This window comes from Eriocheir sinensis, chromosome 11 (genome assembly GCF_024679095.1).
Source record: "Eriocheir sinensis breed Jianghai 21 chromosome 11, ASM2467909v1, whole genome shotgun sequence".
Taxonomy (NCBI): Eukaryota; Metazoa; Arthropoda; class Malacostraca; order Decapoda; family Varunidae; genus Eriocheir; species Eriocheir sinensis.
In genome coordinates, this window is record NC_066519.1 from 8,497,594 (window position 1) to 8,569,682 (window position 72,089).

The 72,089-nt window shown below is 42.7% G+C and overlaps 1 protein-coding gene and 1 long non-coding RNA gene across 2 annotated transcripts; both read right to left on the reverse strand.

Annotated features, from left to right (window-relative positions):
• Positions 1-29,874: 29,874 nt before the first annotated feature.
• Positions 29,875-58,130, reverse strand: LOC126997130 (fatty-acid amide hydrolase 2-A-like). Its single transcript, XM_050858185.1, has 7 exons — positions 58,116-58,130; positions 57,303-57,900; positions 55,337-55,471; positions 54,979-55,075; positions 34,806-34,892; positions 32,931-33,065; positions 29,875-29,903 (listed from the first exon to the last, which is right to left on the reverse strand). The coding sequence occupies exons 2-7, from the start codon at positions 57,501-57,503 to the stop codon at positions 29,875-29,877; spliced, it is 684 nt and encodes a 227-aa protein (XP_050714142.1). The 5' UTR covers positions 57,504-57,900; positions 58,116-58,130.
• A 4,631-nt stretch (positions 58,131-62,761) lies between these two features.
• Positions 62,762-65,510, reverse strand: LOC126997176 (uncharacterized). Its single transcript, XR_007751925.1, has 3 exons — positions 65,138-65,510; positions 63,658-63,772; positions 62,762-62,936 (listed from the first exon to the last, which is right to left on the reverse strand). It is a non-coding gene; the product is annotated as an uncharacterized LOC126997176 (long non-coding RNA).
• Positions 65,511-72,089: the final 6,579 nt, after the last annotated feature.

Below are 72,089 nucleotides of genomic sequence, written 5' to 3' on the forward strand. Positions count from 1 at the left end.
CCAGGGTAATGGGATCCCCTAACACCACAGGCTCGATCATGGGCTAATGTTACAGAGATGAGCACCAGGGCCACGTGCTGCTACAGCGTATGCCCCAGCCTTACACTTTTACCTTTTTGCAAAATGCTCTATAGCTGAGTAAAAATATCATACTAACATGTACAAGTAACAGATAATGGCAAGCATTGCATACTGCTTGACAAGGGCAGAGAACAAAGCTTCTGGCATTACAACTGAAATAAGCAATGGGAGACACTCAAAACTTGTTGCAACTGAGACATTGGACCCAATTTATAACAGGCAAAACCAACAATGGTGCGTTATATACAATAGAAAACTGTATAAAAAAAATTTTGCAAGAGCACATCAATATAAGAGCAAAGCATCATAAAACATGCTGAAATACATGATGGAGGACATGTGAAGGTAGCACATAAGTTGTCTTAAATGGAATCCTATAACTTGAGTGGTCCTGGGAGACAGGCGAGCCTGGAATTGAAAGAGAAATGGAATGTAGGACACGGTATGATCTCACAAGCTCCTGACCCTGGTATCGGGGTCATCGAAGATATTAAGCTCAGCAGGCACAACTATGCAGCAGAGGCACATATGATAAAAGCAAATGAGACAAAATAAGGCAACTCATAGTGTAAGAAAATAGCAGGAGAAGTTATGCCTTGCAGTATGTGACACACAATGTTACAGGGCAGAGAGTGATATGTATTTCATAGGCTACATCAGTAAACATGAAGCATTTATTGCAGGAAGCACATTAAGTTGGATGTAATAAAATATATGTTTTATGCACACATTAAAGTTGGATGTGGATGTAATAAAATATATGTTTTTGCACACACAACAAAGTTGGATGTAATAAATCATTTGATATGAAACTCCTTGAACTGGCCAACCAAACAAAACCACTCTGTCCCCCCCCATTCAAAAAAGCATTATTTTTTCCACAAAGAGTTTATGAGGCATTAGTCCCAAGAATATCAACTGCCATTACATTTTATAAATCATACCTATGTGAATTATGTATATCATTATAAAGCAGAAAAAACATTGCATGCTGTAATGCAAACAAAGATTACTCCTGGAAGCCACATTAATGATGCCAGACACGTGATGATAGACACTTAGTGTGATGAAATTACGTGCTGTATTTCACATTATGAAACCAAGCCAGAAGTGTCACTGCAGGACATATTAAGTAAGGCAGACACCAAAAAGCTTGTTACCTGAACAAGATTAAACATAACAGGCAAAATCCACAATAAAGCATTGCATACTGTTGGGTAGAGAGAACAAATGCTTCAAGCATTACACCTGAAATAAACAATAGCAGATATTTAAAGCTTGTGAGCTGAACAAGATCTGATTTATCATAAACAAAACCAACAATGGTGCATTACATGCGATATCTGGCAGGATTCCTTGTATTACAATTGGAAAGTGGCAGACACCTAAAGCTTTTAACTGAACAAAATCTGATTTATAACAGGCAAAACCAACAATGGTGCATTACGTGTGATATCTAGAGGGAAATAAATGATTCATAACATTACAACTGGAAAGTGGCAGACACCCAAAGCATTAATTGAACAAGATCTGATTTATAACAAACAAGCCCAACAATGGTGCATTACTTGCAATATTTGGCAAAGTATATGGAAAAATTCTTGGCGTAACAAGGTAATACTAAATAATGGCAAATCCATGAAGTTTCTCTTCTTTTGACAAAGCCTGTGCTCTTTGCTGCAGGGCTGTCAAGTCTGTTGCTCCAGCCAACATGTACTGAAATACCCCTGAGTCATGATTGAGTGTTGAAACTGAAGACAAGTGAAATACTGTGCTCAGAAATCTATTAGCATTGGACTTTGATAAGTATAAGGCAGAGCAAACCTCCTCTCTTGTAACCATATCTCCTACTAAACTTGAATCTTGGCATCTTGCAGCATGTTGAACCTGACCTCAGAAAAATCCATCCCTATTGGATCTAAAAATTGCTGGCTCTGGTAAAAACTTGCCCAGGAGTTGTAACAACCTGGGCTTTGAGCTGCCTTGCCTCCCAGTGCAGACGACAGACTGTTGTGTGCAGCAATTGCCTACTTTTCATGTCTGAAAATACATGAAAAAATATTTAATCACAATTAATCACAATTCTAAATAATAAAATATGTGCATGTAATTGCATTATTTTCAGTGCTATAAGGACAGTTAATCTAAGCATTGACATTATATCTGCACGCCAGCTTCGATGGAAAGCTTCACTTAGATTGCTTGACAAGAGTAATATTTTCAGGAGAGATGGGGGAGAGGATACAACTGGAGACTCTTGACAGATATAATGTCAAGATCTACAAGCACCCATTTACCATGTATATCTTTGATGTTCAGTCCATACTAAAACATTTGTTAATGTGTTGCCACACTAAAAATATAAAAATTCCCTGTTTCTGCAATGGTAGCCATACCAAAGCCTGCTAAACCATCAAGTGAATCAAGAATGAGTTCCAGGCGGCAGCATGAGCCAATACTAAATGGCACCACTATAAAAAAAAAGCCTGCATCATGACGGGCCTGGGCCGATCGCCAGGCGCCTGAAAAACCTACCGGCGCTATAGGCAGGTGGGAATAAAAAAAAAAAAAAAAAAAAATCCCATCAGAAAGAATGGACAAAGGTTTGTTAGTAGCACTTCAAGGTTATGCTACCTCTTCAAAGATTGGCCAGTGATGGTTTAAGTGGAACAGGATAAACAAGAAACAGGTAGATATCTGTGGACACTACTGTTACTATCAAATGCCAGCCTATGGCAAAATTTGAACCTATGCTATCAAAAACATAGACCCATATGCTGATCACTCGACTAATCGTAACGGTACTACAGCCATAGAAACATAATAAAGAGTTTAAATTATATCATTCAAAATTTCAACCTTTTTACATTTTTTTTAGATATGAAGCCTACTGGTGTAACAGTTGAATATTGAACTCAATTTGTATGCAGAGATGTGAAGTATGTTATAGCTGTAATGTTTCCAACACATTAGTTGTGATTAAAAGCAACATGGAATAGTAACTAAAGAGGATAAATTATCACTGAGAACAAGAGGGTTCCTTACTATATTGTGGTGAGGTTGATGGCCGGTCGAGTTTCCACCAACCCATCAAGTTCACACCTGTTGAGAGCAATTTTTTAATCAAAGTGAAAAAAATGGATGCAAATAGTCACTAAAACTAGTTATTATACTTGGTGTCACAAATTTGGGCAAGAATTTGGGAAGGACTCCTGGACTTAGCGTCACTGATGAGGTAAATGATCTCGTGCACTCATTGGGCTATAATATATACATTGTTATAATGTATTATTGTCTTGTTACTATATATTACCTACTGATAATGGAAATACATGTCAGGATTAATCATCAAATACAAGGAAAAAAAAGAAGCATGTATGAAATTGTGAACTTTTAAGTTCATGTAACAAAGTTTATTATACACAAAAGGTTGGATACTTCAGATGTAAAAGATTTTTGGATATAACATCACCCCTTCCTCCATATTGGTTCTTTAAAGCAAGGGTTGACTACAGCTAATTATTATTTGCGGCAGGTTACACGACACTTTTTAGTGCAAACCATCTGGAAATCAATGATTATTATAGAATACTTCTCATGAGTAGCTACTAAAACTTGACAACCTAGAAGGATGCACCATCAGACTGTAAAGGATAGATATATGATAAGACATAGCTTCATTAATTGGATCCAAAGGGGCCCAGAGCCCCCAATGTTCCTGAGTGATACAGGAAAACTAGCTCAAAAGCGCGCTGCAGCTAAAACAATGCTTTGGCACAAAGTCGAGGCCGTTATACCCATTGATTTAAGTCACTTCACCAGTTTTTTCAAGACCAGGACTGCCTAGAATGGCTAATCGGTAATGCTAATGCTCCTTCCACCCGCAAAAAAGTCGGCGTCCTCCCAAAAACTCATTCCTGGATCTACACCCAAAGACATACCGTAACATGGCTCAGTGATCATGGACAAAAAAAAAAAAATGTTAAGACAATCAATTCTAATCATTTCAGGATACATAAATCAGCATCCATATGAAGGAATTCTACAACTTAAAAGTGATGTTGAGCAGGGCATGTGTTAAGTGACTTGCACAGTCTATTTTGTGAAGTCATAATTAGATTAATAACACAACAATCAACAAACACTAGATGAAGTATTCATACCAAAATCAGTACATGGAGCTGGTGCACTGCAATGGGAAGCACATTCCTGCAGCTCACCAAGAGGGTTGAATGATGCCATGTATTTCAGGGGTGGCTAAATGTCTTCACCCTTAGCCTCTTTCTTGGCCTCTCCCCTTTCAGCTGCCACATTCTCTTGGATGATATCGGACGTGTTCGGATCTGTTGGGATGTGGTTGTGTTAGATGTGGAATAACATACGACAGTGGAACATGGAAGGAAAGAGTATGTCCACACGGTAAAATACAGAGATGAGGATTGCACTACATTAGTTGAGTGATTACAAGATGTAAATTGAAATTCTTTGGATACTGAAAGGATGTACAGGGACAACTGGGTGAGAAAGGAGAGATGCAGATTTTGTTATATAGCTAGATACACCAATGAAGACTTAGGACATACACATTCAGAAAAGACCACAATTTGGCTGCTAGACAGAAAAACACTAGATGTCAAAGTGCCAGGACATTGAAGGAAGTAATAATAAGAAAAGCAATAATAATTAATGAGTGTAAATATATTTCTGATGTTTTGTTTATCTTAATGCTAGTATTGGAATTTTCAAACACTAAGAATATAATAAATAAATATTGATAAATTAATTAAAATAAATACATTAATTGTACTAATACTACCACTAACAATATTAACAGCACTGCATCTAATAGACTGAGCAATAAACTGAGTCTGATGTAACCATAATTAAACTGTCTCTGTCTGGGTGTTATGTGAAGCTTGCTCCATGCACCATGATAGGAATGGCATATATGCATGCAGGTTGCTGAGATGCTTACAGTCACCAGCCACTTGTAGATATGGCACCAAAATGTGTTTGGAAGCATTGGCAGCCAACTTCCATTTATTTAACTATTATTTTCTTTAAACAAAGGGAGACAGCTCAAGAGCAACAAAGCGTACTAGAAAAAAAAGCCCCTACTCGCCACTCCCAAACAGACAAAGTAGAGTCTTGATACACTCTTCTTGAAGGTCAAATTATAGGCAGGAGGAAATGCGGACAATGGAAGGCTGTTCCAGTTTATCAGTTTAAGGGATGAAAGAGTGGAGATATGCTGGTTAACTTTTGCATAAGATGTTTGGCAAGATAGAACATGCAGTAATTGACTTAAATTAGAAAAGTATAGATTTAGGAAATGGGCGAGGCATTGGTTTAGTAATAGGGTGGTGGGGGAATGGAATAGATTCGCCAATCACATAGTGAGTGCAGGGACGATCTTGTTTTAAGAGTAGACTGGATAGCTACATGGACGAGGCTGATGGTGGTAATGGGGAGGAATCTGGAGCTGCCGTGTGTAGGCCATTCGGCCTCTTGCCGCAGGAGGAGGAGAGCATGCAGTTAGCAAGTTCAGAACAACTGTCAGCGTGAAAATGATTAAATTTCACATTATCGTGTTATATATATCACTTACCCCAGCTGGCATCCTTCCGTAATAAATGTAGCTTCACGCAGGCTGTGTCCTCTTTATCACCACAAGGACATGATTCGAGGCTCCGGCTGGTAAACGTGGCGGCCGCGGCGGTGTTATGATTTTGAACGAGGCAGCGTTGCCATCGGAGCAGAGAAAGATATTGCTGCGAATAGCGGTATAATAAACGCAGTATAAGTTAGACCGAGATAATTATATTCACCCTCTTTCCCCTACAAACCACTGACTCAATGTATATATATCATCATTACTGATGGAAGTCAGCGTGCGTGCTAAAACAATGAGTTTGGAAGAAAAAACATGATCACATAGTTTTAAAGAACGGCAGTAGGGCTACAATTCCTTGTTTCATTCTAGTACGTATACAGAAAGGTTAAACACATAAAACACATCTAACCACACATGCAGAGAAAGTAATATAATTGTGGTATAATAATTATATGCCGCAACAATAATAGCATTACTCATGACATGCAGTCAGGCTACTATATCCTACCTAGTAAATATATACAGTATATATAGTTCCTACTATTCATTTAATATTTATCTACCTTTATTTTTTTATTTTAAAATGGGGGAAATAACCAGACTGAAGAAAAAAAAAGTAGCAACATTTGCTGCTTGATCCCATGTAACAACACTGCTGATGGGTACTGGGGAGTTGAGAAATTGGTTCTGGAGGAGGCGCCTGGATGTAAACAAGCTGCTCCTGCGCCATCTGTTGCAACCGACATACACCAACACCCTTACACAGTCTCCCATAGAGGCCCCCTCTCCTGTTCTATAGTCTCCTTGCCGTAAAACACACACACACACACATACGTCTGCGCACATCAATATGTTATCAAGAGGGATGGCATGTTCCTCATCTTATCTATTGTTGGTTACTTGCAATAATAAACTATCAATCAATCATCGTCCACAAGCTCGATGTCGCCAACTGGCCGTTGAATAACTCTCGTACACAGCCGGGCTGTGTACCGTTTTTATTTTCATTTTATTTACAGCCAGCTTGTTTGTTGGTCTGTTTGAGTGTATAAGCTAAAGCTTTTTGTTAACATAAAAGATGCAGAACATGCAGTATGGCACTATACAATACAGGTATATTAATACTTATAACAGTAATAATATCGTCATCCGGAGGCGTTTGAACGTTGGGTTTTTTTTCACAGCGTATCGCCGTGCTTCAAAAATGATTCGCGTCGGTGTTTCCTAAATATTCCGTGTTTAGCAAGATAACGGAGGCTCCTATGGTTATTTTTTGATATCGCATCTTAATCTACGGTATTTTCTACGTTTATCAGTAGGTCTGTTTTCTTTTAAACTTGGTAATAAAAAAAAAAAAATGATCGTTTTTGACCAAAAAAATCCTCAGAGGTGCAAATGTACCAGCGGGTCGGAACGAATATAGGGTTAAGGTATGTAACTATTTAAATAAAGTGCTAACTGTAACGAGTAAATAATAATTTTCACGAAATTCAAATAGGATTCCTTCCCCAACTCATAAATGGCTTTTTGCCCATATAAATAACTTGCATGTATATAATACTTAAGAGTGAGGTAATGTTAGGCAACCATAGGGTATGGAGAATTAAGGAATGATGTTAATGTTGTCTTAAATGTGTTTGCCTGTTTCTTTTTGTTATGAACATAAGATAAATCCTTTTTAGGGTGCTTGAGTTTTGTAAAGGGTTTCCTGATTTTTTTTTATAGCAGAGGAGGCGGCACAAGAAGGCAAAACAAATATTAAAAAAACCCACTTCTAAATTGCCGTAACCTTGTAAAAGAATACAGAAACATGAGAGCTCAAATCCGTGTGGAGCTTAAAACTGAAAATGCAGATCTTAAAGTATCGCCATTGTATCCTTATACACCTTGTTTTCTATAAGTCTACTTCAAGCTTTCTCATGTTTAGCCCACATTTGGGGGAGGTTTGTCTATTATTATTATTTTTTTTTCTTTTTCATGGGAAAGAAATATGGAGCCTAAACCCGTTCAGTATTTTTTCCTATAACATGACTTATGAGGGCCTCCTCTCACATGCTGTACTCTTAATTTCCTTCTAATTTCTTATTTTCTTCCCTTATTTGAAAGAGGTGATGTACTGTTCGATAAAAGTACTTGTAACAAATAAATAGAACACTTTCAAACTCTGTGAGGTTAACTAACTATCATCCCCAGCACATGTATGCAGTATGGTACGTTTTAATAACAATATATATGGTTCATACACAGGAACTGAGTACATAAGGATTTCAAGTGAGTGATGAACAACTTTATGGTATAATTTTTCTAATGCAGGGAAGAAATAAATTAAAAATAATCCACAAACACGTTTTATGTAATTTTTCTTAGAATGAGTTAAGCCCTTTCTCACCTCTTCCTCCAAATTTATTCTTAATTTCTTTCTTTGTTTTACTTTCAAGTAACCCTTCAAGTGATATATATATTATATATATTATATAAAAAAAACATAGCCAACCAAAGTGTCCTGGGTTCGATTCCCAGTTGAAGTTGAAAAGAAAATCAGACACTTTTATGTACATTTCCTGCATGGACACCTACTGATAAATTGATAACAGGAGTTTGGCAGGGGATGAGGCCTAATTGTATTTGTGACCTCCCTTAAGTAGTTAGGCATATTTGTAAAATAAGGGGATGTGCATCATGCACCACCTTACACCTTGTTGCTATAAATCTTTCATAATGCATGTCATGACTGTTTCCATAACCTGCCATGCTCATGGCACAATGTATATTCAAGGATACCTCTATTGATACAACTTGCCTAACATTTGCCTTCTCACATAAGTGCTGTTGCATAAACAGTTCATTATATTGCAGACGGCATGAGTGGTTGCTGGCCCTTGGCATTGCATACGAGAGGTCTTCCCAAGTAGTATGCAGCGATCATTTTTCATGCTGCTTACCAAGGAAGCAAAGGAAGGCTTCTCAGCACGGCAATACCTCGTCCCTTCAATGCTAGTGAAGAACACCCACACCGAGAAACGCACACAGGTAAGAATCTAATATCAGTGAGATTAATTTTGTTAATTTCAATTTGTTGTGAAAAAAAGTCATATTTACTTATTTTTGTAACACACACACACACACATACAGAGCACCTCATGATTTGCACATTATGATTATATTCACATATTTTATTTTCAGTTAACACTGAGAGGCCTCCCGCTGTTCCTGCACCCGCCTCAGATGTGGTCACTCTTGAATATGGTAAGTTATAATTTGTTTCTATGACCTATTACATATGAGTTCCATTCATGGTATACTGAGTAGAAAAGTTGATATTAACTGCTGAATTGCATAAATAATTTTTTTTTTAGAGCCTAATTTTTTTTTTTATATATTTCACAGAATGCCCAGGGACAACAACCACTCATGACAGTATCGACGAGGCAATTTCCTCAGGAGTGCTGCCTTGTGATACCTATGGTGAGCTTATAAATGTTCTTGACAATTTTCAACATTATTTAATATTTAATATTTAATTTCACTCTGCATGCTTTATCCATGTAATTCTTTTCCACAATGGTTTGATTGTCTATTATCCCTGCGGACATTCGCAACCCTCTGCAATTCTTCGTCTATGACTGCGGATGTCTATGAAAGATTATAATATAATACTCAATGCCTACAGATTACGATACTGCAACGTTTGGGGTGCTGTCCGGGACAATGACTGTCGAGGAACAACTAAGCATGTTCACGGAAACTAACAACAATGAGGCCCCAAGATTTGTGTCTTGTGAAGATCGTGTGGAAGGTAAATGTAACAAGGACAACTTTTTTGTTATAGATTTGCTCTATTCACATAATTTGGCATCACCAAAGTACTATCCATCTTGTTATCCTATAAGCCCTAAGTGCCAGTATGTGCATGAAACAGAGGACAAAAGGAAGAGTTTCGTTAACAATTCCAAACTCACATATAGCTCAAGGTATTTTAACATTCTTCCACATGACATATTACCGGTGCATTACTTAACATTGTCTAATAACAGTAAAATATTATGAATTTTGCATACCTTTGGTGAACATCTCTCTTAAACATCATTACTGCACCCAAAACTATAGATCTCAATCTTGACTTTTGTTTTATTTCCAAAGCAAAGTGTAGGCGATTGCGTGAGTGTTCTCTACAGGACTGTTACCTTGCAGTTTACTTGTTAGGCCATGATTTTTAATATTCCTTTTCAGGACAATCTCCTTTCCTCAATGTATAACTATAGACAGAGTAGGATAAGGCAAGGGTAGTAGATATTATGGTACAGCCCATATATATATATATATATATATATATATATATATATATATATATATATATATATATATATATATATATATATATATATATATATATATATATATATATATATATATGCATATATATACATTATATATGTGTGTATATATACATACATATAAGATCAGCAATAAGAATGTGGTGTTTCTACCAGTTACATAGTAATTACTGTCTTTGCTAATATTATAACTAAAATTACAGAGGAATGGGATCATGGTGGTCAGCTGACACTCCACACCACCTGTCCTGAAGCACCTGCCCAGCACCACCTGAAAATGTTAATGCTGGGCACACATCCTCACCTGTGCCAGGCATCCAAGACACCTCTGAGAACCTTATTGGCGGTAATGTTTTTTTTTACTTTTCATTAATTTTACAAAGGAAATTTGCTAACAAAGGGAAGGTTATTTAAAGGATGGGTGTTTTTCTCACATAAATTGCAGCATAACTCATCTGCTGAGGGAATGTTCTTCTAAGTAAAGTATCCCTTCTGCCGATCATACTAAAATATTATATACATGAAATATGATACTAACTTTAAACAAGTAAGTTTTCTCTCAAGGTCAGCAATAAGCTGAAGAAGAATTAGTAATCATTGCATTAATGATGTTTGCACTTACTTTATGGAGGGATAAAGATGATGTTAATAAATGTGTTGCAACACTACCTTTTATTTTGTTGCTTTTTAATTGTTGGTTCTGCAGCTATTATGATTTTATATTAAGCTTTTGTTATGATTGTGGGTCTTCATGGCATGCACCATTAATGATAGACATGAATTTTCAGAAATCAAACATTGGCTGGCGAGCAACAGTGCATGTGGTTCCAAAGTTCTGCAGGAAACGTAAGTGTAAACTTGGAGGACATGTCTTGTTTGTAATTTCTTAAAATCCACATATATATTATCTATGGAAAGCAATACATAAGAACTAGATTCAATAATGTTACAATCTGCCTTTCAAATTAAAGTAACACCTTATAAACTTCCAAGATATTTTCTGTTCCCGAGATGTTATAACTATGTTCACTATAATCATGTAATAGCAAAATCCTAGTTTTTAGTAATTGTAATGTCTCACATTGGCAGAAGTAATCAATTTTAGATCAATTTCTCAGGTCTTATATTTCTGACGTTGGTATTAATGAAATAATTTTATCAACAGGTAACCAGTGAAACTCCTGCAGAACCAACTGTACCGTTTAAGGAAGAAAAACTTAACACTATCACGTAACCTGGTGAAAACACCAGCCAATTGATTTCTAATATGGAAAAGTATTTAGGTGGGACACTTCTAGACTTAGTAAAAGGGCAGATTATGAATGCTGTAAAAAGTAAGACAGGAGTAAGGTATGGGGTGCAGGAGAGGAGATTTTCTCTAGCCACATTTCATCATAGTCCTAAAGCTTACAGATTTCTTCGTTCAATTTTCCGTCTTCCTTCTGTTTCTACTTTGCATTCATGGTTGCGAAGATACCTTTACATACTGGCTGGACAAGTCTACTCTGACAGTCCTTAAGAATAAGGCAGAGGCCTTGCCAAAGAAGAATTCTTTGTGGCATTGTGTTTGACGCAATGAGCTTAAAGGAATCTCTTCATTTGACAAACCACTGACACTGTAATCAGCAGAAGGATTTTGGTGAACACGGCAAGAGTCTCAAATTGGCGAATCATGCACTTGTTTTCATGGTAAAGGGTCTTATTAAAAACTGGAAAATGGTCTTGGGTTACTTTTTTTTTACTCAGGGAGGATTACACTAGTAGGTTGCAAGAGCTGTTTGGAAGCGTCTATCAGTAAAGTTCAAGAAACAGGGATGAAAGTAATGTTTACTGTTTGTGACCAAGAAGGTGCTCACCGTTCCTATTTCAGACTCTTGGCATGTCTCGAAAACCCTCTTTTAGGCTGAATGGTGAGAGGATACATTTCTTCTATGATGCGCCTCATCTGTTAGAAAAGCCTCAGGAACACTCTTTTAAAGTATAATATCAAGATAGGGGTAATGTAATTTCATGGGATCATATTAAAATTTCTTTACAAAAGATCATGAACAAAAATCAGGCTTGCTCCAAAATTAAGTAAACGTCACATGTGTGAAGGCTTTTCAAAGATGAGGTCAATCTTGCTGCCAGGTGATGAGTGGGACTGTGGCAGCCAGCATATACATGCATTCCGTCGCAGGTTTGCCACAGGAAGCCGAGCATACAGCTGAATTTGTACAGAAGGTGGATAAATTGTTGATTGTTTCAACAGTATTCGGCCTTGTCATTACAAGAAACTTTTAAGAGGGTTGATTCTAAATCATGTCATATGGGATTCATCAGGGAAATTACAGATTACATAAAGTCATTTGAAATTTACACCACCTCGTGTACAGATTTACTGTATAGACAGCTGGCTCATCAACTTGGCAGCACTTCAAGCCTTGTGGTCAGACCTTCAAGAGTATGAAGTGAAGTTCCTCCTCACCGTAGACTAAACCAGGACTGTCTAGAGAATTTGTTTGGCAAACTGAGGCTTAGAATTGGAAGCAATGACCATCAACTGTTTATTGTTTCAGTAAAGCTTTGAGATCAGTTGTTAATAACGATCTTCTCAGGTTCCAGTTTCAGGTGATTGTGAACGAGATAAGTCATTGCTTTTAGATGTAACCTCAGACTGTGAAACTGATTGCCCTGCTCCCCCATTAAATTAGAATCTGACTCAGAGGACATCTTTGAGGATAACTTGCCTGTGGCAGAGGTAAATGGACTGATGTATGTAGTTGGTTGGACTTGCAAGAAGTTCTTAAGTTTCATGACTGTAGTATTTGCAGGGAGCATTTGCTTGATACCAAACAGGATTCAGATAACATTAACAAACTTTTTGTCATTTAGAAAGCAGAGAATAACTCTGAGTCCCCATTTGGGACTTACATACCGTCAACCACCTGTTTGCAGCATTTCAAAGAAGTAGAGTACATTGTAAGAAATTCAATTGAAGAGCCATATTGAGCACAAATGTATCAAAAGAACTTGCTGTCACGATTAAGTAATCATACATTTATAACGCCTCTGCAGTTGTGCTCCACTCAGCTAGTCAACACCATTTACCTCATATATATAAGGCTTAAGATTTTCTCTAATTTAAAATGGAAGAACAAAGAAAAAGTACGTAAATCTAGCAAAAAGAATAGGAAAGTAATAAAGGTTCTGCATTAAATATTGTTAAGGCTGAAAGTTTCAAATTCAATCATTTAAATTTATTTCATTATGATTTCTTTTTCTTCCATTACCTTTGCATGTTACCTATAACTCCTAGTTTAAGACATATGTAAATATTAATATACTGTCATTAATAACAATCCATGATTTACAAATTTCTGTGTTCTGCGAAACACTGCAAAATATATTAATATCCATCTTTTACCATATAATCATAATCTGCATTTAATTTGTTACTCAAATTATGTAAGAACAATTTTACTAACTTTGTGAAATGTCTTAGTTCATATTTCTAGTAATAGTAAGAAACATTCATAATCTGCCCTTATACATTGTTGTTATGTAGCAGTGGTTCAAACTTACTGTGCTCGTTGCCCATTTTCATACAATATGCTTGTCCATGGCCTACCACCACCTCCAAGGATAACCAATGGCATAATGATTGTCCACAGGCCTCAACCTTTTACCTCAAGCAGATCATGTCATTTTACTAAATATGTTCTAGAAATTAACAAAGATGCTGTAATTTGCCTTTGGTGAGTACATATCCTCAGATTATGGTCCCTTACATAGCACCAATTTTGAGAACCACTGTTATTTTGCTGTCCCATACCTGCATAGCTGTACATGTACTGCTAAATGTCTTAAAATCTGGCTGTCCAGCTTACCAGTATTCAACATAGACCTATAACATTCGCATATATATGAAACTTCATGTAATTATTTTGTCTAATTTTCTTTCAAGTTAGTGGTTATTTTTTTTTATTATTTTTTTTACTATATATAGGCATGTATGTGTTGACCACGCTTGCTTTTTACTCTCATAGGTTACATAGTATTAATTCTTTCATTTCCATTCTTTCTTTTATTTTGTGCAACTTACCAGTATTCAACATTAACCTATAACATTTGTATTATATGAAACTTAGGAAATAAGACCATGTATTTCTTTTTTATACTTTTCTTTCGTTATTATTTTTTTTAACAGTATATAGGCATTTATGTCATGACCATGTTTGCTTGTTTACTCATATAATGGATAGTATTACTTCTTTGATTTTTTCTATTATATTTTATTTAAGTACTGAATGATATGTCTTGCCATTTATTTGTTTTCACATTGTAATCATTGTTTAAGAAGATATTAATAAAATTATATACATGACACTTACTTTAATTAACATAGATTTATAAATGTGGGTGCGTTGAAGTGTCAGGAGGCTAATAAACAAGGCATAAAAAATACTGAAGTCTACCATAAATAATAAAACGTTTTCTATAAAAATATCCACGTCCGCCAGAGGAAGCACTGGCGCAACCTCAAGTGTCTCCGCTGTTGTCCATCCTCTACTCTTATACTATCGCCAGTTGCGACTTATGAACGCTTTCGCAGGGGTGAGTTTAGGACTACCTGCTCATTGGTGCTATCGGAGGGATATTGATGTTCTTGACAAATGTTGCATTACATATGTTACATAAATACCTTTTCAGTAATTTACTTAGTGTGTGCAGTGGCTTTCTTAAGTAGTTATTTTACATCCTGAAATGAAGTATATGACGTCTTTACAGGCGACAGCGGCTGTACATTAGAGCATTTTTATTGTTCAGTCCGCAACCCCACAACGGAAACCGGAGGAGCGCTACAATGGGGCCCATACACAGACGTATCGTTAATGGAGCAAACGCTGGAATACTAAGAGCCGGTTGAGTAACCGACTTCTTTCCTTATTCCCAATACCTATGCATTCACATATGCTGGCCAGCCATTAGAACAGTGAATTAGATTACTAACATGTTACAGCAATAAAGTGATTGGAAACAAATTTAAAAAATAAATATTTGGTGTAAGTGAGCGAACGTGTAAGACCCCGTTACCAACGGATTTTCAGTCACCGCCAAGTGGCCTAAGACTGCCGTATGCAATAGAAGATGTAAAAAAAAAGACAAGACAGGAGTGTGGAAGATTTGTATTTCAATTGTCTTTGACTCAGTAATTTTGACAACTAACACAGGTGCCTTCACAAATCTGGGGTGCCTTGCAGTGTCTTTCCCCATGAAGTGCCTCCCAACATCATCTTCATGTTTACTGCTGCACAGCCACTGTGTCAGCAGTGTCCACTTCTCCCCAGCAGGTACAAATTTATGTTTCGGTAAGGTGGAGAGTTGGCTTTCAGACATTCTTTCATAATGCTTCCTGTTGGATAAACTTTGTTGAGAACATAGCAACTTTATTTAGTGATAACTTTCAATCATTCAGATTTCTGGCTGCGGCAGTGCAATTGCTATTAACCACAGTATATGTAAAAAATGCAACAGTGTGTCAGCGAACACATTCAGCAGAGCAAAAGAGTAATATAGTACTGTGAGTGCACTGAATCATTTCCTCTTAAAGCAGAGGGATGAGGAAGAGCAGGATGCTCTGCTGTTCTTGGAGCAGCTGCTGGCCGAGGAGCTGGAAAAGAGCAGTACGTGAAGCAGTAGTGCTAATTTTTGGGTGAAATGGTAGTGTGTATTTATCCAGTCACTCTTGAGTAAGAGCTCCAGTAAGTTTATGCACATAGGTCCCCTTTCTGGAATCCATACTGTTTACTTGTTATTAAATTATGTCTTCTAGAAATCTCGTCTATTGTTTTTCTTTATCACTTTTCACATATTTTACATAGTACACTGGTCAGTGCAGGTCTGTGGTTCAGGGTTCTTCCTTTCTTCCACTTTTTGTATATAGGGACCATCGACCCTCCGCCACTCCTTAGGCACTGCCAGTATTTATCGGTGTGTTGAGTGTGTGTGTGTGTGTGTGTGTGTGAAAGAGAGAGAGAGAGAGAGAGAGAGAGAGAGAGAGAGAGAGAGAGAGAGAGAGAGAGAGAGAGAGATGGATCTTCAAAAATGTTTGCATTGCTTTCTCTTACTGAGACCTTACTCAAAATAAATTAAACATGTGACAATGACTGTGTTTTAGACTAATTAAAATGTACATGGTGTACAGAGTCTCTGTGATTTTCCTTGTGCTTGTGTTTCAAAGACTGTGAGCATATTAATGCAGTTTTGTCTTCCTAGTCACCCCCTTAAAGTTGTTCTGCCAGCCCCTTAACCGTCAAGGCCCTCACAATTGATCCTGACACACAAATAATATTTCAAAGGATTAGAATATTTTAAGTTACAGCAAAAATATGTTGAGCAATCCTCACATGTATAAAAAATATTGATAACAAAAACTATTACGCCAAACCAATAATAATAAACTTATTGTAATATTATAAAAAAAGTGAAAACTAAGGAACTATAAATGAGATCAAAATACATACTACTGCAGAATGGGATATCCAGCAGGAAAGGAATGTCAGTCCCATAGGGGTTAGATTTAACCGGTAGCCAGCGGGGATGTGTTTCTTAATGGTGCTAAGCCAAGAAAAAAAATTGAGAAAAAATCATCCTCCACAAACCATTTTCATAATATATATCAGAAGCATTTTGTGATTTATGTATCATCTATTTTGGGGGTTTAAATCCTTGCTTTACATTTGGCCGTCGCTGCTATGGAGTTAATCCTTTTAGGCACACTGTTTGTAGTTACATATATAAGGTTGTTTTTTAAGTAAAAATGTTACCTGAATTACGGTAGGAAAATATGTCGTGAAGATGCAAAAATATGTTTTTGATATTTTTATCTCTTTATGCATCATGATGTTCCACTAGAAAATGGCCAGGAAGAACCGTCCTACGCAAGAAGATGATGATACCTGTGGTCCGGCATATAAATGATGTTAAGGACTATACATAAGACAGGTAACGTCCTGTTCATGAACATTATACAGGCAAGATAGAAAACGCCCCAAAGCGTGCCTGAATTTAAAAAAAATATGGAAATATAACACAACTTGGCAAAATTAAAGTTCAGTGTATGATGGTTCTCTCTGAATTTTTTTTTGTAGCGGCATATCATAATGCACTAAGAAAAAAATATGGAATGATTCCTGTCGTACTGGATATCCCCTCATGGTATGCATTGGCTTGACAAAAACCATCAAAGATCTTAAAGTTAATAATATTAATGATTATATAAACTATTCTTATATGAAATATTCAAATCTTAATTTATGAAAATAATAACTTAAAAAACTACTTTCTTGAACTGATAGCCCCCGTTATGGCCTTAATTGCCTCGCCTATTCCCAAGACTTTGGTAATATCCTGTACACTTGGTTGCTAAATTCCCCATTTCAGTAAAACCTCAGGCGATATCCCGTAGATGGTTTCCATTCGTCCGTTGCTCCTCCTGAGTCCTTCAGCAGACCTCAATTTCCTTTGGGTAGAAGGAACTCAGGAACCAGTTGTAAGTGACCTGATGACAATTCATTAGGATACATCTGCTATTTGACGAGCATGTTCTGATGAAAATGCCATTTAGTATTCCAGCAGAAGCAATGATATAATTTTGAGTTGCCAACACTGCATATAAGTCAGTGTCACAGTGTGCACTGTGGAGCGGCGGCGGGTGTGAGTCGTGTGGTGACCGTCTGCTCTTCCTTGCTGTATTTTGAAATGCTTTTTCTGTGCAATGTAAGTTTGCTAAGTTCTTTGGTATCTTTGCTGTACGTAGGTAGTTTATATAATATAGATGTAACTGGTGAAATAACTCATTCATAACCCGGTAGCCTAGCTACGTACTTCTGTTTTCGTGATTTTTTTTTTTTTTTTACTTAAATTTTTACCTAATATTGTATATTGTATGTGCCAATGCAGGTAGAGTTGTCATTAATATTTCTTATACTTAGTGTAATAGAAAGAAAGACTGTTATTTATAGAGTATACCTTATTGTTCTCAAGCAGCCCTGAAGGCGCCTGACGATTGCTGGCCCCTGAAGAGGTCTCAAACTCCAAACTTTATCACTGGGATTTGATGAGTCCGGAAAGGTAAGAAGCTTTCTCCATTGGTGGGATCTGTAGCAGTCACCGCTCAAATTCCGTGTTCCTTCCCTCAGTGACAAGAAAATGGGTGCTGCAAAGAGAGACTAAGATTCTCAGTTTTTTCTTTGTGTTAATAATGTTCGTGCTCGTCACTGTGTCTTTCTTGTCGCGTCTTCATTGTTAACTTTTCTTGTACTCGTTTATCTTTGACTGTCCGTCCATATCCTTTTGTTGTCCACCTTTACACATTGTTCCACACATACACCAACACTTAAATGTTTCTAAAACTACACTACATTTACACAAACGCATACACAAACAAACACCTATTCTATGTGTTGTGCTTGTCTTAATGACCTGTGTATGTTTGCCCAAATAAAGAGAGACACCCCAGTCCTCGTCGACAGACCGACTTAGTCGGCTAGATTTCGATCGCCGATAGAGTCGGGTCTATCGGCTCCCTGCTACGGGCCGCCTTTGGCAAAGGCCCGTGCTCCCTCGTGCAAGAGGGAGCAATTTCCCCCCCCCCCCCTCCCCCAAACAAAGTAACTCTGACGGATATTGAGTTTCTCTATCCGGGAACCTATTAGCACTTAAGAACACTCGCTACCACCAACAATTGGTGACCCTGCAGTGTTACTAAGGTTCAAGGTGGCTTATCGCCGGTGCCGTTCAAGGGCACGCTCTCCCAGAGGGTGGACCTGAGTCAGAAGCATCTGATTCATTCGTCCTACCCTCTCCTGGGGCAATAAATCTCACCTCCGCTCGGGGTTCGTGGGATTGAGCCTCGGGTCGAGAGAAGTATTACGCCGTGGGCGTAGTTGCCACCTACAGGGTTTATCCCCCGCCCTCCCCCAGGCACCCTCTGTGCCCTCCTCCAGACGCCTTCTGCGTCTCCTCCAGGCACCCTGTGTGCGCCTCCTTCAGGCACCCTCTGTGCGCCTCCTCCAGGCACCTTTAGCGCCTCCTCCAGGCATCCTTAGTGCCCCCTCTCCAGGCGTCTTTTGTGCCCCCTGGTGCTCCTCCCAGCGCTCACCCACCCACCCCTCCTCCTCCCTGCCTTTCCGCTGGTACGGCGACTGAAACACGCACACCGTGTGACACTACACACTCAGTGAACACTCAAACACAGTGCGGCACATTACTAACACAAGTGCCACACACCCAGTGTACACGCCACACAGACTCAGTGTACACGCAGACACAGTGTGACACCCCCCTGGGATTACTAGCTGCCCCCTGGATTAACCACCGCCTCCTGGATCTACCACCGCCCTCTTGGATTATCCTACACCTGTGGATCTTTGTACAGTTCAGTGCAGCAAGTCCCCAGCAACAGTTAGTGTCACAGTGTTACCCACTAAGTGTACAGTGTTGTTTTACAGTGCCTTCTTGGACACTGGTTCACTCCCCGGGCCACTGAGGTCCCTAGCACGCGCCAGTGCCCATAGTATACGCAGTTCGTTCTACTCTCACGGACTGCCGTGCAACCTGGCCCGTTTTACGCCAGCGCCCTTGTCAATCTGCTCCACACCGTTCAACTTCACCATGCCTGACGACGACAACTCTTCCGCTGCGGCGGCGGTGTCCTTCAATATGCCGCCCTTCTGCTCACAGGACCCGTCCATATGGTTCTCGATTTTGGAGTGCGGATTCAAGACTTCCAAAATTACTAACAGCCTTACTCAGTACACACACGCTGTTTGCCTCCTGCCCACCGACGTCCTTCCACAAGTCTCTGACGTCATCGCCTCAGCCTACAACTCCGATCATGCCTATGAAGACCTGAAGACTGCCCTACTCCAACGCCTTCAGTCTTCTGTCGCCACCCGCCTCCGTGAACTTCTCTCCAAGGAAGAGTTGGGTAATGAGAAACCGACAGACCTCCTACGCCGCATGAAGCAGCTGCTCGGCGACAAGTACCAGTCGTTCGACCCTGACTTGTTCAAACAGCTGTTTTACCAACGTCTGCCCCCTGCTGTCCAGCGTAGCCTCTTCAGCGTTAAGGACGACCTGAAGCCCGACGCCATTGCCAAGTTAGCAGACGAATTCATGGCAACTCTACCTGGACCGCTAACTTCTTCAGCGTCTTCCGTCACCTCCCAAGGGACCACTCAATTTGACGAACTCGACAAGCAAGTCTCCCTGCTCGCGACGAAAGTCACCTCTCTTGAGGAGCGGCTCGACCGCCGCCGCTCTCGCTCCCCCACTCCTCACCGGTGTCGGCGCCGCTCCCGTTCGAGAAGCCCAGGACTCTGTTGGTACCACAACAACTTCGGCGAGAAAGCCACAAGTGTACCACCCCGTGCACTTACAAGGCATCAAACTCCAAGGACGAACACTAGTGCAGCATAGCGCTCGTCACCAACCCTCGGAGCTGCTCCACCTTCATGACTGCCGTTCCAACGCCAAGTTCCTGATTGACACCGGCGCTGATGTCAGTATTATCCCAGCAACCGCCAGTCAACGAACTCTACCTCCACTCTTGCACCTGTACGCCGCCAACGGTAACAAAATACCTGTCTACTCGCGACTCACCATGCAAGTGGACCTTTATCTACGACGTTGCTTCGAATGGACCTTCTACGTCGGGAACGTCTCCCAGGCAATCCTCGGAGCAGACATCCTAAGGCACTTCAACCTCTTAGTCGACGTCAAAGGTCGGAGGTTGGTTGACCCGCTCACTTCCATCTTCTCCAATGCACAACCAGCACCAGGTGACAGCTCGCAACTCGCCGTCGTTCACAAGGACCACCAGTTCGCTGCCCTGCTCAAGTCCTTCCCCACGCTGACACAGCCCTATTCAGCCAGCGTGCCCGTCAAACACAACGTTACGCATCACATCGAGACTACAGGACCTCCAGTACACGCCAAGGCCCGTCGCTTAGCTCCTGAACGCTACCGTCAAGCCAAGGCCGAGTTCGAGTCTCTGTTGCGTCAAGGTATTGTACGACCCAGCAGCAGCAACTGGTCATCAGCCCTCCACGTTGTCCCCAAGAAGAACGGCGACATACGTCCCTGTGGAGACTACCGTGCCCTTAACTCGCGCACTAAGAAGGACAGATACCCGGTACCAAACATCCAGGAATTCTCGTTCCAACTTGCTGGTTCCACCATCCTCTCAGTGTGGACCTCGTCAAGGCCTTTCACCAGATTCCAGTCCATCTTGCCGACATACCGAAGACTGCCGTCATCACGCCCTTCGGTCTCTTTGAATACGTCAGGATGCCGTTTGGACTCATGAACGAGGCCCAGACCTTTCAACGCTTCATCGACGAAGTTCTCCGCGGCTTACCCTTCTGCTTCGCCTACATAGACGATCTACTCATCGCTAGCCCGGATGAAGCCTCTCAAAAACAGCACCTTCACCAAGTCCTCACCCGCTTGCAAGACTACGGAGTATAGATTAACGTGGACAAGTCTGAGCTCGGTGTTACTTCCCTCACCTTCCTTGGCCACACTGTTACTCCAAAGGGCATCGCTCCACTCAACTCGAGGACTGAAGCCATCCACCAGTTCCCGAAGCCGTCCACCCAGCGCCAACTCAAGGAATTCCTGGGTATGGTTAACTTCTACAACCGCTTCGTCCCACACTGCTCTCTCATGCTCCAGCCCCTCTACGCCATGGTGAAGCCCTGCAAGCGTGGCCAGTCTGTCACTCTCGCCTGGACTCCGGACGCTGACGCCGCCTTTCTCGCTGCTAAGAAGGCTCTCAGCGACACAGTCATGCTGTCCTTCCCTGCCCATGACGCGGAGATCTCTATAGCAACAGACGCCTCTGACACTGGGACTGATACTGTCCTACAACAGTTCATCGACAACGCCTGGAAGCCGACTGCCTTCTTCTCCCGTAAGCTCTCCAAACCTGGAGCCAAGTACAGCGCTTACGACCGATAACTTCTCGCCATCTTCAAGGCTGTCAAACGTTTCCGCTACTTCATTGAAGGTCGTCGTTTCCACGTGTTCACCGACCACAAGCCCCTCATTACTACCTTCCTGAGGAACAAAGACTCTTATACACCACGTCAACTTCGCCACATGGACTACATCTCGCAGTTCACCACTGACATCCGGTACATCAAAGGTGCAGACAACGCTCCAGCTGACGCCCTCTCCCGCAACATTACCGCTGTGACGTTCTCTTCACTTGATTACGCCGCCATAGCCGCCGATCAGTCCGGCTACGCAGAGCTGGAGAAGCTTCTGGACAACCCGGCGCTTAAAGTGAAGAGAATCACACTCCCAGGCACCACGGTCACTCTCTACGCTGACGTATCCACGGCCACCATCCGTCAGTTTCACGACCTCTCTCACCCTGGCATTCGAGCCTCGCAGCGCCTGATGACGTCCCGCTTCATTTGGGAGGGAATTAACAAAGACGTCAGACTGTGGACCAAAACCTGCACCGACTGCCAAGCCTCCAAGATGACGCGACACACTCACTCTCCACCCAGCACCTTCACGCCCGTCACGGAAAGGTTCGACCATGTCCACATCGACCTTGTTGGTCCCCTGCCACCCTCCGCAGGCCACCGCTACATCCTCACCTGCGTGGATCGTTTCACACGCTGGCCCGAGGCCGCCCCCATCGCTGACATCACTACGGACGCCGTCGCCCACGCCTTCATCGCTACTTGGGTCTCCAGGTTCGGCGTCCCTCTCAGCCTCACCTCAGATCGCGGCGGCCAGGTCGAGGCTAACGTATGGAACAAAGTTATGACCCTCCTCGGCATCCGCCGGTACAGAACGTCAAGCTATCACCCGCAGGCTAACGGCATGGTCGAGCGCTTCCATCGGCAGCTGAAATTCTCCCTCATATCCTCCACCCAACGCGACAACTAGTCCCTGGCTCCTCCCTTGGTCCTCCTCGGCATCAGGTCCTCCCTGAAGGAAGACCTGCACCACTCCTCGGCTGAACTAGTTTACGGCACCAACCTCCGGCTCCCAGGCGAACTTCTAGCGCCCACACCTGACACCGCCTCAAAGGTGCCATGAGGAGCCTTCAGCCGGTGCAGCCTCGCTCTTCCCCGAAGAAGACCTTCGTCAACCAGGACCTCGACACTTGCACCCACGTCTTCGTGCGCGTGGATGCCGTCCGGCGGCCCCTGCAGCAACCCTACCAAGGACCCTACCGCGTCCTGAGACGGGCCAGAAAGACTGTCACGATTGACAAACATGGTTCTCAGGACGCGGTCTTTATAGACAGGGTCAAGCCGGCATACCTGCTGGCCCCAGACCAGGCGCCTTAACTCTCCGTCGCCGAAACAACACCGTCTGCGTCTCAACATCCCTGCACCAGGAAGATATCGTTCCTTCTTTGAAGTCACTTGGTGGGGGGGAGTATCTGTAACAGTCACCGCTCAAATTGCGTGCTTCTCCTCCTCAGTGACAAAGAACATGAGGTGCTGCAAGCATAAACTTCTTAGTGTTTTCATATAAAATATTTAAGACTATCCTTGTCCTCGTCTCCTGTGCCATCCGATTTTTCGTGTTTCTCGTCGCCACCCTTATCTCCCGATGTATGTCGTGTCTTCATTGTTAACTTTTCTTGTACTCTTTTATCTTTGACTGTCCGTCCATGTCCTTTTGTTGTTCACCTTTACACATTGTTCCACACATACACCAACACTTAAATGTTTCTAAAACTACACTACATCTACACAAACGCATACACAAACAAACACCTATTCTATGTGTTGTGCTTGTCTTGATGACCTGTGTATGTTTGCCCAAATAAAGTCAGAGACACGCCAGTCCTCGTCGACAGACCGACTTGGTGGGCTAGATTTCGACTGCCGATAGAGTCGGTCTGTCGGCTCCCTGCTACGGGACGCCTTTGGCAAAGGCCCGTGCTCCCTCGTGCACAAGGGAGCAATCCCCCCCCCACCCACCCACCCCCCTAAATAAAGTAACCGTGACGGATATTGAGTTTCTCTATCCGGGAACCTGTTAGCACTTAAGAACACTCGCTACCACCAACATCCCCAGGTGCCCATTTATCGGCCATTACGAAAAATAAAGGAACAGCTGAGTGGGCTGCACGCCGACTGTCCAGGCCGCAATTGGAACAAAGGCCCGCGGAAGCGTATATGAGGTCAGTACTACCACTAGTAGTGATACTACTACAACTGCTACTGTTGCAACCACTACTACTACTATTACACTTTATAACAATGACTACTGTCCTGAAGACCATCTATCAACCCAGACACTAGATTCTCTCAAAAAGAGAATCAAATTTGAGCTCCAGTGGGCAACATGAGCCAAGCAAGGTGGTGTCACTATAAACACCTACCTGCTCCAGAATGGGCTGGGGCCGACCACCAGGCCCCACCAATAAAGCTTACCAGCGCCATAGGCCAACACGTAAAAAAAAACTTTAAAAAAAAACTACTCTACTACTGCAACGAGTACTGCTCCCCTATTACTTTTTTTGTTTACTTTCACTTCAAAGCACCGGTAGGGTTTCTTCATGTGACAGCCCTTTAGAGGCACTGACGAGGATTTATATAGTGGTGCTATATATGTTTAGCTCATACTGCCACCCTCATTACTATTACTGCTATTAGTACTTCTGCTTTCATTACTACTACTACTACTACTACTACTACTACTACTACTACTACTACTACTACTACTACTACTACTACTACTACTACTACTACTACTACTACTACTACTACTACTACTACTACTACTACTACTACTACTATTACTACTTCTATTACTACTACTACTACTACTACTACTACTACTACTAATAATAATAATAATAATAATAATAATAATAATAATAATAATAATAATTATAAAATATTTATAAAATGATTATAAATGATAATAATAATAATAATAATAATAATAATAATAATAATAATAATAATAATAATAATAATAATAACAACTAGACGCATAGCACTCGGAGAGTGCACACCTCCGCCAAAGATTGTCCTGAAAATTGGTATGGGCATCAACTGTGATCATATTCATCATATGGAAGCATTTGTTTCGAAAATTGATGAAATTAAAAATTTTTGGCAACTTTGACCTTGGGCGAACTTTTCAAGGTCAAAGTCAAGGTCAAGGCAATGCAAGATGCATCATATGGAAGCATTTGTTTCGAAATTTTACGAAATTCTATTTTTTGAATATTTGACCTTGGGCGAACATTTAGAGGTCAAGGTCAAAGGTCAAGGTCGGCCATGTAAAGGGCGCCTTTCCATGAGCTAAAATATGAACCAAGTCTGAAGTCTCTACGATGACGAGAACCGAGTTTATGGCCAATCTGACGTTTTGTGCACCCTTGACGTTGACCTTTGACCTTTGATATTAAAAAAAATAATGGGTTTTCTTCTTGATGGACACACATCATATGGAAGCATTTGTTTCGAAATTTGATGAAATACTATTTTTTGGAAACTTTGACCTTGGGCGAACTTTTCGAGGTCAAGGTCAAAGGTCAAGGTCAAGGCCCTGCCATGCTCTTTTCATGAGCTAAAATATGAACCAAGTCTGAAGTATCTACGATGAAGAGAACCGAAGTTATGGCCAATCTGACATTTTGTGTGACCTTGACCTTGACCTTTGACATAAAAAATTTAATGGTTTCTATTCTGGATGAACACGAAGCTTCCCTGAAAAATTGGTTGAGATATCCGTAAAATTGTGCACAGGAGACTGTACACGAACAAACAAATAAATAAATAAATAAATAGATAAAGATATTGACCGGACCGAAAATATAACCTCCTCCCAACTTCCTTGGCGGAGGTAATAATAACAATGATAATGATACGACCACTAGTACTACAACTACTTCAACAACAACAACAACTAGCTCAACAACAACAACAACAACTACTACTACTACTACTACTACTACTACTACTACTACTACTACTACTACTACTACTACTACTACTACTACTACTACTACTACTACTACTACTACTACTACTACTACTACTACTACTACTGCTACTACACAAAGCAATTCATTGGCCCCACCCCGCCAATGACTGTGGCCGACAACCATCTTTATTTAGTATTACAAACCTTACTAAACATATTTTTCTTAAGCTAACAGAGCTTGTAGTTGATACGACTATCAACCACAGTCGCCTCAGAGTCCAGGTCGGCAATGCGGGTTGTTTTGGGTGCAGGTGACCTGGTTCCTCTCAGGCAGATCAAGACTGACCTCAGGAGGGAGAAGGACAGCCTGCATCTCATCCAGGCGACCACACTGCTTCTTGGCTGTTGTTTCTTATCCGCCAGTGTTTCGGCGAGTCTTGCGTAGAAGCTCTGCGCCCTTGGTCCCATCCCTCCTGACGTCGTGAATACTATCGGGGTGAAGGAGCCCTGGTCCACATTCTGTATTCTTTCTTCATATGCTCTGTTCTTCTCTTGTTCGTTTTTTCTGTGGGCTGCATCAAGGGTCAGGTCTCTGTGGCAATGGGCCATGGGATCAAAGATCCTTATGTCAAAATATGCCCTTTGTCCACGAGTCCAAAACCCACTGGCGCTAACATCCACTCGTGCTTCGTTCGAAACATTAGCGGTGCGTCTGGCGAGGTGTTCGCCTTGCAGAGGGAGCAGCATGGGTTTCACAGTCACGTCGTGACAGACTTCTTTCAGCATTTGAGCTGTTACGTCTCTCACTTCATCATGTCTCGTGCAGACGAAACCTCCTCTTTTGCATGTCATGGCATGGTTTTGGTTGAAGGGTGAGCCACAGTTACACATGTTTGGGAGCCCATCCACTGGCCAGCCTTACCTAAGGGCAAGGACATCAGTGAATTCTTTTTTGTTTAAGTTGAAGGCTTTTGCCCTGATAGGTAGTGTGGTTAGCCAGTTTGAAGCGCCCACTTCCTGTGCAATATCTATCCTCCTCCTTGTGTCTTCTGGGAGTTCTCTTATTAGGTCACTCAGAGTGTCTCTCTGTTTTTCCTCTCTGTTGATTGAGATTTCATTCCTTAGTGACCTAATATCTTGAGGGTTGTCTTCTCCCCTTTCATTTTGGTTGATAATATATCCGGTCAAGGAGGCTGTGATTCGGAGTGAGTTCTTGAATTCAGACTCTGCCAGACTTTGCGGGTTGGTGATGCCGAGCCCACCCATTCCTGGCGGCAACTCCAGCAACCTCCGCTCCTGGTCGCTGGGACATCTCCCATTTGCTATCGCCGGTATGAAGGTGTTTCTGATAGCATCTTCCAGAGGTTTTAGTAGCGGAGCAACATCAGGAACTGTCCTCATGAGGTAGTTCCATTTATGCTTGACACCGTACGTAAATGCTGCGTAGGCTGCCTGCGGTTCCGTTTTGGCGATCTCGCTCATCCTCTGCAGTTCGGATTCCCAGCGCTTTACAGCTGTTTTCACATATTCGGTTCTGTATTCAGCTGTTCCAATGACTGTCCCGAGGTGTCTTTCGCCAGTCACTGACAGTTTCACGTTACTGCCCTGGAATGCCCACCATTTCCTGAGGTCTGCAGATTTTCCTACCCCTGTGAGGTCATCCGCATACGCCACCTGCTTGACGTTGGTGTTTTCATGGCGGATGATGTCCTGCAGCATCATCATTCCCAGGGCAAACATTGCCATGGCCACTGGGTCGCCCTGGGTGGTGCCCTCTGAGGACTGTATGGCCATCGGGTCTCCAAGTCTTTGGTCATTATGACTGCTGATGAACAGTCTGGCAGGTTCCTTGTATGTATTTTCAATATATTGGGCGAATATAGGCACTTGATTTTGTTGTTGTGCAGTGCTGTTTCCCTATTGATGTTGTTGAACGCATTAGCAGCGTCCACCATCAGCACCGCCTCGCATTCTGGGTCTTCGAACATTTTCCTGACGGCGTGAATGGCAGCTTCACACCCAGCCTGCTGACCCGCACACACTTGGAGGTTTCCAACCGCCTTCCTCACGTCGTCCTTCACCATCTCTATGACAGCCTTGCCTTTGATCCTCCTGAGCACCTCCCCCATCCCGATGGGGCGATAGCCTGTTTTTTTATCCAGCGGGATGAGCCGGCAGGCCATCAAAGGCTCGAGGTGTTGGCAATTCTCTGACGCCAATTTTCTTGTTAGGGCGGCTACTGCTTCGCGAAGATCCACAGCTGGATTACCAAAGATGTTCTTACTGAGGAGGTGTTTCCACCCCTTGGCATCCAAGCCTGATGGTCCAGCCGCTCCCTGCGTGTGAAGGGCGTGCTTCCAGATCACGTCACCGCCGATACGGTCGAAGACAACTCGATGCGGGGGGGTGTAGTCCCCAAGGAACTTCATTTCTGGGTGTGCAGCTCTAGCATCTGGATGCTTGTCCTTAAGGATCTGGCGTGTCTCTTCCGTCATGGGAAGGACTCCCGCTGCCTCATCATCTAGTGACAGTGACCTATTTGCCATGGCCACTTTGCCTTGTCTCATCTTGTCAGCAAAGTTTCTAGCCCTGTCGTTACTGTCATTCTTGCGAATGTTACGTCTGCGTAGTCTCTCCTGCAGTGTCTTAGCCTCGTCAAGTAGCTTCCGGACGTCCCCTTTCCTCCACAGCTCTATTCTTCTTTGTACCGCCTTCACGTCCTCAGATTGTTTCGACTTTTTGTGAGTCCGTTGGCATATGAGGTGCGGTAGTATGGCCAGAATCTTTAAAGCGTAGGGGGCGATTTGCGTGGAGTTGTTGTACGCTCTAATGAGGTAGGTTTTCTCCTCTATCAAGGTGTTGGTGGCGTTACATCTCGGGGCCTCAAATACGTTATTGGGAGAAAACGTTACCACATGATTGTAAGCGTCTCGCACCCACTCCTCTGTCTCCTCGAGTGTCCACCTCTGCCAGAAGCGGAGCTTGCGCGGGGCGTCCTCACCCTGGTCACCCTGCCCTTGTCTCTCGCCACCTGCACCCCCCTCCACCTGATCACCTCCAGCCCCTTCATTGGCCTGCTCACCCAGCACCACTTGTGGTTGCTCACCATTTTCCACATCCTGCCGTTGAGGGTTTGGGTTTCGACAATCTCCACCTCTCTTCTACTACTTCTACTATTCCTCCTCCTCCTCCTCCTCCTGGCCTTCATAGACACCTGGGATCACTTCGTCGAACAACCGTACTAGTTCCGGGATGATGGCCTTCACTTAAATGAGGTCGAATCAGCACGTTTTGGAAGACTGCTGAACGAGGCAACCGGCAGTTACTGGCAAAAAACTGCACGCGAAGGAGGGGCCACAGCAGCCCTTGACTACTCTAGCCGTAACCTCGACGCGACAACCAGGAACGAATGCAAACACAAACATGCGCAGTAAACGAAACACTGCAACTCGGAACTCCCAAAACAACAGTCATATCTCTGTCCTGTACACAAATGCGCGTAGCCTAATTCCCAAAAAAGACGAACTCAGTGCGTATGTTGCAGCAGAAGAACCGGACGTCGTAGCGATTACTGAGGCGTGGGCCAACTCCACTCCCGGTCACTCCCGGGTTACGAAAGCTCTCAGAAATAACGAACAAATAAAAAGGGAGGAGGCGTCATTTGTTACGTTAAAAGCACGCTATCTGCTATAAAAATAGAAGAAAAAAAACAGGATGCTGAGAAATACGATTCCGTCTACCTAGAAATAACAACACATAATAACAAGAAACTAATACTTGTAACTGTTAACAGACCTCCAAAACTACAGGCAACCGACGACACTGCCCTATACAATGAGATTCACTCTCTAATACAGGGCAAAAATGCAATAATCATCGGCGACTTTAATTGTGCCAACGTTGACTGGAGTTTGCTGACTGGGGACCAAGAGGGTAGTGTACAGTAGCAGACTCATAGAAATGGTGGAGGATTCATTCCTCACTCAAGTTTTAACTCCGCCAACAAGAGAAAACAACATCCTGGACCTGGTACTAGTGAGCGACCCTGACCTCATTCGTGACTGAAGTAGGAGAAAAACTAAGTGGTTGCGACCACCACATAATCCGATTCAACTTCAGTGTTCAACACAAACTCGTTGAAAATCCAACATTGATATCCTACTACCGAAAGACTAACTTCAACTTAGCCCGCGATCTGCTGCCTCCTGCTGCGTGGGACCATATCAACGGCAATCTAAACATCAGTAAAATCGAAGACACGTGGACCGTCTTCAGGGCCAAGCTTCTGGAGGTAGAATGGACGACAGTTCCTATGAAATCCAGGCGAGTAAATGGTGCCGTGGATCCACCGTGGATGAGCATGGAGATCAAAAGGGCAATAAACGCAAAAAAACGGAATTACAATCTGATGAGAGGAAATGATACAGCCGAAGCCCGTGTACAGTACCAAAATAGCCTCAGGGCTTGTCGAACTCTCATTCGGACAAGTAAACGCAACTATGAGAAACAAATAGCGCGCGAAGTCAAGACCAATCCTAAAAAGTTTTTCACGTACATCAGAACGAAAAAGAAAGTTAAAAGCAACATTGGTCCACTGACGGACGAGACCGGACCATTAACCCAGGACAGTAAACACATGGCTAAAATCCTAAACAGTAACTTTGCGTCCGTATTTACGATCGAAGACAAAGAAAACATACCCGAATGCCCCGTTCCTCCGAGGGGGATTACGCCCCTAGAAATTGACGCAATATCCGCTCAAGACGTGAAAAAGTACTTGGACAAACTCGACACGAACAAGTCAACGGGACCTGACAACTTGTTACCGCGGTTGTTGAAAGAACTGAAAGAGCAAATACTGCAGCCCCTCACACTCGTATTTAACCTGTCGCTACAACTGAACAAAGTACCCGATGGCTGGAAAATGGCGAACGTAACCCCGATTTTCAAAAAAGGAGATAAGAACGTTGCCCTAAACTACAGGCCTTTAAGTTAACATCAGTGGCAGGCAAAATCCTCGAGAAGATTAGAGAAAAATTTGTCAACTTCCTAGAAGAAAACAATATAATTTCTGGCACGCAGCACGGTTTCCGAAATAAGCGTGCTTGCTTAACGAATCTACTGGACTTCTTCCAAGGTATAAACGATAACTGGGATAGTCACATCCCAGGCGATGTCATATACCTGGACTTCCAGAAACCCTTCGACAAGGTACCACACGAGCGGTTCCTTAAAAAAATAAAGTCAGCAGGCATAGGAAGAAACCTGACTGCATGGATAAGAGATTGGCTTACCGACAGAAAACGGCGAGTTTTATTTAACGGGCAGGCTTCTGAGTGGCTACCAGTCACTAGTGGGGTACACCAGGGGTCGGTGCTGGGACCCATTCTCTTTATCATATACATTAATGACTTGGAAGCGGGATTGAAATCCTCCCTATCAAAGTTTGCCGACAACACTAAAGTGGGCGGAAGGGCCCTCACGACTGCCTACTGTGAAATCATCCAAAAGGACCTTGACCAGATCATCCAGTGGTCCGAAAAGTGGCTAATGTCGTCCAACGTTGACAAATGCAAAGTCATGCACTTTGGTTCCAGAAACAGTAACCATACATACAACATGCGTGAAAATCCTCTGCAGGTAGTGCAGGAGGAATCGGATCTTGGAGTCACTATCAGCAGTGACCTAAAACACGCAAAGCACTGTAAAAAAACATATAACAAAGCCAACACTATTATTACCAATTATCAAGAAACTTCGAGTGCCAGACGTCGGAAGAAATGTTATCCTTATATAACTCAATGGTAAGATCTCACCTCGAGTATGCAGTACAATTCTGGGCCCCTAATTACAGAAAAGACATTGAATTATTAGAAAGAATCCAGCGACGCGCTACAAAGATGATTCCACCCTTGAGAGCCCTGCCGTATGAAGAACGACTCAGGCGACTTAACCTCTTCACGCTGGAAAAGAGACGCCTGCGGGGGGGATATGATTCAGGTTTTCAGGTACCTAAAGAACTTCAGTAACGTTGACCACTCCAAGCTCTTTGAGCTACAGACCAACTCAAGAACTAGAAACAACGGCCTGCCCATTCAAGCGAAGCCGTTGGAACGACCTCCCTGCTGAAGTAGTAAGTGCGGAAACCATCAACTCCTTCGAAAATCGCATCGACCGTCACTTCGTGACAACAGTAGTAAACTGAAAATAAGCACCGAAATGGCTTGAACTGCTCTGATGGCAGATCACCGCTCTACAGCAGGCGATCTCGTAATGAGCCAGTAGGCTTTTCTGTTGCCTGTCATTCCATGTTTCCTCGTCCTTCTCCTACAACTAATAATACTACTGATACTACTACTACTTCTGTTGCTGCTACTGTTGGTGCTACTACTACTACTACTACTATTACTACGACTATTACTACGACTACTACTACTACTACTACTACTACTACTACTACTACTACTATTACCAATTATAATAATAATAATAATTATAATAATAATAATAATTATAGTAATAATAATAATAATAATAATAATAATAATAATAATAATAATAATAATAATAATAATAGTAATATTACTACTAATAATAATGATAATAATAATATTATTATTATTATTATTATTATTATTATTATTATTATTATTAATAATAATAATAATAATAATAATAATAATAATAATAATAATAATAATTTTCTAAGGGGTGAATTTTGAGGATCATTTGAACTTGGGAAAGAGACCATTTACGTATAAAGAACTCGAAATCCACCATTACTTCATGGAGTCGGGAGTCCTTAAACAATCAAAGACGTTATAAAAAAAAAACAGAAGATACAACAAGCAATGATACGACAGGCTATAAGTTATCGCCTGTTTGGGGGCAGGGGGTCTCTCTCTCTCTCTCTCTCTCTCTCTCTCTCTCTCTCTCTCTGCATACCTCCCCGCCCGATGAGCCGCCTGGTGACCTGCGTGTGTCATAGGGGTTGCTGGTCCGGCCGTACACGGGGTTGTCACTGTCCCACCACATGCCCAGCTCGGATATGTTGGTGGTGCCCAGTAGAATGGCGCCTGGGGGGAGAGAGAGAGAGAGAGAGAGAGAGAGAGAGAGAGAGAGAGAGAGAGAGAATGGGTAATGATAGAACAATTTCTCATATGCTACAACTACTACTAAAATTACTTCCACTACTACTACTACATCTACTATTACTACTACTACTTCTACTACACTCCATTATTCATCTACGTACGTATATGTTGTGCAATTTCCGAAACTAGGGTGAGCTTTGCCCTTAGAATCATGTGGACTAGTCTATTTTTCTGTTGTTGTTGTTTTGAGTTGTGTGTGTGTACGTGTGTGTGTGTGTCCGTGTGTGTGCGTGTATGTGTATAAAATAATAATAATAATAATAATAATAATAATAATAATAATAATAATAATAATAATAATAATAATAATATACGGTTTACTTAGTATTGGCAGGCGTTAGGCTGAAAATTTACAAATTATGGGTACATTTTAAAAGGATTTTTTTTTCGCCATCAGCCGATCGTGGCTGTTATGCCAGTTTAATGGTTTATTTATTCATTTTTCAGTTTTTATGTTTGTTTATTTAGTTTTCAGTTTTATTTTAACATCCTAAAGCATCCACACCACTCAATCAACCATTCATACAGACATATAATCCACACACGCTGTTAGTATTGGGGCCTATCACAAAGCTGTGTTAGTAGGACAAGGGACATGGGAAAGGGGATATATACATATACTTAGTATCTATATTTACAAGATTGGTAGTACATAGCAATGTACACCATTCATACAGCATCCGTTACGTTCACTTATACTTAAGCATACGCTAAGAAATTTTAACCATCACCAAAAAAATATGAAGTAAACCTTAACTCACTGATCCAGTTGGTCTCCTTCAAGAAAGTCATCAGCCTATTGATCACATCCGAATGACCGTCCCCGAGCAGGGAGGAGAGGACGAGGGGCACGCTCATCCTCTCGCAGTAATCCACGAGGGGCTGACGCGCTTCCTAATACTCTCCACAGAGCAATTGGATGTGACCGATAGAAAGCGTTCTATTACAGGGAGCACACTGTGGTGGGAAGGTGCCATTGATGTAGGGTGGAACCCACCCTGAGGCGTGCGAGGACCACTTCCCGTCGCGACGCACGACTGGAAGTGGCCCACAATGGCCTAGGATGGGTTTGGCAGTGGGGAGTTGTTGGTTCGTCCATTGGCTTTGCCACAGAAGATTTACTGATGACTTTCCGAGGGAGAGACATGACTGCAGATCCCGAGAGAGGTTCCACGCTCCCTCGAGCTCCACAGCCGACGTAGCCAAAATGTCACCTTGTTCATTGCCGAAGATGCACCAATGTCCAGGCACTCATATAAGCGAGAAAGATTTACGGGAAGTATGTAGCTTATAAATGATGTTGCCCTGGATTTCATTAGCATCCGTGTGTCCAGATTCTATAGCCTGAAGGGACAACATAGAATCGGTGAAGATTGTGATTGGAGTTAAGTGCATAGTCTATGGCCTTATCAACTACAATAAGGTTCAGCAGAAAATACCGATGTATGGACAGGTAAGCGGAACCTCAGGGAAAATTCACGCGACCAAACACTAGCGCACTATGGCACTATGGCACACACACACACACACACACACACACACACACACATATTAATACGATTACCAAGAAGAACCATATACATGCACCTCTGCGCTGCTCTTTAATTAAGTACAGCTGCCTGGTTGACTCGTTAACATACACAAACTTGACCGTCCACCCACCTGCTCTCTTCATGTTTGACACCACCGTGGCGTCCCTGTAGGCAAGCATCCCTTCCCGGGCCAGCAAGCCGCCAGTGTGAGGCATACCTAGGTAAGAGGGAACGGGAATGAAGGGAATGTTCTGGCGGTGATTGTCGTGGTGGTGACGGTGGTAGTGGGTGGATAGAAGGATGCTGCGAGGAGCCCCAGAAATTAGACAATGTGAGGAGAGAGATAAGGAGAAGGAGAAAATGGAAGTAAGGAAAGGCAGAAAGGTAAGGGTTTTGGGAATTTAACCAGAGGAAGAAATAAATGAAAGATGTTGAATATAAAAAAAATGCACCTCTGGAGAGAAAATAATAATGAATGATATGATAGGAATAAAGTAATACGAAACCAAAACAGATGGTTAAGAATGAAGAAAATCGAAAGAGAACACAAAACTAGGGGAGTGAAGAAAAGAAGACGGTATAAGTAAAATATTTTATTTGAAAAGTGAAGATGATGATAATGAAAGACGTGAAGAACATTAATTACAATATGTAGTAACATGAAAACATTCGTTTCAATTACTTAAGCTTTGGTCAAGTTTGATATTAATATCATTATTTCATCACCAGCATTATCATTATTTTTACTGAACCCAGTGCAGGTGGCCCAATGGTTAGCGCTGACTTTTCTAGAGGGTGACGAATCTTCAGTCAACCTTAACTTCAGCGACTTCGGTCAAGAGGAACACCGGGGGAGCACGGGTTGGAAACTCAGCAGCGGCAGGACCTCGCTCCTCCTTTAGCGACTACCTGGACCGCTACGTGAAAGCCAAGCATAGTTGCTTGTGTGCTTTCGACCGCCAAACGAAGCTGTGAGCTTCGCCGTGTCAAGTCCGTTAAGACAGCCTTTGTAGGTTAAAAGAAACAACTCATAACCTTGTGGTGACTCCATTGAGGATTTTTTTTTTTTTAAGAGAGGGGGATGAAGTAACAGAAGAGGAGGGGTGTAAAAGGTAAAGGGGGAAGAGAGAAATACAGGAGGAGGTAGAAAGATGGTGGGCGTCCACCTGACAAAGACGTTTTATTTTTAGTTAATAGTTATAGAGAGTTTGAATATTTTGCAGAATGTTTGTTAATTTTAGCAAATACGTGGTATAATTTGACAATTTATATATGTTGGTGTTATTTATTTGGAGTGTGTTTACAGGTTGTTTGTGTGGCGTGAAGTGTAGGTGTTGTGTTGTTTGGTAGCTAGCTAGCTAAGCGTCGTCGGGGAGGGCTGTAGGGAGTGGGAGTTTCAGTGAAAGAGCGGGGCAGGGACGGTGTTGAGTGCAGTGAGGCTGCTGGGGAAGGATCGGTTGTAGCGGCGAACGTTGTGGGTGTTGTCCGTGATGGTGGTGAGGTGGGGTATGTGTAGTGACTCGAGGCGGAGCCAGACCTTGATCGCTCGGTGGTGGAGTCTTATGTTAAGGGGGAGGGTTTTTGTGGCAGTGTGGATGTCTTCGGTGGTCATCGTGTACGGGTAGTATTGGTTCGTGACGAACCGGAGTGCTTTATTTTGGATTCTCTGCAACTTCCCTAGCTGGGTATTGCTTAGGGTGTGTGTGGGGATGGAGGGGGTAGTCCAGGATGAGGAAGGATAAGGGTTTTGATAAGGTGAATTTTGATTTTTTGAGGCATCAGTTTGAACCTGTAGAGCTTCGAGAGTTGTTGCTTTGCGTACTGTGCCCTGTGGTGGACATGCTTGTGGTAGCCATTTGTAGAAATGTGTAGCCCGAGGATCGATCCCCGTTGTTGTGTGTGATGTATGTCTATTGCTGTTACGAGTTGTTCGTTGTGTTGGGACCCAAGCCTCATGACTGTGAATTTATGAGTGTTAGTCTGTATGCGCCATTTTGACTCGTATGCGTTCAGGGAGTCGATTTCCCGAACTGTTGGTGCTTGAGCCATTCGTATGGACCTCCCGGGATAGCCGACGATTTGTGTGACGTCGTCGGCATATGAGATGTTGATACCGCTACGCGGGGGAGGGGCGTCTCTTGTGTACAGTGTAAAGAGCGTGGGAGACAGCACACTGCCCTGAGGGACACCGCAGCCGAGGTCAAAGCTGTCGCCTAGGTAGTTTCCAAGTCTTATCCTCGCCGACCTGTCATCTAGAAAGTCGCACAAAAGCTTTTTCTAGAATGACAGGAAGCCCGAGGTGTAAGATTTTGTACTTCATGCTAAGGTGACATACTTTGTCGAAGGCCTTGGTGATGTTCCGCAGGACAAGATGGCACTGCCCCCCGTCCGCTTTTTGCTGAGCGACAGTCTCAGTCACCAGAGCGAGGGCATGCGTGGTACCTCGTCCTTGTCGAAACCCAAACTGTATGTCGTTGTGGATGTCAGAGTCTTCAAAAAAGGTCCTGAGTCGGTGGTTCAGCACACGCTCGAATATCTTCCCCGGCACTTCGAGGAGAGATATCGGGCGGTAGTTGGAAGGGTGCCGGGGGTTTTTACTCCCCTTGGGGATGAGTTTGAGAGTGGCCTTTTTGAATTTATCTGGGAAGTACCCCGCTGAGAGGGCAGCATTGAATGTCTGGGTTAGATAGTTGATGGCCTTAGGAGGGAAGTGTCTCATTATAGTTTTGTTAATGCCACTGTGGCCAGGGCATGTCTTTTTCATGTTTTTGATGATAGTAGTGACGTGGTCAGGCGTGATGTCCAGTGTTAGAAAATTATTGTCAGTGTTAAGTCGGTTACGGTCAGCATTATCGTAAGGGGTTAGTCTGTGGTGGTTGGTGGCTAAATAGTCGCGGATTTCAGTCTCAGTATCGTCGTCGTCCCAGTCTCTGTCATCGTCTGTGAAAACGTCTGTCCAGTGGGCCCTGTGAAGAGCCTCCTTGTCTGCGGTGTCGTAAACCTTGCCGCGTGTGGGGGTGAAGAGGTAGAGGGTGTTGGTTGAGTCTGTCCCCATCGATTGTTTGGTCTTCCGCCAGAAGGTGGCTGGATCATGATAAAGGGACGCTGTCTCGGCGATAACCTCGCCCCAGTGGGCGCGGCTGTCGCCCAGCAAGTGCTGGTGGAGTGTAAGTTGTAGTTGTTTGTGTTGTCTGTAAAGTGGGAGGGTCCAGCCGTTGGTGTTGGCTTCGTGTTGGATGGCTATGTGCTGGGCGATGAGGGTGCGTGTTGTGTGGCTGAAGTGTGAATGGGTAAGTATTTTGTGCCGAGTGGTTGGAATGTTGGTTTGCACCGCTGTCTCCACGGCGTTGTACCATTCTTGTATATACGTATCAATGTAATCGATGGAAGCTGCGGGGTTAATGGAAACGTCCCCGAGCTTCTCTGATACGTCGGCCTTAAATTGGTCCCAGTTTCCCCGAGATAAGTGGGGTCTGGGCCGTGTAGTGATCTGTATTGGGTTGATGGAGAGGGTGAGGATGACGGGGATGTGGTCACTCATGGTCATGGGGCCTTGAGTGATGGCGATGTTATGGTAGGTATGATTGTTGGTGAGGATGATGTCTGGAGTGGTGGCTGTGTTGTGGGCTATGTACGTGGGGAAGTGGGGTCCAATGTGTTGAATTGTCCTGTGTGTGATGAGGTGTTGTATCTGTCGGCCTTTAGTGTTTGTGTGCGTGTAGCCTAGTATTGGGCGGTGGCGTTGAGGTCGGCAATCATATATACAGGGATCTGTCTCCGGAAAATTCTAGTGAAATCAGGAATGGGAAGGAAGTTCCTTGACGGGGGCTGGTAGAGAGTAGAGATGAGAATTTTCCCCGTGGCTGTAGTCAGCTCCACTGCGAGAGCGTCTGAAATGAAATCATCTAGGAGCTTAGAATGAAGGTCGTGCTTGATGGCGATCGCGGTGCCATCGTTGTGAGCGTTGGCGTGGTTTTTCCTGTGTACCGAGTACCCGTGAATTTTAAAGCTGGCGCCATCGGAGACGCCGTGACCATTGATGAGGATAATGTGTGGGTCTAGATCCCTGTATATATTGATTAAGCCGAATTTATGCATGTTCCAGCTCAGGACGTTGTGTTGTACGATCTTCAACTGGTGAGGTGTTGTTTACGAAGTTTTTCCTTGTAATGGCGGTGGTCTGTGCCAGTTGGTCGGGGGGGGGAGAAGTGTGGACCATATGCTCCGTGATGGACGTGGTGGTGGTGTGGAATGAGGCATTACGCTCGCCGGGCGTAAACGTGGGTTGTTGAGGAGCAGGGGCGAGAAGGGGAGTGGCGGGGGAGGAGGGGGTGGGGGATTGTGGTGGGGTTGATGTGGCACTGGCAGGGGATGCAGGGGCAGAGGAGTGGGAGGCTGCTTGGCCAGTGGGTGGATTAGAGTCTTCCTCGGGAGGCAGTTGTACCACGGTCGCTTGCAGGACGGGGGGGGGGTGGCTGTGGCACTGTGGTGGTAGGAGCTGAGGCAGGTGTTGGTTGATTGATTGGGCCAAGAAGTTTTTGGGAGTCTGGAGCCTCCGGGATGTTAATGGGTGGGAGGTTGTTGGCAGCTAGGATTGAGTTCAGCGCCGACTCGTAGCTCCCTGGCTTGATGACGTTTTGCAAGTGTGCATGCGCCACGCACGTGAAGATGGTGTTGATGGTGGAGGGCTGGATGGCGGAGGGGGCGGGCACCTTCATCGGCGAAGGAGAGGCGGAAGCGGCGGCCCCGCTGTAGGTGAGGATTTGACGTGCTTTGCGGCCCTCCTTGGCCGCCGTGACCACCTTGCGGCGTTCAGGGCACTTGTAGGCGAGGGTCCGGTTCTGTTCTGTAAAGATTTACCCCCTTAATAGGGGGACAGGGCCTTTGCTCAAAGGGGGCCCTGTAAGGGGGGTCGGGCAATTCAAGTCCCGGCGGGTGTAGGGACGCATCCGCCGCCGCCACAGCCACGGGTAACAGCCGGCGAGCAGCGACGGAGGCACGGAACCTCCGGGCACGCGCCCAGAAGCAGCCCGTAGCGGTACACGGGCGAGCAGCCGACCAGTCGACTGGACTGCAGCGGCAAAGCGAGGATGACCACGCGGGTACAACCTCGCCGTCGCAGAAGGGCCACCCGTGGTTGCCCCCGCAGTTGAGTTGAGTTGAATATTGTGAATGAATATTTACACTGGTTGATATACAGTAATATTGACAAGAATGGCTCTTTGGTGATGCAGCTTGAACATGATATTGATTATAATAATAAAAATGATTATATACATTTATTTACAAGTAATGTAGTGACTCGTAACAATAGAAATTAATGTGTGATGAATATGTGTAATAGATGAAATGGAATAGTGTGTGTTGAGAGTGAGAGAAAAGAAAGAGAACGTGATGAGTTAAGGGTAGACTGAAGAAACGGAAGATGGAGAGAACGGGAAGAGCAATAGAAAATGGAAAGACTTAGAGGGTCACTACATAGGCCCTAACTCCCCCCCTAGTGACGAGGTAGGAGGAACGTTACGTGTTTTTTCTGTGGCACTGGACATTGTCTTTGGGCACTGAACTAGGGGACACTGACACGGTGTTGGTTGGTGGAGGATCTGGACGCAGGAGGTACGCGGGCTTGACCCAGTCGATGGAGATGACGTCAGACTTGCCGTAGCGGTCAATGGTGATGTTTTTGCGCGTCCTCTTGATGACGGCGAAGGAGCCATCGTACGGTTGCTGCAGAGGCTTCTTCGCGGCGTCCACTCGCATGAACACGTGTGTGCAGGTGTCGAGGTTCTGACTCATGAACGTCTTGGAGGGAGATGTACGTGGCGGCACTGGCTGGAATCTCTGCATGGCGTCCTTGAGGTTCCTGCCGTAGTCCTGGATGTCGCAGGGAGGGCCAGGAGTGGGCAAGAGAACCTCTCCTGGTAGGCGGAGAGTGGTGCCGTACAGGAGCTCTGCAGAGGAGTGGCCGAAGTCTTCCTTGAGGGACGTCCGTTTGCCGAGGAGGGCTAGGGGCAGGGTTGTGGTCCAGTCGCTGCGGTCCTGTATTGTTGCAGCCAGCGAGGCCTTGAGTTGGCGGTGGAAGCGTTCGACAAGGCCATTGGACTGAGGATGGTAGCTGGCAGTCTTGATGCGCTTGATCCCCAGTATGGACATGACCTTGTCCCACAGGCTCGACTCGAACTGTCGAACTGACTTCCACGGTCGGAGGTGAGGCTGAGAGGTGTACCGAAGCCCGACACCCAGGTGTTGACGAAGGCCCTGACGATGGTGTCCGTCGTTATGTCTTCGACCGGGACAGCTTCGGGCCAGCGTGTGAATCTGTCACCGCAGGCGAAGAGGTACTTGTAGCCGTTGGAGTGTGGAAGTGGGCCGACGAGGTCGACGTGGACGTGTTCAAGTCTGGAGGATCGGGGCGTGAACGGTGCTGCAGGGGAGATGGCGTGGCGCGTCACCTTGGAAGCTTGGCACTGGACGCAGGTGCGGGTCCAGTCTCTGACGTCCATATGAAGCGCAAGGACATCATCCATTGTGACGCTCGGATCCCGGTCACTACTCTCCTCACCCGACCTACCATGGCCCGCTCTCGCCCCCGCAAGCGCCTGAACCACTCCCCTCCCGAGGGAGAGGAAGAAGGCTGGACCCTCGTTTATGAGTGACCGACCAGTGACGGTTGACAGTAAACTGACTGTCTGTCTGTCTGTCTGCCTGCCCGCACAGCTGATCGCTGTTGCCGTAGTTCCCAACGTTTTACCTACTTATTATTTTTACTATATTTTCTATCATTAAGTACTCTTTTCATTTCAATAAGTATAAATGGAAATAAATGTATTTTTTCATCAGCGATAATGAACTATATTTTACATTGTCATTCGCATTGGAATTCGGAAGCAGAGCAAAAATAAAGTAGTAAACGAAGGATATTTTAGCTCTTATTCTTATTCCTTTTACTTTGTTGAGAAACAAAGTGTATGCTGGAAATTTGGAATTAAACATTAAGTGGAATTAATAAGACAGTCGATCTACAGTAATATTTTTGCATATCTATTAATGTTAAGCACATAAAAAACCTGAAAATTAAACTAGGTATTATGTGCAATTTTAGACAATTGAAAATCCCGGGATACCGGGATTAGGGATAATTTTATCCCGGAATCCCGGGACAAAGAAAAAGGTAAAAAACGACACTCCCTAATGGAAAGCTCCTTGAAGATGCAGTGCGTGACACCCGGTCAAAAAACTGCTCCCGCCCGTGTAAATACAGTACGATAGATGGTATGCAATACAACCAACGCCAAACCGTGGAACCGCAAGTAACACCGCCTCCATTATATAAAAGTCCTAAGTTCCAATGCGCGTAGCCTAAGAAACAAGTTTGAAAAATTGATATGTCTTGTTTCAACAGAAAATTTTGATGCAATTGCTATAACCGAAACATTTATTGATACCACAAATATTGATTTAAGTTCAGAATACAATATAGATGGCTACAGACTCTTCAACAAAGATCGTGTTAACGGTAGAGGTGGTGGTGTCGCCCTTTATGTCAAAAGCTGTTTGCAACCCACTGAAAGGACTCCAAGAGCCAGTAACGTTGAACATTTGTGCGTGCGAGTAAATATTAAAAATCAGTGTTACGTTAGGCTTTTTCCAATCCGAAGGGACGATTATTTGTCGCAAGGACATATTGAATACAGTTGTGAGAGAGGAGAGTATTTCGCTCTTTGTTTCTTTAAGTAGTATAGGATATAATATGTTGTCAGGTCCAGGATTTTTATTTGTATTGGAGAGCATTTAGGACTTTATCAGTACTTATTACAAAATTAGGCAATGCATGAACGAAATTTACGTTAATACTGTTGTCGTCACTGGTGTTGGTGGTATTGATGGGAAGACTGCTAGTATTAAATACCGAGGAAACATAATTATTTAACAAGTTCGCAACGTGTCGACTTTTAGTCACTAATTCACCGTTACTGTTAGTTATGGGTCCAGTTCCACTTCTGATCGCCTTCCTGTTGTTTATCTTGGGTCGCTATAACAAGGTCTAGTATGTTATATTGTCAAGTTGGCTCAGTAACCATTTGACAGGTAATTAATTTATAAAAATTCGATCATTCTATGTGACTCGCCTTCTGTACCTGACAGTGTCGCCCAGTCAATATGAGGGAGACTAAAGTCTCCTAATATCAGTGAGTCGCTGTTATTAAGTGACTGCCTTAAAACACTGTACATTTAAACATCATCTTCGAGTGACTGATCCGGAGGCCTGAAGATGACTGATTTATTTATATTATTTTTTTTAAGAAAGGAGATAAAAAAATACTGGGTAATTACAGGCCCATTGTTCTAACTTCTGTTGTAGGTAAGCTACTCGAGAGCATAATTAGAGACAAAATTGTGAGTTACCTTGAAAACCAATTATTAATTAAAGATTTACAACATTGCTGCCGCAAGAAAAGATCCTGTCTATCAAACCTACATACCTTTAATAACGACCTCTTCTCAGTATATGACGTAGCCAAATCATTGGACGTAGTCTATCCTGATTTCCAGAGAGCGTTTGATAAAGTTCCACACTATAAATTACTTAATAAATTAAAGCAACTAGGTATTGATATCAATGAATCGCGAATTGGTTGAGAACCAGACAGTAAAGAGTGATGATCGATGGATTTAACTCAGAGTGGGCGCCTGTCACTATAGTGGCGTCCCTGAGGGCTCGATTCTTGGACCAGTGCTCTTCTTTATTTACATCAACGATGTGGACGTTGGAATCAATAATCTCATTAGTAAATTAGCAACTCCGCCATTGCCGGTCCCAAGCCCGGATGAGAAAGGAGAAGGGTTGCCACGACAGGCCTAGCAAGCCGAAGGCGTAAAACCGTCTTTGCTTGTGAAACTCCTCTGGACCAGCCTCGGATTCCGGACGGACCTCTGGTAGACGAAATCGGAAACGCAAAAGGACCTGGCAAAAGAAACTTCATACAGTAAGGCTTGCAACGATAAATATCGCAACACACAGAGATAAGGAAGAGGAAATCCTGGAGACAGGGGCGGATACAGGGGGGGCCCAGGGGGCCCGGGCCCCCCAAAAAATCTCCGCCCCCACAGAAAATCTCGAGTGTATGCTGATAGTCGGTACATAACTGACTCGCTTATAATGTGCTGCAACTATAATACGAAATGTGTTGTCGGCTGCAGGCATATGCAGGCGCAGATACGGGGCTGGTGAGCCAGATGGCCCGGGCCCCCCCAAAAAAATATAAGGATAACTAAAATATTTGAAATACCCATGAATTGTGAAAACATAAAATATATTTAAGATACCCCTAAAAAGCTAGAGAGCTGGGGAACGAAGCCGGCCGCCGCTAGATAGCTCTGGACGCTGTCCTCCAAACTTTAAAAACTCCTCTATAGCATACCTATCAAGCTATTGTGGTGTCTTGCCATAAGATTTTGCGTTAGAGACCATAAGTTTGTGTATAAAAAACGTAAGACTTGACAGGTATGGTTCCGACGGACTCAAGCAGGGTGCACGAGGTACCTCCCCCCCCCACACACACACACACACACACTAACCGTAACAGTAACCGTTACTCAGCACGCTCACATGAATTTAAATATGACGCGTACGATATATTTCAAATTGTTCAAAACAAACATATTAAAAAAAAAGATAAAACATCGCAAGCGGAGAAAAAACGTAAGATTTTCAACTTACCCGTAAGACTTGAAAATCACCGAAATTACGTAAGACTTACGCAAAAAACGTAAGACTTGACAGGTATGCTATAAGTTCCTTGGGCTTTACTATGCGGAGGTGGACGGGATGCTCAGGCAAGATTTTAATTTTTTCGGTGTCTGATGTAATTTTTCATTCCTACAGGGCCAGGGCACAACGGGCACGTGCCCAGGGCCCCGCGCTCTTATGGGCCCCGCACTCATCTAACGATCTATATACTCGTACAAGGCTACGTTGTACGTAGTATGTAGATTGGGCAGTTAACAGAAATATTTAGGAAGTCACTAGACACAGGGGTGGTGCCTGTTTCATGGAGGCAGGCACACGTTATTCCAATATTTAAGAAGGGTGACGAATCTTCTATGGAAAACTATAGGCCGATTAGTTTGACATCAGTTATAGGTAAAATGATTGAGTCAATAATAGCTGATAATATTAGGGACCATATTGACAGACATAATTTAATTCACGACTCACAGCATGGGTTTACTAAAGGAAAGTCGTGCCTCACTAATCTTTTATCATTTTACAATAAAGTATACGAGGCAGCTAACAATGATGAGAGCTATGATGTAGTTTATTTTGATTTTAGTAAGGCCTTCGATAAGGTACCGCATCAGAGACTATTGAATAAAGTCAGGGCTCATGGAATAAGAGGGAAGGTATTTGATTGGATTAAGGCGTGTATTAGCGACAGGAAACAGAGGGTTACCATTAACGGTAAAAATCCGAATGGGGTAATGTTACCAGTGGGGTTCCTCAAGGTTCAATTTTAGGCCCGCTTTTATTCGTTATCTACATCAATGACATAGACAATGGGATAACTAGTGACATAGGTAAATTTGCAGATGACACCAAAATAGGACGCACTATTAGGACAGGGGAGGATGCTAGAGCACTGCAGGAGGATCTCAACAAACTGTCAGCTTGGCCAAAGAAATGGCAGATGAATTTTAACATCACCTAGTGTAGCGTATACTTAGTGTAGGAACACGCAACCCATTATACGGGTATAGTTTAGACTCCACAGCGATAGGCAGACCAGAGTGTGAAAGGGATTACGGAATCGTATATTGAATATTATAGAGCAAGATTTAAAGGCCTAGGAAAAAATCTTTGTGACCTCATTCCTCACATGCAAGCAGAAAGTGAATTTTAGTGCAGGCCACTATCATCATTCGGCACTTCGAAGAGGAAATAAGGGAAGACGTCCTTGCCTTTGTGCACGCCCAAGACCTCACCGGTAAAGGTTTAGCCTGGCTCCTTTTGCGCACCGTTGAAGACCTCGGATTGGACATGGCCAAGTGCAGGGGACTTGGTTTCGATGGAGCAAGTGCCATGATGGGAAAATTCAAAGGGTGTGTCGCAGTACTCATGAAGAGATACACTCTGGCCAAGCCAAGCCACTGCTTTAACCACCGGCTGAATCTAGTACTGACGAAGGCGTGTGACGTCAAGGAAGTGAAGATCGCTCTTCAAACACTGACCGAGGTGTACAACTTCGTTCATTCTTCGAATATGCCCTCTATCCGCTTTACAGAGGTTGTCAAGCTTACCTCGGCCAAGCGCGAAAAGCTTGTTCCCCTGTGCCCCACCAGGTGGATTGAGAGGCATAACGCAGTGCTGGTTTTCGTTGAATTTCTGCCTGTCATCACTGTTTTTCTCGAGGAAGAACTTGACGCCACCGCTGGGCTCCTTCTCATCGCCATACGTGTTCCCCGCTTTCTCGTTGGACTGGTTGTAGTAGAGTGTATATTGGCGCATACTCTCGAGCCGAGACAAACTCTTCAGAGAAAAGATGGCGACCTGGTGTCAGCCCACGATTCGTGGCATCGAGACCATTTTTGCCAAGTTCAGAGCAGATGCGGAGAATCATTTCCACGACGTTTTCATGAAAGCGGAAGAACTTTTAGTCGAGGTGGGGTCATCGCATGACACCATCTCTGTGCCACGACTCTGTGGACGACAGACCTAGCGATCAAATATTCCGTGCGATAATGCTGAGGAGTACTACCGCCGGGTGATGTACATTCCGTTCGTGGACCACGTCTTGGCTGAGTTGAAGAGTCGGTTCGGTGACGACACAGTGCCTGTCGCACTTCAGCTCAAGCAGCTCCTCAAAGGCCCCGAAACGGATGTTGCGGCTGTGCTTCAAGCGGCGAAGCTCTACGAGCTCGACATCGAATCCCTGACACTCGTGAAGGCGGAAGAGGAGCGCTGGGCATTATCTGTTCCGGTCTTCCAGACTATCAAAGAAGCCCAGGCACACGCCAGCACCAGCATGTTCCCCAATCTCGACATTCTCTTGAAAACTCTGTTGACGCTTCCAGTCTCCAACGCGGAAGCCGAGAGGTCTTTCTCAGCATTGAAAAGGCTGAAAACCTATCTGAGGAGTACCGTCGGCCAAGAGCGCCTGAACGGACTTGCCCTCCACTATGATATCCCCATTTCAGTCGAGAGAGTGATAAGCAAATTCGGCGAAAAAAAACGCTGACTACTCTTTGCTTAGTGAGGCACTTGTTGAATACTTGGGAATTTGTAAATATATTTCTCTAGATCAGCCAATCTTTGCAAATGTGTTACCTCAATCCCATGTAAAAGAAGCCCTATAAGAATTCCTTTTTATCTTCAGTTGTGTCTAATTTTACATATTAACTCTTGTTTTTTTGTTTTTTGTTTTTTTACAACAAAGGAGGCAGCTCAAGGGCACACAAAAAAAGAAAACAATAATAAAAAAAAGCCCGCTACTCGCTGCTCCTAAAAAAGAAACAAAAGAGGTGGCCGAAAGCAAGATCAAATACGGGAGGAGAGGTGTCCTGATACCCTCCTCTTGAAAGAGTTCAAGTCGTAGGCAGTAGGAAATACAGATGAAGGAAGATTGTTCCAGAGTTTACCAGCGTGAGGGATGAAAGAGTGAAGATGCTGGTTAACTCTTGCATAAGGGGTTTGGACAGTATAAGGATGAGCATGAGTAGAAAGTCGAGTGCAGCGGGGCCGCGGGAGGGGGGGAGGCATGCAGATAGCAAGTTCAGAAGAGCAGTCAGCGTGGAAATATCGATAGAAGATAGAAAGAGAGGCAACATTGCGGCGGAATTTAAGAGGTAGAAGACTATCAGTATGAGGAGGAGAGCTGATGAGACGAAGAGCCTTAGCCTCCACTCTGTCCAGAAGAGCTGTGTGAGTGGAGCCCCCCCACACATGAGATGCATACTCCATACGAGGGCGGACAAGGCCCCTGTATATGGACAGCAACTGTGCAGGGGAGAAGAACTGGCGGAGACGGTACAGAACGCCCAGCCTCGAGGAAGCTGATTTATCAAGAGATGAGATATGAAGTTTCCAGTTGAGATTTTGAGTTAATAATAGACCGAGGATGTTTAGTGTTGAGGAAGGTGATAGCTGGGTGTTGTCAAAGAATAGGGGATAGTTGTTTGGAAGATTGTGTCGAGTGGATAGGTGGAGAAACTGTTTTTGAGGCGTTGAAGGACACCAGGTTCTTCTTGCCCCAATCGGAAATAATAGTAAGGTCTGAGCCTAAGCGTTCTGCAGCCTCCAGCCTTGAGTCGTTAAGTTCCTGCAGGGTGGGTCTTCTATTAAAAGAAGTTGAGTAATGCAGAGTGGAATCATCGGCGTAGGAATGGATAGGACAGTTCGTTTTGGAAAGAAGATCATCAATGGACAACAGAAAAAGAGTGGGAGATAGGACAGAACCCTGTGGGACACCACTGTTAACAGATTTAGGGGAAGAACAGTGACCGTCTACCACGGCAGAAATAGAACGGTCAGAAAGGAAACTGGAGATAAAGGTACAGAGAGAAGGATAGAAACCGTAGGAGGGTAGTTTGGAAAGCAAAGATTTGTGCCAGACCCTATCAAAAGCTTTTGATATGTCCAGCGCAATAGCAAAAGTTTCACCGAAACGGCTAAGAGAGGATGACCAAGAGTCAGTTAAGAAGGCTAGGAGATCACCAGTAGAACGCCCCTTGCGGAACCCATACTGGCGATCAGATAGAAGGTCAGAAGTGGAAAGGTGCTTTTGAATCTACCGGTTAAGGATTGATTCAAAAGCTTTAGATAGACAAGAAAGTAAAGCTATAGGACGGTAGTTTGAGGGATTGGAGCGGTCACCCTTCTTAGGCACAGGCTGTATGAAGGCATACTTCCAGTAAGAAGGAAAGGTAGATGTTGACAGGCAGAGGCAGAGGTAAAGGTTTGGTTTGTAATTTATATATGACCTGTATTATGATCACCCTTGCTGCTTACATATCGAAATAAACGTTTAGTTTTCTTCGAATGCTCGTATGGTGATGATTTCTACCTGTTCAGATCTGCCTTTTCACTGGTCGGATGTACAATATGAATTGTTTCTTGTTATTGCTTGCCAGCTTAAATATTAATTGCACTTCATATATAGATACAAGAAAAAATCATTTGTTATATATATGTTGATTGCTCGGGAGCTGCGGACGCTGTCGCTAACTTATGAAATTTTACCAGCGGGCCCCCCCAAATTGATTTTCTGGATCCGCCCCTGCCTGGAGATGATGGAGGAAAGAAAAATAGATGTCCTGCGAATGACAGAGACGAGACATTGGGGGAAAAGAGGAAGGAAGAAACCAAGGAGGAGGATATACCTTGATGTACTGCGGAACACAAGAGAAAATCGGAAGGCACGGAGTGGCTATTATGGTAGGACCCAGACTGGCACAGTATATTCAAGAGGTGAAACTTATTAATGAAAGACTGATGAAGTGCACAATGTGCGTGGAAAGAAGATAGTACCACATATATCAGGTGCATGCGCCTCAGCATGGATGTAGTGAAAAAGAGAAAGCACAATTCCTAAATACAATTGAGAGGGAATATAGGATCCTAGATAAAGATACAGGATTGTTGATTGGAGATTATAGTGGAAGAGTTGGAAAAGAAAGAAAAGGAATAGAAAACATAATAGGAACATTTGGAGAAGAGACAAGAAACTCAGAAAGAGAAAAACTGATAAACTTGTGTTAGAAACGGATTGAAGATAATGAATGGATTTTTCGAACATAGAAAAGAACACAAATATACCAGATACCGATGGAACCAACAGACTGGACAGTTTGACCAAAAATCAATTATTGACTACATAATATGTTCAGATAAAAGAAAATTTAGAAATGTAAAGGTAGTTCCAGGAGTGAGTCTAGATTCTGACCACAGGCTACTGGTGGCAGACCTAAAGATTGGGAAAGTAAAATCACAGCAAAGCAGAAGAAGGAAAATACTCAAAACAAAAAGTCTGCAAGAGGAAGAGAAGAAGAATACTTATAGAACCAAGCTTACGGGAAAACTGGAAAGTCAAGCAGGAGAGGCGACAGAAAGCTGGGAAATTTTGAAGGAAATAATCAGCGAAGTTGCTGAGGAAACGTTAGGAGTGGAATGGATTGGAGGAAATAGGAAAAGACACACACATTGGTGGACAGCGAATGTCAGAATGGCAGTAAAACACAAAACTTTAAAGTTAAGAACATGGTTAAGAAGAAGAACAGCTGAGAGTAGGATGGAATATTTGTTGGCAAGGAATGAAGCAAAGCAAGCAATAGACCGAGTAAAGAGTGAGACATGGAAGGAAATGGGAGAGAGACTGACAGAGGATCTTCAAAAAGGAAAAAGCTGTTGTATGGTTTAGCAAAGTCATACAGGAAAAGCAAGGCAAAACAATACAATATTAAAAATAAGAAAGGAAACGTGCTCACAGATCAAGAAGACATAGGTAACAGATGGACAGAATATTTCAAGGAACTCCTATATGTAAGAGAAGAAGAAAGAGGACAAGAGCTGGAAGAGGATTTGGGGGAGGAAGAACACGTGGATGAAATCACAAGAGAAGAGTTTGACTGGGCATTGACAAAAATGAAAAATGGCAAAACCCCAGGATTAGATGGAATAGCAATTGAACTAATAAAGGAAGGAGGAAGAGTAGGAAAACAAAAGATCTTAAAACTCTTCAATCATCTTTTTAGAGAAAGAACAATATCAGAGGAGTGGGGTAAAACCCTCATTGTCCCAATTTTTAAAGGGAAAGGGGACGCAGGAATGTGCCACAATTATAGAAGGATCTCACTTTTACCACACGTCACAAAATTATATGAAAGAATAATGGAAAGAAGAGTAAGAGTCAGGGTGGAACCAATTTTAGGAGAACAGCAACATGGCTTTAGAAGAAATAGAGGTGTAACAAACCTGACCTTCGGATTGAGAATAGTAATGGAGAAAGCCTGGGAATATAACCAAAGACTCTACATCGCTTTCATTGATCTACAGAAGGCCTTTGACTCTGTACCCCGGGAAGAGTTATGGAGGTGTATGGAGGAAAGGTATGGGATCACAGGATGGCTGAAGAAAGCAATTAAAAGCTTGTATGACCCTTGTGTATGTAGTGTTAGAACATCGAAAGGGCAGAAAAATGGTTCCAAGTGAAGACAGGGGTTAAGCAGGGAAGTGTGTTGTCTCCGCTTCCTTTCATAGCATCCTTGGAAACAGTTATAGAGGATTTCAAGGATAATAGACAAGAAGATTATAGGAACAGAAGAATGGCGTATGCAGATGACATGGCAGAATTTAGTACAGATGAGGAAGAGATTGAAGAATATTTAAAAAGGTGGAATGAATGTTTTTTTTTTAAGGAGAGGTATGAAAATGATTGTTGAGAAGACAGAAATCCTAACGGTTAGCAGAAATGAAAAAGAAGAACTTAACATCAACATAGGAAACAAGATGGTGAAGAATACAGAAAACTTTAAATATATTGGAAGCATTATAACCAAGGAAGGTGGGAATAAGAAAGATATATCAGAGAGAATAAATAAATTTAGAGCGAGTGTTGGAGCTCTCTATCCAAAAATAAAAGAAAAGCAAATACCATTGGAGGTGAAAAGAATCATTCTTAATACCGTCCTGACCCCAACTCTGATATACGGATCAGAGTTGGGTGCTGACAACGGCAAACAGGAGCAGGATCCAGGCAGCAGAAATGAGACCACTTAGAGCCATGGTTGGAAGGACGAGGAGGGATAGAGTGTGGAATGAAGACATAAGAGAAGGTATTGGCGTTAGTCCAGTGCTAAACAAAATAGATGCAGCTCAATTAAGATGGCTGGGACATTTGGAAATAATGGGAGAGGAAAAAGTTACAAGAGGATGCTGGGAGTGGATGCCAGGTGGGAGAAGACCAAATGGAAGACCAAGAAAGAGGTGGAAGGAAACGGTTGAAAAAGCCCTCAGCAGGCATGACCTGCCTAACTTAGAAAGTCTGAGGGAGGAAGGATGCTGGCACCACTGACAGGCGTATAAGAAGCCTACTCTGGGAGCTGAAGTAAGAAGTAAGTAAATTAGCAGACGACACAAAAATTAATAACTCGCGGTTGTCACTGACGAAGACAGACAAAGCCTTCAAGAAGATTTGCATAAAATTTCAGCATGGTCTGAAAGATGGAAGATGCCCTTTAATATAGGTAAGTGCCAGGTTCTTCAAGTTGGAACAAGAAATAAGAGGTTCAGTTGCGAAATGCGTGGTGTTAAACTCAAAAGCTTTCAATGCGTCAATGACCTGGGTGTCAAAATCGCGTCAAACCTCAAATTCTCACAGCAATGCATCGATGCAGCAAATGAAGCAAACGGTTGATTACACATTGATGGTCAGTCAGTCTGTTGTTTTCATCCTGTGCTGTGCTGTGCTGTGCTGTGCTGTCCAGTATGGAGTTCACCATTTCTGAGACCAACAAAGGCAAGAAGTACTTAATGCAGGATGGATAGAGAGAGAGAGAGAGAGAGAGAGAGAGAGAGAGAGAGAGAGAGAGAGAGAGAGAGAGAGAGAGAGAGAGAGAGAGAGAGAGAGAGAGAGAGAGAGAGAGAGAGAGAGAGAGAGAGAGAGAGAGAGAGAGAGAGAGAGAGTTGCTAGCACACTGACTGATGGATCCATATCGTGGCGATGTACGAACAAAAAATGTAAAGGTCGACTTAAAACAGACAGCACAATGACTGAAGTAATTACTCCAATACAATGTGAGCACAATCATGACAAGGATGAAAAAAAACTAGAAAGACAGCAAATACGTGCAACAGTTAAAAGGAAGGTAACTGACGACTTGACGGCAAGGCCTTCAAAGCTAATTAGAATTGAACTACCAAAATTATCTGACAATGAACTTGAATCTACTGATATAAGATCGATTGCACAATCATTATACAGAGAAAGGCGAAAAGTGTATCCAGTATTACCTAAAACTCTTCAGGAACTACACCAGGCTCTTAATTCTATGACTACTTCTACAACCAAAGGGGAAGATTTTATCCTGGAAAATAATCCTGAGACAGGTTTGGTTTCATGTACAACAAATCTAGAATTTTTGACAAACACTGCTGAGGAGATCTTCGTAGATGGAACTTTTAAATGTTGTCCTAAGTTCCTTTATCAGCTGTACACCATACATGGATTATGTAATGGACATTATATTCCGTTAGCGTATGCCTTATTACCAGGTCAATCTGAGGAGATTTATAGAAATATGTGGAGGTGTTTGATTGATATTTGTTCAGCTAGGAATCTGCTCCTAAAGCCCTCAGTGATACATGCAGATTTTGAAGTTGCCATGCTCACTGTCCTAAGAGACATATCCAACGGCAGTCATCAAATGTTGCAGATTCCATTTGGGACAGGCATGGTGGCGAAAAATTCAGAATCTCGGACTAGGTAATGAGTACAAGGACAACAACAGTGACATTGGCCAGTGGCTAAAATTATCGTTTGGATTGCATTTCATTGACCCTTAGGAAGTTGATGATTGCTTTGTGGATGAGCTTATGGCAGATGCACCTCAGGATGATAGATGTACACGTTTTGCGGACTATCTTGTTGACAATTATATATCACTAAACTCAAGATATCCTCCAGTGCTTTGGGCTGAAATCCCCTCACATACCAAGCGTACAAACAATGCCGCAGAACCTTTTCATGCTCATTTTAATGAGCATTTTTATACATCCCATCCATCTATATATGTATTCCTTGACGTTCTAGTGAAGCTCCAGAGTAATACCTACGTAAAGATGAGGAGTATCAGTAAGCTTGCAACAATGAGGAAACCTGAACAAAACAGGAACGAGTATGCTATTTCCCAGTACAACAAATATATTTCAGGAGAAATAGACAGACACAATTATATGAAGAGTTTGGGTAACAAATTCAGAGCAAATACAAAACTGTAATAATCGAGGTGTATGACGAATATTTTATTATATAAACTGGTTTTATGGACACATATATTTGTTTTTACATGACGAATATAGAATTATATAAAATGTCTTTATAAAGGACTGCAAGGACAAGCCAGTACTGAGGTGCAAGAAGAATATACTTACATACTTAAAAAAATATATATATTTTTCCTGCTTAAAAATCCTACTTCCACCTCCCCGTGGTAAGCAGGGGGCAACAGATGATATCATCTGGCTAACGAAAGAGGTGAGCGATCGTTAATGAACGTATGAACAATCGGACTTGGAGGTGAGTGATAAAACGCGCTTTTCACTTAATATTCTGCCGCGCTTTTGATAGCAATATATCAGCAACGTTTGCCGCGCTTTTGATAGCAATATATCAGCAACGTTTGCCGCGCTTTTGATATGCCAATCCGCGCTTTCGTAAAACGCCGCTTGGAATACGCGGTACAGTTGTGGTCTCCCCACCATGCAAAGGATATTGCTAAATTAGGTGTTCAACGTCGGGCAACAAAAATTATCACTTCCTTGCGCAACAAACCCTACGATGAACGGCTCTCAACTCATAACTTGTTCTCTCTTGAGAAATGTCGCCTCCGAGGAAAACTGCTCAAATGTTTTAAAACAATTAATGGCTTTCACGAATGTGGACAAATAAAAGGGTAGGCGGTGGATGAGTGGTTAGCGTGCGGGCAACGCATTCATGACGCCATGGACAACGTCGGTTCGAATCCCCTCGGATTTTTCAGTCACCGCCGAGTGGCCTAAGACTACCCACATGTTGTCCTGAAGACCCCCCATCGACCCGGACTCTAAAAGAAACCGTCCAGTGAATCAAGAATGTGTTCCGGGGGGCAGCATGAGCCAAGCATAAATGGCGCCACTATAACAGTTGCCTATAACATGACGGGCTTGGGCCGACCACCTGGCCCCTGAAGAAAGCCTACCGGTGATACAGGCTTAGATGTAAAAAAAAAAAAAAAAAAAAAAAAAGTCGATGACACTGCGAACGAGAAATAAATGGCAAAAAGCTTATATATAAACAAGTATATTCAGACTGCACCATTTTCTTTTTCTTCATCAACGTAGTAGTGCAAGAATGGAATAAACTCCCACCTTCCTTCAACTAAATATTTACTTAAGTAGAAATGCAAAGTTTTGGAGTTATGTGACTAAAATAGAATCACTTAGGTTTAAACCACCTAGTCTGGACCATAGGGCTTATGTGGTCTGACTTTTTGTGTAAATCTCTCTCTCTCTCTCTCTCTCTCTCTCTCTCTCTCTCTCTCTCTCTACGTACCGGCCACTGCTATGGACTCCTTGACAGTGAAGGGCACTCCAAGAAGTGGCTGCTGCTGCTTCACCCAATCCGTGGTGAAGCTGCCGCTTCGGTAACCCTGCGACACACACACACACACACACACACACACACACACACACACACACACACACACACGCGCGCGCGGAGGAAAACAAGAATAAGTTAGTGTTAAAGCTTAAGCTTCGTCAACATATTCAATAACCCCAAAATAGAGTATAAACCATGATTTGCCATGTTATTTATTCAGTTGTTAATTAAGTTGTAACCACATATTTACTCTCTCTCTCTCTCTCTCTCTCTCTCTCTCTCTCTCTCTCTCTCTCTCTCTCTCTCTCACCTGATCCAGCCTCTCGTCCACCTGCCGGGCCAGCATTAGGGCAGCCTGGAAGTCTTCTTGGGCCAGGGCGTTCAGGATCGGGTTCACGTTGCTGATTCGAGTCACGTAGCACCGAACCACCTCTACACATGTCAGCTGGTAACGATAATGATAATACAGAATAAGGCCTATACTCAACAGATAGTCTTGTGCACCAGCCTCGTGGAAGGTGTTGAACCATGCACTTAGCAAGTTTGGAATAGCAGAAAAAAGTTACATGCGATGCATCCACGCTAGAGAGAGCGTACAAGACACTTTTATATTACCGATGAGCAATTTTTTTTGATATTCGCCGATGGAGGCAGGTCAAGGGGAAAAAAAAGCCAGACACTGCTCCGATAAAAGGAAAGAGAATGAGTAGCCAGAAGAGAGGTCCATACCGGAAGAAAAGATGTGATACTGTACTTTTGAATGATTTCAAGTTGTAGGCAGATTAAAAACTGACGGAGGAAGGCTGTTATAAAATTTACCAACGGAAGAGATGAAAGAATGAAGATGCTGGCTAACTCTTGCATAATAGATTTCGATATAATAAGAATGAGTAGAAAGTCGTGTGCGGCTCCACAATACTACTCGTGAGCACTTGTTATTCATTCACCTTCTGCCTTCTCTGTCTTTCAGACTGTTTAACATTACATTTAAATCTCCAACCGTATTTGTATCAACTGAGCAACTCTTATATTTATCTCATTCATCCAGGTGAGGTGAAGAAAGGAGGAAGGAAGGGTGAGGTGTGTATTTACTGTAAATGGATTTTTTGTTTTCGGTGTAAAAATAACTATATTAAAACATAATATGACTGACAGAAATTAATCAACATCTATTTCTACTTGAAAGTAGGTATACGGTCCCTGAAAGTCAAGATCAAGACCAAGATTGCCCAATGCCCATCAAACGTAGCATCCTCGTGTGATTAGTGCATGTCATGTTTCCTCAGCAGCTCAGCGAAAGTCACCGCCCGAAGGTCTGGGTCCCGAGCAAAATTGTTCCCGTGAAATACCGGCTTTAGTCACAGGCTGTATGTAGGCGTACTTCAAGCAGCAAGGAAAGGTAAATGTTGAAAGGCAGAGGCGAAAGAGATTGACTAGGGAGGGCGTCAGCAAGGAAGCACAGATTTTAAGGACAATAGGAGGCCTTCCATCGGGTCCATACGCCCTCTGAGAATTGAGGCCAGAGAGTGCATAGAAAACATCGTTCTTACGAATTATAAAAACAGGCATAGTTGAGTCAAGAGGGATGAGTTGGAGGATTATACCTTGAATCGTCCAGAGATGAGTTTTTAGAGAAAGTTTGAGCAAAGAGTTCAGCCTTAGAGAAAGATGACTAAGGAGAAAAGTTGAAGTTATATTGCTGGAGAAATATTTGGCTAGGTGCCGGAATTACCACAATATGTCATTCCTGCGTTACTTTTACAAGCCATTAGCAAGCCTCTTGACAATAAAAGGCGCTCTGCTTCTCCCTCCGTCTGGTTATCAAGGTTATCTATTTGTAAATTAATGACCCATAGATTATATATCTCGCGACCCCATGGTGAGTCGCGACACGTACTATCAATAGTCCTAATCTACGCTATTTATAGTGTCGTAATGATCGCCTAAGTCCTAAGGATACCCATGACAGCCACCTCCCTCGCTCAGGTGCCGTGCTTCGGACAGCTGAGGGAGGGAGTATCACGGCAGGGTTGAGTACTGGCTCTAGAATCGTCTTGCGACTCTCTTCAGGCCTCATCTTGACTTCTTTTGATCACCTAGAAGAGTCCTTCCCCACTTGTAATGACTTCCCTGCCTCAACATTCTTCTGGATATCTCGGGGCAGCTGATAGGTGGAGAGCATGACAGTGCCGGATAAAGGGATAGGCTACTTAAAACTTTATGCTGACCAGATAGTATTCTCTAAAGACCGCTTAGAAAGAATTATGTGTACTTACTTTCCTCTCGCGTATATCATGAGCCAGTTGGGCGGCGGAGCGCATCAGCACGGGGTTGAAAACGGGCGGTAGGATTATCTTGCGCCGCCACCCCGCCACCAAGACGAAGAGAAGGCTCACACAGGCGTCCCACACCCATCGTAACACCTGCAGGAGTGGCCACAGCGCCTGCACTACCGCCAGGAGCACAGCACGAAGCATGGCTGACTGACTGTGTGTGTGTGTGTGTGTGTGTGTGTGTGTGTGTAGGGGGGGGGGGGGGCGGGGCTTGACAGGCCCCACAGCAGTCCTGCACGTTTTCTGTGATAACCTACTTCATTATATTTTAGGGGTCACTGATCACTTTCCAGTCCAGCATTTATTTTATTTCCTTCTTTTTTGACTGTCTCCTTTGGGTTTCTTTCTGTCCCCGTATTCCACTTTCTTTGCTTCTGTGTCTAAATGTCTGTTTTATTTTTGGCTATCTTGCTTTACTTTTCTTTCTTTCTTACTGTATGTTTGTCTCGCATTCAGTCCTCTTTACTTCCTTACTGAAGAGAGCGGCCAAATTGTTCACAGAAACACTTGCACCTTCTACATTGTTCATTAATTTTGTTTTCTTCAGAATAAACTTGATGCTGACTAATGATACACCATACATCTCTCTCTCTCTCTCTCTCTCTCTCTCTCTCTCTCTCTCTCTCTCTCTCTCTCATTAAATGCACAGATCGCGCCATTTTCTATTTCTCCTCTTCTGTTATCACTTCTGTTATGTTCCCCACTCTCATTCCGTCACTCATTTTCGTTTATCTCTTTCAGTTTTTATCTTCTTACACTCGCAGTACACTTTTCCATCTCTACATTTGTATATGTATCACTTTTCTACATCAATCGTGTTTGCTTGTGCACTTCTTTTCCCTCCACTCAAGTCTGGTGTATAAAGTCTTACTTCCTATTGCAGTCTTTTCTCCCCCTTGTCCGTGAGCTGAGCTGGGTGGTGGAGCGGGACTTCAGACCAGGACAAACTACCTTATGAGTAACATTGGAATTATCTCTTTCCTTATCTGATAGCAGGAGCACACACACACACACACACACACACACACACACACACACACTTATTAGGGAGCAACATCGAAGGACGTGTGTATGTGTGTGTGTGTGTGTGTGTGCAATTCACCACCACGCCCAGATCACGTGTTGGACTAGTAATCGCCAGCTGGTACCATCCCGACATGAGTAAGTGTGTGTGTGTATGTGTGTGCACTCACCAATACTCACGATTGGGTACCTAACTGTTAACTTTTGTACCCTGTAAATTAGATGACTAATGACGTAACAATTTGTATTTCAAGCGTTGCTCTCGGAACCTAATAGCAACCCTCTTAACAATCCTAGATACTAAATGTCATATCAATAATAATATCAATGACAATAATATATCAGTAACATTACAAATGATAATATTAATAATAATAGTAATGAATGAAGGATGAAAAACTGAAGATGCTGGTTAATTCTTACATGAGGGATTTTGACTGTATAGGAATGAGCTAGAGTAGAAAGTCGAGTGCAGCGGGGTTCGAGAGAAGATTGAAAGAGAGGCAACATGGTGGCAAAATTTAAGAGATAGAAGATTGTCAGTAAGAGGAGGGGAGTTGATGAGAAGAAGAGTCTTATAGACTTTACTCTGTCAAAGAGAGCTGTGTGTGTGTGGATCCCGCCCCCCCCCCCACACACACACACATGAAATGCATACTCCATATGAGGACGGACAAGGACCTTGTAGAATGTAGAGGGTTAGTATCTGGGAGGGGAAAAAGGACTGGTATAGCCGATACAGAACGCCCAACCTCGAGGAAGCTGATTTAGTGAAAGAAGAAAGGATTTATGAAGTTTCCAGGTGACATTTTGAGTTAAGGATAGACCTGGGCCCGTATAATCGACAACTATTAATACTAAACTTGGTATAAACTTTCGACTTTAGTATTAACTTCACTCTCAAAGTGTATCCTCAACATCTATTAGCCTAATACCTACTATTAACTTTGGTATTAACTTGGGAGTGCTGGCGAGGACTTCTAAACACTTAATAGTAAAGTTAACAGTGAATCTTAGACCCAGACCCATATCAACATGGCCGCCGGACTTGCTCGCCCAGCCCGCCTCCCCAATTTAGAGTTCGATAGAAAGCTTTGGAACTGTATAACGATGGTGAACTTGTCAAGAGATACATATTAGACCGGGCAGGAATGAAGTATGTGACTGATTTGGTGAGAAGAGAGCTACAAGATCCAGTTCAAAGGGAGCATTCCCTCACCCCGGGGTTGAAAGTGATTTTGACTTAAAGATACTTGGCTAAAGGAAAAATGCTGCAGTGTTCAAGTGATCAGTTTGGGGTAAGCCAGAGTAGTGTAAGCAGGGTGATTGCGGAAACTCTGGACGCCTTCAGTGCCCCGTAGGTAGTCGGGAGGTTTATCCAGTCTCCCCTTGATAGGGTGGAGATCCGTGAAAAGCAAGTAGAATTGTACCAGCTTGCCGGTGTTGTGGGAGTGATAGACTGCACCCATGTGAAAATAATGGCACCAAAGGAAAACGAGGTAGTTTATGTGAACAGAAAAAAAGAAACATAGCTTGAACATACAATTAGTGTTTGATGCCTTTGGTATTGATTAAAATGTGAAATATTTGAGTTAAGGAAAACAAAACATGGGAAAAAAGCTTTTATTTGTAGCAGAAAGGTACACACATGCAAATGAAAAACATGACATTAAAATTGCATTAAAATGTAATTTAAAATATGATTTATAATTATTGTTGCTTTAAAATCAAGTTAGAAAACAAATTACTCCTGCCGGTTATTCGTATTGAGATAATGGTGGTAAGAAAGCTTGTTAGTGACGTCTGCCAGTGTGAGGGAGGAGGAACGAAAGGTCGAGGTGACCACATCGCGAACATCATAACTTATAAGTGAAGTAAAACGAGGTTACTTGGTTTCTGTTTACAAAGTTCCAAGTGGAAAAACAACTTTATTGTGAATTCAGTGTATACTTTTCTGGAGTATTGTGTTTACTGAGTGAATTGGTGACCAATCTGTTGCTATTTGTGTCTTGCTTGAAGATATTCATCATTGGATTCAAAGCTATGGTATAAATGTGCGATAGTCGTCATAACAAAATACGTAGTAATTAATTATATATTACAACCTATTTATTTTCATGAGATCATGGTATGACCACTGAAAAACATAGTTTTTTTATCTTGGCTCCATTACAAATTCAGTATATAATTACTCTATTAGTGGAATCTAGTTTTCAGCATCTTTTATTATTATGCCAATATTCTAAGCACTCAGCTTGTAAACATGCTTAGGTTTATATTGTCAGCTTGGGTCGGACTTAGGTGAACACTTTACCAAGTGACCTAAGATTACTCAATGCTAGCAAAGCTATGGTATTAACGTGCAATGGTCATCATACCAAAATACGTAGTAATTAATTATATATGTCAACCAATTTATTTTCATGAGATCATGGTATGACCACTTAAAAACATAGCTTTTTTATCTTGGCTCCATTACAAATTCAGTATATAATTACTCATATATTCAATAAAGTAGTGGAATCTAGTTTTCAGCATCTTTTATTATTATGCCAATATTCTAAGCATTCAACTTGCAAACACGCTTAGGTTTATGTTGTCAGCTTGGGTCGGACTTAGGTGAACACTTGACCAAGTGACCTAAGATTACTCAATGCTACCATATAGGTATACTATATCTTTGATTGTGAGTTCATCAGAGAGCACTGGAGAGCAGCATGAGTCTAATTAGGTGCTAATGAATATCCTGCCTGCATCACAGACTACATAAAATGCAAATATGATCAGTGCCTAAAGGTGTTATATATAAATATATATATATATATATATATATATATATATATATATATATATATATATATATATATATGTATACATATATATATATATATATATATATATATATATATATATATATATATATATATATATATCTATATCTCTATATATATATATATATATATATATATATATATATATATATATATATATATATATATATATATATATATATATATATATAGATATATATATACATATATATATATATATATATATATATATATATATATATATAACTGTCTGCCCTAATGTCCCTCCCACTTTTGAAGTCCAAATGACGCCCCTGATTGTAACAACGTATCTTGTAACACCCATGACTGGGTGTCGGTGCATATCTCCTCATTTAACACCGATAAATTAATCCAGGCTCTAGGGAACTCGGAAAAATCCAAGTTAGAGAGTGCTGGCTGTGGGAATTGAACCAGTGACCTTAGACATACAAAGCCATGTCTGTCAGTCGAGCCAATAAAGGTAAAGGTAAAGTTGGGGCATACGCTGTAGCAGCGCATGGCCTCGGTGCTCATCTCCGTAACATTGGCCCTTGAGCCTGTGGTGGGAGGGAGCCCATTACCCCGGGACACAGGGCCAGTGTGACATCCGGGTTACCACAGTTTCCCCAGGTAGTCATTTATCGACTAGACCGAGAGGGAGGATGATCAGCTGGGTGAGCTGCACGCCGACTGCCCGAGCCGGGATTCGAACCCGGGCCCGCGTAGAAGCCAGGCATGCTGACCACTAGACCACGGAGGCGTAGTGGAGCCCAATCTCAAGTGAACCAACTCACAATGGCACACAATTTTTTTTATGGTAAATTTTGTGCTCTGAATGAATTTGCTAACCATTTCTGTCGTAAGATTATTTTTCACCCCTTCCACTCTAACCTCCTCAGTAATAAAAAAAAAAAAGTGACAAAATCATAGCCTTGAGGCAGTAATATTCAGCCCCAGCATCAAAAAATTATACTGCTGCCCTATGAAAGGCATCTCTTAGCTCCGAAGAAGTAGGTGGTGACTGTGGTGGAGCAGCTTCATTGTCATCCCTTGCAGTGGCAGGTGTCATTGGGCCAGCAGATGATGAAGCAGTGGCTGGTGTCATAGGGCCAGCAGATGATGAAGCAGTGGCTGGTGTCATAGGGCCAGCAGATGATGAAGCAGTGGCTGGTGTCATAGGGTCAGCAGATGATGAAGCAGTGGCTGGTGTCATAGGGTCAGCAGATGATGAAGCAGTGGCTGGTGTCATAGGGCCAGCAGATGATGAAGCAGTGGCTGGTGTCATAGGGTCAGCAGATGATGAAGCAGTGGCTGGGGTCATTGGGCCAGCAGATGATGAAGCAGTGGCTGGTGTCATAGGGCCAGCAGATGATGAAGCAGTGGCTGGGGTCATTGGGCCAGCAGATGATGAAGCAGTGGCTGGTGTCATAGGGTCAGCAGATGATGAAGCAGTGGCTGGGGTCATTGGGCCAGCAGATGATGAAGCAGTGGCTGGAGTCATAGGGTCAGCAGATGTTGAAGCAGTGGCTGGGGTCATTGGGCCAGCAGATGATGAAGCAGTGGCTGGAGTCATAGGGTCAGCAGATGTTGAAGCAGTGGCTGGAGTCATAGGGTCAGCAGATGTTGAAGCAGTGGCTGTTGCCGGAGCAGCTGATGGTATCTTTTCCACAAGTAATGAACAATGTGCTGGGATGGTCTCTAGCAATACTGATAAAGTGTGTATCTACAAAGAATATGAATTTAAGAGTGATTAATATATTGTTTTAATGAGAGTATAAAAGTTTTTGCCAAAAACATACAGGCCAGTCAATATTTCACTGCTGCTTGACTGTTGCTGCTATCCTATCCCTGGCACATCATCAGCTGTGTCAATGCTGAATGGCTCTGGTACCCTTTCAAATACATGAGACGAGCAGCCTATGATGCCATACACCAGTTTATCTACCACAGTTAATGTCATAGTCATATAGGCAGGCGCCTGCGTATCTGTGGTGCCACACGTGTGGGGCACTCAGGTGCTGGGGGAAATGTCATTGTTATGAAAGGGTAGGGGTAAACCAGTGTATGCTGTGAGGCCTTGGTGTGGAAGTTCCCTGTCTGAACTGTGCAGCTAATCCCCCATACAGTGAGGGCCTTTTTTACTCCCTCAGGGGCTGTGCAGCTGAGAGAGTGGTGTACATGAGTGCGAATGTGTAAGTGTGTGCTTGTCTTGGCTACCACCCTTTATTGGGGGAAGACAACCAAGGTAGTTAGATAGATTGATAGTCATTCACAGATGAACATTAAAAAAAATTCTATATCAAATATGCAGTTCACTGCTATGAACTTATTAACTTTAAGCTGAATAAAGACATTGTGGCCAGTATAGCTGCATTCTGTGAGCACATAAAAAACTAACTAATTTAAGTTTTACATTTAAAGACATAACAACTAAAAAAAATTACCAGTCTGCCGCTGCTCATTCTTGCACTTGGCAATGCGAGGCTTTGATTTTTGTTGTACGTTGTACCAACGCCTCTCACAGTCATCCTGCATACGGGTCCACTCCCAGGGAAGGCACTGTCAGGGTATAAATGTGAAGCAAGTTTCTTAATCGTTTCACTATGGCATGCTACTTATTTCCCATACCTTCTCCAATAACATTTAATACATGCTGTGATGGAAAGCTAAATCAGTACCGGTATTTTATTTACATGCATCATAAGACATTAACTTTGTAGTTGTTATGAACATGGCCATAAATACTACTTTTCATTACCTACTTTTCTAAAATGCTTTTCTCTAAGTAGGATGATATTACACAATACAGCTATACAAAAAAATTCAAAGCATTAATCTTAATTCCATTATTTTGAGTACTTCTAACCTAACATTATATCATCAGAAACCGTTTGACCAATGCTATCAAAATAATATTTTAATCTTACTTTACCATTCTCATCAAATCTACCTATTCCGATATAGTCTTAACATAAAATACTTGTAAAAGTGTTGAGAGTCTGGCATGCCCAACCCACCCACTCCAAAAAAAAAAATCTAAATAATGAATAAATAAAATAACAGGTAAATATGACTTGACTCTTATACTAACCCCCTTTCCACCCTAACAAACTTGGGGACCTACCATGTTAGGTTAGGACGTGTTAGGTAGGACAGGTTTAGCAGGAGTTGGTTTAGTTATGTTAGATTGTTGAGGGAGTGGGGGTCGCAGCAGAAATGGTCATGATGATGCTATTCACGTGGAGCAGTAGGAAAAAGTATGTTCTGTTTGGAAACTCTGTGGTTGTGTTTGTATACAAAAATACCCATTTGACGAGGTTAGGTTAGTTTGCAAGTTACTTGAATCATGAATATGTGAATATCTAACAAAAAAAATAAAAGCGTTAACTTAATTTCATTATCTTGAGTACATTCCAATCTAACATTATATCACCATAATCTGTTTGACCAATGCTATAAATATACTATTTTAATCTTACTTTACCATTCTCACGAAACCTACCTATTCCCATATAGTCTTGACATAAAGTGCTTGTAAAAGTGTCCATAGTCTGGCATGCCTAGCATCCCGCCCCCAATAAAAAAATAATGAAAAAATAAAAATAAATAAAGAATAAAAACAGGGCAAATATGCCTTAATTATCTATACCAACCCCCTCTCCCCCCCCAACAAACTTGGCATGTTAAGTTAGGATGTGTTCGGTAGGACGGGGCAGGTTTGGCATGGTTAGGTTTAGTTATGTAAGGTTGTTGAGGGAGAGGGGGTTGTGGCAGAAATGGTCATAATGAAACTATTCAGATACAGAATAAAAAGGTATGTTCTGTTTGGAAGGTCAGTGGTTGTGTTATTATGCAAAAAATACCCAATTGATTAGGTTAGGTTAGTTTGTAAGCTAATTGAACCATGAATATGTGATTACTAACCTTGTTACAGCTTCTGCCACTTCAGTCCACGCTCTCTTCTTATCCTCAGGGGTGATACTCTTCCCATAACACCCTCTGATTATACGTATTTTTTCATGAATTTGATGTAAGGAGACCGTTTCATCTGGCGACCAATTAAACTTACTCCTTTTCTGCGCTGGTTCTCCGGCCCGTAGATCATTGGGGCAGATGACGTGGTTATGGTGCGTTAATTTCAGCAGAGCAAGTTGTGACGCAGGAGGGGAGATACGGCTATTGGCGAGTGACGGAGTAAAAGCGGCCTTTGAGGCTGCTTCTATCTGCCACAAAACTCAATATTTTCTCGTGTTTGCCATTTATCATGTTTTTGTTGTACATTCATACATGTTTTCTTTATTTTTCTTTTGAAATATTTACTTAATTCATGTCGGATGTTTACGTGTTGCACGGAGGCGTCCTTAGCAACGAGCCCGCCATAAAGAAGAAGAAGAAGAAGATAACAGTAGCGAGGATTTGCTAATACTTACACTCAAAGTTGACGAGGATAGCTATTACTCTTAATAAATTGAAACTATTAACTTTGATAGTAACTTTTAAAGTAAAAGTTAATAGCTCTCGAGGATACGGGCCCTGAGGATGTTTAGTGTAGAAGAGGGTGACAGCTGAGTGTTATCGAAGAATAGGGGATAGGTGTTTGAAAGATTGCGTCGAGTTGAGAGGTGGAGGTGGCAGCACATCCTCCTGACCCTACGGCAACAGCTACAGACTGGAGGAGGTTTAACATCAGCCGCTGGTTTTGCTCCAGTGTCTTGAGGGGCCGGGAAATTGAGGCGCACCAGCACGGTGGTCCTGTACACTTGTCATAACTGCAAATGAAAAAAATTCTGATTTCATATAAATACTGTTTTTCTGTATCGGGTATTTCTTCCCTCTTAACCTTGGCTGAAGCATCTGCCCTTGGAGGCCAGTAACACTTCATACTCTGGAAATTAAAGATCAGCAGATTGTCAGTGTCAACTATGCACATACAAAAACAAGCACATTATTTAAAAATACTTATTACTTAACTGTCAGAGCATTTTAAGATCAGCCACTAAAGTCTTTAGCGTCAACTCTGGCAAGACTCTCTTGATTCAATGCATCAAATTCCAGTCTCTCCTATGTTTTCTACTCATTAAAACAAAAATGAGTGGGACTTGTTCACGTGTTGCTCTCCTTTTACAAACAAATGCATTGAGTAGAGCTGAATATAAGGAGCTTTCACAAAATGGAAAAGTTCCATCGCAATGCCAAGTTCTGGCTTCCTTCAGTAAATCCTTCTGTCTTGAGCTTGAGAAGGTTTAAGTGACGGGGATCATTAACAAAAAAGTCAGCTAAATCACTGTGCCGACTCTGGGCCACGACAACCCAGCGACTCGCGGTATACGAGGTTTTGGGTTTGAAATATTCATGTGAAAGGGTCGCACATGGTCAGAAAGAGGTCCAGAAAGTATCACTGGATGCTGATTCGGCACAGTGCACAGGGGGCCTAAAGGTCGCTGGGTTGTCGTGGCCCAGAGTCGGCACAGTGTGAACGGGGCTGAACAGGGTCATCTGGTGTATATATATATATATATATATATATATATATATATATATATATATATATATATATATATATATATATATATATATATATATAGTCTTTGTCAAGTCTGAAATAATGGACGTTCTTTGCATGGTTTGGACTCAAACTAACGTACCTAGCCTAACAAGTATCTTGCGACGGGTAAGCATTATGGGAGTGATGTATATGCATATAATATTTTATATATCACAATGATGTCGTTCGCTGCGAGATGGGTGCACTTCTATATAAATAGCTGTTTTTTGGTTAAATGGATCCCACTTTAAGTAACAGTCTTAATGGACATGTTTCCGGTCAACATATTTATTTCAAATTATGTCTGTATGGATAAAATAGGCCCTAAATTCAGCTATGGTACTATTTTTTCTTCACGTAAAATAGTAAATGTGGTATAAAATATGGATTAAAGTTGAGGAAAAATCACGTGACCTGAAAACGGGTGCTGATTGGTCGTGACGTCACGATGCAGTCAGCAGGCCGCCAACTTTGTGTTACTCCGAGATTTCGTGTTGTGGTGTATGTTTCTAGTGTCTAGCAATGCCTGGATACGTAACCCGCAGTCGTTGGTGATTCGTGCCAATGTGCAAGAGTATATATATATATATATATATATATATATATTTATATATATATATATATATATATATATATATATATATATATATATATATATATATATATATATATATATATATATACGGACAAAAGTACTCCATGTAAGATATTTGTCTGTGCTAGTGAATCCTGCAGTAATATTCTTTAGTTTCCCCTCGGACTAACTTTTCATCGTGAACTCAACTACTGTCACGTCCTCTGATTATAAAATATTGGTCTGCATTCGTTTTCTTCTTATTCATCTTCAGGCGTTGATTCTCTCTCTCTCTGACGTTCCAGAGCCATTGTTTTCTCTAGGTTAGGCTAGGTAAGTTTCCATAATACTAAATAATGCTAATATAAATTCAACCTTGATTATTCTCTATAGTTTCCCCTCGGACTAACTTTTAATCGTGAACTCAACTATTTTCTGCAGAGCAGAGGCGAATCGATTGATTTCACTCCCATTTTAATAATATAACATATTTCCAACACACTTAAGGTGTTTTGTAAGCACCTATAACATACCTGTTGGGCGCAGTTTGGAGCTGGAGTGGCCATAGCTGATAAAAAAAACAATGGACACAACACTGGTACTGTCGTCTGCTGTACTCCGCTTCAGCCTGATGACGTCACGAGCTAATGGTGGCTTCTCCCCGTGAGATGAGAAGAATTTGAGATATCCCTCCAATATCCAGTCAACTAGCGATTTATAGGACATAATATGTGCACTAAGTTATCATTGGTACGTGGCACAAAGCATTTCAAGGCTCTCCCAGAACCGGAAACATGTCCATAGTAACCTCCCCCGATATGATTTACATAAACTTAATTTACTGGGCCTGTACCTAACCGAGATGGGAAATTAGTAATAAAGAGCAGTATCATGTCAAGAATTCCTATACCTCTGCTGTATGTAGTGGCAAGGTAGCTTTGCTAATTGCATAGCTTCACAGTTGACTATATCTACCATTAAATATGTGTCATTTAAGTTATTCTCTCTTGAGAAACGTCGCCTGAGAGAAAAACTGATCGAATGTTTCAAATTACTAAATGGTTTTACGAATGTGGACAAATCCAAAATGTTTTTGATCTACGACACGTCTCGAACTAGAAGTAATGGCACAAAGCTCAAGTGTAAAGAAGACTGCCCCAATGTTGTAGCACGAAAATAGAATAGACTCCCACCTTCAGTGGTCCAGTGCAGTACGATTAATTCATTTAAAAAACAGCTCGAGCGCCATATCATTCAACCTGATAATCATTAACAGTAGAAATGCATTCTTGGTGATATTAAATTTATTATGATTTCACCTTAGTTTGAGGACAGACCAACTAGTTTGGGCCATAGTGTCTTTGTTGTCTGAAGATCTATGTATATCTATGTAAACCTCTCTCTCTCTCTCTCTCTCTCTCTCTCTCTCTCTCTCTCTCTCTCTCTCTCTCTCTCTCTCTCTCTCTCTTGCATCTCGTTCTATTTTCTGACGATATTTTCATGCTGACTGCTCTTCTGAACTTGCTAACTGCATGCTTCCTCCCGCGGCCCCGCTGAATTCGACTTTCTACTCTTGCTCATCCCTTTGCTGTCCAAATCCCTTATTCAAGAGTTAACCAGCATTTTTTTTTTTTTTATCTCTTCTGCTGGTAAACTCTGAAACAACCTTCCTTTATCTGTATTTCCCCCTGCTTATGACATGACCTCTTTCAAGAGAGGAGTGTCAAGACACCCCCTCTCCCGAAATTGACCACCTTTTTGGTCTCCATTCTGTTTTTCTTTTGTTGGAGCAGCGCATGGTGGGCTTTTTTGTCGCTAGTTTGTTTTAGTGCCTTTGAGCTGTTTCCCTTGCTGTAAAGAAAAAAAAGAGAGGCAGTGATTAACAACCTTTTTTCTCAATTATTATTACCTTTTTGCTGCTCCTTTATTGTAAAATAAAGTAGTAGTAGTAGTAGTGATTTGATTGCAGTAATAATGGCAGTGGTGTTAGTAATAGTGAAGGTAGTGGTGGTAGCGGTAAGGCAATATAATATGGTAATAATAATAGTAATAATAATGATAGTAACAGTAGTAGTAGTAGTAGTAGTAGTAGCAGTAGTAGTACTAGTAGCAGTAGTAGTAGTAGTAGTAGTTGTTGTAGTAGTAGTAGTAGTAGTAGTAGTAGTAACAGTAGCAGGAGGTTGTGGAGGCGGCGGCGGCGATGGTGGTGGTGGTAGCGCCTAAACTTACAACCAGGGTTGGAGTAATTGTAATTTAATTCAAATATAATTAATTACAGTATTATTGAAATTGTAATTGTAATTATAATTGAATTTGTTTTGAAGTAATTGTAATTGCAATGTATTTGCTATTTCCAAATGTAACTATAATTATAATTGTAATTCAAAGTTTCTGAAAGTAATTGTAATTATAATTATTTTTTTTAAGTGTAATTACCCCAACCCTACATCCAGCCGCCAGTTAGCACACAAAACCTTGACAAAGCTATATAATAAGAATGGCGGCGGGGGCGACGACGACGGCGGTGGTGTTGATGGTTGTTTTTGGTGGTGGTGGTCGCGCCGAAACACGCATCCCTGCGCTGGTCGCCGCCAAAACTTAACAAAACTATGTGGTCAGTGTTTCTTGTCTCCCGTCGCCATGGTGCTCGAGCTAGTGTTCCTGGGTCTGGGGGGATACGTGGGCATGTACGCCGCGCAGAAGCTGGCCAAGGCGCTGCCAGAGGTGCCAGGACCCCTGACGCTGGTCCTCAAGTTGAAGGAACTCACCGCAGGCAAGGACCAGCCGGACGCGAGGCAAGCCCCGCAGAGTAAGTCTGGGCGATGTAACCCCTTCAGCGTGGAGGACCCTTAAAATGTTCTTACCTTTCCAACCTTTCCGTCACAATCTCTCACTTCCCTTTAAAAGCTCTTCTGTTTCTTCCTCTTCCTCCTTTTCTTCTTTCATCAATTATACTCAATCTCGTAAGGAACTAAGGAAAGCTGGGTGATGTAACCGTTTCAGCGTGAAGGAACCTTGACTTTCCCTCACTTCTCCGCTTTATCACAACCTTCCGTTTAAACCCTTCTGTTCCCTCTTTTCTTTTATCCTCTTTCATTAATCACAGTGAAACTTAGTCAGGAGAAAAGGAAAGGCGTGGAGGAACCTTAACTGTCCCACTTTTACCACTTCCTTCCCCTGTGTTTCAGCCTCTTTATTTTCTTCGTCTTTATTCAAACACTATGTAAAATCATATGGAAAAGAAGAAAAGGCGGGCAGTAAAACTATTTCCCACCCTTTCCCTATTTCTCCCTCACTCCCTCTCTACTCCTCAAGCCTCGTAAGGAAAGAAGGAAAGGCGGGCAGCAAACTCTTTACAACCCTTTTCCACTTCCCCTTCATCCTTTTTTCCCTTCTTCACTTTTTTTCTGCTTGATTAAATTAATCTCACTCGAACCTCGTAAAGAAGGAAAGGCGGATACTAAAACCCTTTCAATATAGAAGAACCTTAACTCTTCCACTATTTCCCATTTCCCGATCACTCTTCTGTTTCCAGACACCAGATGGGGTCAGCATGCGGGCGCTGTGTCCTGGAGGATCCGAGTTAAAAATCCCGCCCGTCGCTGCAAGCTGACAATGTCCAGTCATCGCTGAGTGGCCGCAGACTACCCACATGCTGTCCTGATGACCACCTATAAACCCGTACTCTAGTGAAACTCTCTCAAGAAGATCAAGTGGGGCTCAAGGGGGCAGCATGAGCCACTCAAGAATGACACTACCATAAAATAGTTACCTGCGCCAGTAATGAGCTGGGGCTGAACAACAGGCCCCATTATGAAAACCTACCGGCGCTATAGGCCAAACATAAAACTCATCGCTGCAACTGTGTTTATATGTTTCTGTTGTGACTGAGTACCAATATATTTCTACTGAGACTGTGCGAATATATCTACCGAGACTGTGCGTATATTTCTGCAGAGCCAGGGCGTAAATTTCTGCTGAGACTGTGCGTATATTTTATTGCTGAGACTGTGTGTATATTTCTGCTGTGATTGTGTATATGTTTCTACTACGACTGTAGAGGCTACATTTATTTTGTGAAAGTGAATGTAATGTTAAGGAACGGAAGGGAATGGACGAGAAGGAGGAGGGGAAGGGAAGGGAAACACAAAGTAATTAGAGTCATACCCATCTATGTCGTCTGCTACAGATAGCACATTTTCCATGTTTGCTAAAAACAAGTTTGGAAATAGTCGTGGAATGTGTGCCGGAACATCTACTACTACTACTTCTACTACCAAAGAGTAAAGAGAGGACACTCACTCCGATTCCTTGTATCTTGAAAGGACGGTGGCGCCCCAAACGGCACGCGCGTGACATGGTTCACCAGGCTCAGGGGAGTAAATAACATAACGAGCACTCGGATCGGTGATGCTATAAACAGCATAAATTATCTCAAGACAATGCCTAAAATATCTTTTTTCGGTCTACAAAGAACAAGGAAATGTTGAATATGGATTTTCAGTTCCGTTTTATAAAGACTATTGAGTCAGTAGGCCAACCACACCACAACCACCACCAACTTTTTTAGACAACCACCACCACCACCAGTCAGCCAGCCACCACCACCACCAGTGAGCCGGCCACATCCACCACCAGTCAGCCAGCCACCACCACCACCAGTCAGCCGGCCACATCCACCACCAGACAGCCAGCCACAACCACAACCAGTCATCCAGTCACCACCACGAACAGTCAGCGGGCCACAACCACCACCA

Bases quoted from the DNA above. Each gene is read 5' to 3' on its own strand.
- LOC126997130 (XM_050858185.1), bottom strand. From the start codon at position 57,503: ATGCTTCGTGCTGTGCTCCTGGCGGTAGTGCAGGCGCTGTGGCCACTC. The intron at 55,076-55,336 runs GTGAGAGAGAGA...TGTGTGTCGCAG, and splicing joins TGGACGAGAGGCTGGATCAG to GGTTACCGAAGCGGCAGCTT. The intron at 34,893-54,978 runs GTACGTAGAGAG...CCTCTTACCTAG, and splicing joins GGAGTCCATAGCAGTGGCCG to GTATGCCTCACACTGGCGGC.